Source organism: Arvicola amphibius, chromosome 3 (genome assembly GCF_903992535.2).
Source record: "Arvicola amphibius chromosome 3, mArvAmp1.2, whole genome shotgun sequence".
NCBI classification, from domain to species: domain Eukaryota; kingdom Metazoa; phylum Chordata; class Mammalia; order Rodentia; family Cricetidae; genus Arvicola; species Arvicola amphibius.
This window is the reverse complement of record NC_052049.1, coordinates 28,969,752-29,041,840: the sequence shown is the minus strand read 5'-3', so window position 1 is coordinate 29,041,840 and position 72,089 is coordinate 28,969,752. Positions and strand designations below refer to the sequence as shown.

The 72,089-nt window shown below is 38.3% G+C and overlaps 1 pseudogene; it reads left to right on the top strand.

Moving 5' to 3' along the window:
- Positions 1-15,901: 15,901 nt before the first annotated feature.
- On the top strand, positions 15,902-51,677 carry LOC119809190 (annotated as a pseudogene).
- Positions 51,678-72,089: the final 20,412 nt, after the last annotated feature.

The window sequence follows — 72,089 nt, the reverse complement described above, 5'->3', positions numbered from 1 at the left end:
TTTCTGTAAGTAACCCAATGAACACATGGGTTTTTCAAGCTGGAATTTGGACTTATTAGGTTGGTCTTTCATTAATGTTCTTTCTAATGAAAATACATCTGCTAACATCTCCCCAGGAAACATCTCATATAAATACAGTAAGAACAGTGATAGCCTGGGGTCACCTACTTCTATTAAACAATTATCTTGACCACATTAAAATATGCCTCAATGTGTGGGAAGCATTTGGCACACACATGGGGAAAGAATGGCCTGGGATGGCTTTTTTTTTTTTTTTTAGCCTGCAGCTTTCTATGCTTTACTTCAATTCTCTGGGGCATTGGAGTCTCGTGGTTAGGCAACATCCCTCTGCTGTATCTAATTCACAGACCAGAACAAATCATGACCACATTTTCAAAGACAAGAAGAGTGAGTTTTCTCTGAGTCCAATGTCAATAGGTCAGAGGTACCCCAGATATCACCTAGAATTACCCCACCACATAATTGTGAATTTACAACTGTTTAATAGGTGATGCAATTGGTTCAAAGTTTAGTATCAAAATTATGTAGTATTTTTACATTTTTAACCCAGAAAATAAGTATCTATAAAATTTACTATTTGAAATATATTCCATTCTCTTTTTCAAGATCTCATTTTGGCAGTGCTGGTGATGAGAAGGGCAGCAAGAACTAGTTCGGGAAAGAGACCATCCTACGAATTATGGAATAAGCTGGTGGATTCTCTTTTAGTGACCTTTCTCACACTGAACTGCACTCACCCAGAAGAAAGCCCCTAAAACTTGTCTGCAGTTATGGAATGCCTTTGGTTTTGGTTTGGGTATTTTCTTATTTCATCTTGAGAATTTTATAACAATATTGTTGCCCACACAAGGTTTGAACAATACTCATATCAATAGACATATTAATGCAGAGGGAGAATTCTCCCAGGGTACCACCCCTAGACCTAGATACAGGCAACCAATGACTGCTGAGAGAGAAAAAGAGAACATGAGGTAGAGGGGGGAATTTAAACAGCTCGAACTCTCTCGGGGATTAGTCCCCTCATTATCTATCCAATACAAAGTAGTCCTGAAATCCTATATGCACAAGCCACATTGAATGGACTCAGCATGTTGTATTTATATATAAATATTTTTATATATAATATATATTTATGACATGTATCATAATATTAAAAGAGCATCAATTTAAGAGGTTGTGAGTGAAAGGATACATGGGAGGGCTTGAAAGGAGGGGGTATGGGAGGAGCTGGAAGGGGGACAGGGAAGGGAAAAATGATGTAATTATCTTTTAGTTTCAAAATTTTTAATTTCAAAAGGTTAAATTCCAAGGAATTCAAGGCAAATATGAACCCAACCTTGAAGCACATGGAATTGCCTCATTGCCTTCTCTGTCACAGCTCTTGCAGAGGAAAAAAATACTGTATACTCAGTATTTGAATTTCTGTTAAAGGAATTTTTCCCCTGCAGGTGTCTCCCGGCATGAGAAATCTGAGCGATAAATCTTATCTGTTGCTAATTTAAAATTCAGTTTAACTGGATTTAGCAATTTTGTGCAATAAATCTGGTAGTACTTTCTTCCAAATGTGGGCTTTAGCAAACAGAAATCCCCATTTCTCTGTTCCTCTAATTAAATGGAAGACATTGCTACGTGCATCTTTTATCCCCCTCCCTATTTTAAGAAAGATGTTCTTTGAATGTTCTCTAGAATGATATTTTTCAGAATATCATCTTTGATCACTAAATAACTTAATACTTCTTAAAATGTCTCTTCATGGGTGCCTCCTATGTCCTTCTTAGTAGCCATGTTTTCAAGCTCCCAGGAAACTCTGATGTGCTGTTAATAAAAACAAAATGACACCACCAGTTTGAACCTCAGCTAGATCCTGATGTGTCTTCACTACAAATCTATTGCTTTGGGCAATGACCTCAACCAAGTGAGTCATTGAGAAAATACTGAGATTTCATAGAACTGAGAGACAAATGATTTTTAAAGCAAATTGTTAGTGACAATAACTATTGATTCCCAACACATTTCCAGAAATTATCAAAATTTTTATTGATTTAACAGAATTTGAATTTTTAAAAAGTCATGGAAAGTACAATTTTTAGCCCTCCAAATAATCTTCACGAAGTGGTTGTTGGTTTGCTCATTTTCAGACTCAGCCCTGAAGATGACCTATCATTTGCAGCAACTAAATGGTTTCTAAGTTTTGTTTGGTTTTGTGGTGTAGGGACTTGAACTCGAGGCCTTGTACATGCAGGCAATCGCATTACCACTGAACTGCATCATATGGACTGCAATGCTTTTACATTATTGGGTCTTCAAAAGTCTATCCTAACTGAAAATATTGCTTTGCATGATACAGAATCCAGACAGATTTAAGCTTTTGTATGATTTAACAAAAATTTATTATCAGTGAGGTGGTGGTGGCACACCCTTTAATGCCAACACTCAGGAGGCAGAGGCAGATGGAACTCTGATTATGAGGCCAGCCTGGTCTACATAGTGAGTTCCAGAACTGCCAAGGCTGCACAGAGAATCCCTGTCTTGAAAAAAATCAAAATAAAAAAATTTATTTTATAAATATTGGTATATGACGCAATTTTGAAAGCTACTCTAGATAATGAACATTTTTTTCCCTTACAAAATATTAACCTCTCCTATTGCTTCCTCATCTGGACAGCAATACAATGGCATAGGTTTGACGGATGTTTTAGTTAATTTTATACCTCTGTGATAAAACGTCATGACCATGGTAGTTTATCAAAGAATGGGTTTACTTGAGCTTATAGCTCCTGAAGGTTAGGGCCCATAGTGGTATAAGGCTACACATCGTGACTGAAGCGAAAAGGTGAAAGCTGTGGCCTGGTTTTATACCATGAACTGAAAACACAGAGAGCAAAGTAGGAATGGTTATGGCTTTTGAAACCTCAAAGCCTATCGCCAGCAACATACTTTCCTCCAGCAAGGTCACCCCTCTTAAACTTAATCAAACAGGGGAACCAAGTATTCAAACATCTGAACCTGTAGGGGACATTTGCAATAAAATATCACAAGGAAAATCATTTCTTTTATTTTTAAAAGGTTCATATTATTTTTAATTATGTATATGTGTAGGGGCATGCATTTGAGTGTGGGTGCTTGGGGAGGACAGGGCAATGATCTCTCTGGAGCTGGATTTATAGGCAATTAATTATAAGCCATGCAACAGGATACTGGTTCTTCTGCAAAAGAAGTATGCCCTCTTTACTACAGAGCCATCTCTTCATCCCCATGAAGGTATTTTAAATGATAAATATGAAGAACTTGGCATTTATGCTTGTCCTATGTACATAAAAATGCTTAGTAAGTGTGAGCCATTATTATTATTTACTATCAATTTATTGTTTCTTAAACCATCCTTTCATTTATAAAAGGAAATTTTCCAAAAGGAATGTAATGAGGGAAGTATTAGGTTTTCCTAATTTTAAATTCTGTATTGTAATCTGTTGTTGATCTGAAATTCAAACTAGTTGAATTTTTATTTTATTAAGTGCGACATCTTCTTCTGTTATGTGTAGTCTTGAGCAAACAGAAATCCCTATTTTTCTGTTTCTCTAATCAAATTGAAGACATTTAAAACCAAACTTGCAGCACAATGCTATGACTGACAGGAAGCCAAGCTGTAAATCCTCCCTTTCATCCCCTGACATCTACTGAAAATTTTAACTCTACCAAAGATATTTTAACATAGTCCCAACCTTCTGATGTAATAAACACATGTATGGAACAAGCAAGTGATTTAATGTGCCATGTTTCTTCCACATAGTGAGTTGCAGTTCAGGTCGCTGGAGCAATGAATAAGAGAGAATGACAGAGCCTGTTCTTGGGTGTTGGCCTTCATGGATGTTGATTAGTTTTATTTATCCCTTGTGTTATGCCTTTTGGGAGACCCAACTGAACATCTGGCATACTTTTCAGGGCTTCTCCTTTTTAACAGAACTTGATTTTCATTCCTTTTCCCTGTATTTTGAAGCTGCCAAGATCTTGGACTAGCTCTTAGTTCTGTGTATAAATCCTCTGGAAGAACAGAGTCATATTCTGCACTGACTTATCGGAACTTCTTTCTGAGGAAATGGTGTTTCTAAGTATTTTGGTGCTTTTAAATCTCTATAGTGCCTTCAAGCAGTTAAAAGAAAAACTACTTTGTTTATCTTTTTATGTGTGATCACAATGGCACCCACGTTCCAACACTCTGGAAACTGAAGTGAGAAAACCACCTGAACCCAGAAGTCTGAGATTAGCATGGGGGAAATGACAACGATCCACCTCAAAACAAAATCAAATTTCCATTTGTTCCCATTGGAATGACCCATCTGACGTGAGACATCTTTGGTGCCATTTTTCAGGAGATTTACATCTTGATTTTATTTTCTAAAACAGGATTTTTTTTTTTTTTTTTTTTTTTTTTTTTTTTTTTTTTTTTTTTTTTGCTGAAAACTGGGCAAGCCATTTAGATCATGCTGACCAAGCCAGTGAGTCCCACTATCCTGCCTTTCTCTATGTCTGTATCCCTGGGATTACAAGCACACACCACTATACCCAAGTTTTTACATGAGGTCTGGAAATCTAAACACAGATCCTAATGCTTCTGGGGCAAGTGACAAGTACTTTACAAATTAAGCTATTATACAGCCTAGTGCATATTTTTAGGGAAAAAAAATCCATTGATCAGTAAAGGTTGAGCTACTCACGTGAAAATACATCGGTGTATACCTGAAGTCTTGATCTTTAACAAAACTCTCAAGTGTGTTGGGAGTATATTTACATTAATAATGTATATGAAATGAATTTCCAACATATATCATCCTTCTTATCTAAATTATTTTAACCTTTCATAGGTCACTTCTCATTGTACTAATAATCATTATCATCTTGAACTGACTTTGTATATGATTTTGATAGCCTGGTTCCTCTTTAGACACCAAATTGAATTATTTTTATAATGACTTGAAATTGCATATAAGTGTATATGTACAAATGCTCTAGTGCCATGCATGAGAAACTTCCTTTTGAATTGTTGGTCACAAGAGTTCAAGAGACTCCCTAAATAATATTGGCTATTGGAGAGGCTTTTGGCTACTTCTCAGAAGTTAAGTAAAGCCCTATTGCTGATAAAACCACACTCTTTGGACAAAGGACTCAGAAGATATGAGTTAGATATGACCTGAATTCTTCTAGCCTGAGGTATGGCTTTCATAGAACCAGAATGTGGTATGAAATTTTCCAAGGGAGAGAAGTGATTAGGCCTACCCTGCTGTGGTACCTACGAACCACAATAACCAACACAGTGAGATATACCTAAAGGTGTGACAGTGGCACTCAGATCTTGGCAGTAACCGTATGGCCCAATCAACAGGAGGGAAATCATGCTTACTATTGGAAACTTAGCCAAATACCCAGGACTAATGAGGTCATGACTCTTAGAGGAAAATCCACTACCACCACTTTCCTAGACCAGCATAATTCCTAGTTGCTTTATACAGATATCCCTATATTTACACAGGTAAATGTAGTTCTTGCCCCTCATCATTGAAGCTTCTCTTTGAAACAGATGGGGACCATTACAGAAAACCACGACTGATCAAAATGCAAAGAGCAATTGATTGTAGGGTATCAAGCTTTAATGGATGCATATATGACACAACTCCTGCATGTAAGGCTCAGAGAACAGAAAGACTAGGAGCAGAAAGACTGTAAGAGCCAGAGCATCAGGAGACTGTGTCTCCTAGAGGTGACAAAGAAGATATACTCACGATACCTCAACAATATGGCTGCCTAAACAAGACCTGAACAATAACACTACAAATAGACATGGTAACATGGAAGGGACAAATCTCACAAGAGCCACATCTGCTGTGGGACTCCCCTCTGTATGCTGTGAATACCATTGTGAATCTGTCTTTGGCCTGGCAGGGCAGAATAGAGGTAGGCGGAGAAAACTAAACTAAATGCTGGGAAAAAGAAGGCAGAGTCAGAGGGATGCCATATAGCCCTGCCAGAGACAGACACCGGACAGAACCTTGCCAGTAAGCCACAGCCATGTGGCAATACATAGACTAATAGAAATTGGTTAAATTAAAATGTAAGAGCTAGACAAAGAAGTTAGAGCTAATAGGTCAAGCAGTGATTAATACAGTTTCTGAGTGGTTATTTCGGGAGTCTTGGCAGCTGGGAACAAACAAGGGGTCTCCAACAACACCCATCCATAGAAAAAGAGCTACAAGCAACTAGTGATTACTGAAAGAGAGAAAATTAGTCTTTCCTAGGGATGAAACCGCTAATAGGTCATCCAACACCACGTGATCAGTCTTGAAATCATAAATTAAACAAGCAACACTAAATGGACTCTGTAGGCTGCATTTATATATTTATTTCCATATGTATGTTTCTGCTTATGTGTGCACATGCATTTATAGTGGTATTAACAATAATAATCAAAGAAAAACAGCCCATGAATCTGAGAGGAAATAAGGGGTTGAACATAGGAGTGGTTGGAGGGAGACGATATGAGAAGGTTGGAGTGAGGAAAGAGAAGGAAGAAATGATATAAGTATATTTTAATTAACATTTAAAAAAATTTAAAAAACAGAAAACTGATCTTGTTTATATTTATATTTATATTTATTGCATGGAGAAAGTCTCCAGTGCAGGCACATATTGAATCACAGTAAGATTTATCTAGATCCCATTTACTGTTTAAGATCTCTTGATTAGTCACTTGTTTACATTATGAAGGACTCTGACAACTCAAAACTCTAATCCAATAGAGACTCTACTTTTGTATAATCTAATAGAAAATAATTTTAGAATTTATCATTCCAGTTTTTATTATATTCAGAGCACAATCAGATAATCAAGAGGCCAACATATTTCTCTTTAGTCTTAGACTATAAAGAAATTGTAGATACTACCAAAAATCTAATCTACTGTCAGCAGATATCAAGCAAACAACTTAGTTCTTATAGTTCAGTTTCTCTCCATTCCTGATCTTCTTTCCTCATAAATACATGGTTGTGCTTGCTGAAAACACTCCCCACAAGTTTGCAAATCTCCTCCCCAAGGTCTATTTTCTTTGTACCCCAACCCATGGCATCTGCATTATAATATTTCATAGTTGATTACTTATAGTTTTCCTTAGTTATCACAAAAGATAAATTAGATAATATCCCACTTAAATCTACTTTTTAATCATTCTTATTTTCAATGTTTATTAAAAGATAAATGAAAGCATTATAACCTCGATGCAATCTGCTGAACCAAATATATAAGACGAAAGCAGATGCAATGTTGCAAAAACAGCCAGACCAAAGATTTAAAACACATGAATTAAGGAAGCTAGAATTTTACCAAAAAGCCATGACACTGCAATAGTCACTGAGGAAGATAAGTGTGATCGGACACTGTGTCCTTGCTATCAATCAATTAGTCCTGATAGCAAGGATGCTCGTTTGGAAGGCAAGATTGTCTCTGGGCATTATTTGGGTGTCATGGTAACAGAAGATGAAGACTCATTATATACTATTTTAAATCGCCTCTTTAAGCTCTTAGCATGGACCTCTAATTCTTAAGGGGATTGATTAACTTGTGGTATATGTTTCAGTTCATCAATTTGATCACATATTCAAACCTAGAGAGATGCTGTAGTTTGTTGGTAAAACGTTTTTGTGGATTTTAGAATTAGAGATTTAGAACCTGGTAGTGGTCTTGTGATATGATTATTTTCTGACTTTCTGCTTTCCCATCATGATGATTAACTGTGTAGTTGGGAGTCGTGGTTTATCTTGTATATCCTGAAACCTCCCACTAAAGAGTTTGAAGGTAGTGAGCTAGCAACAAGCAATTCAGAATCTAATCAGAGGTAGGTGAGTTTTCAGAACTCAACTAGCTAAAACTTTGGGTTTTTAAAAAGAAGAAATGTAAACTTGAATGGTATGAAATAAATTATTAGTGGAAGAACTAACCACAAAATGCACTAATTAGGATGAAAACAAATACAAGAACTCAAAATATAACTTATTTACTCTCTGTTTCATACAATTAATTGTACCCAATTAAACAGTAAAATGCCAATGATTAATTAAGGAACTCTGCTTGTCATGAAACACTGTCTTACAGAATGACTTCTTATGGTTATACATCTTGTCCTACATGTTTCTATTTCCCAAATATTCTTTCTTATTTAGTAAAAACTGTATTCTAGGCTAATTTGTATGCAAGGGAAAACAAGAATTTTTGATTTCTTGAGAGGAAGAATCTTTAGAGGAATAAAATTCTGTATTATCTATGAAATGTGTCCACACATTTTAACTAGATTTTTTCTAACTGAAAGCTGTGAATATGGGCTGAACAAACAGTTTTCCTACCCCTGACCCAATATCTTGCATTTATTTCTTGACATTTACCAATGAGTAGATATGAGCAATACTTTTTCTTGCAAGGTCTTACTCTTTGATGAACACACTGTTTTTAAAATTATAATGTAAGTATCAATAATATTTTGTCAGGTGCTACTATGGGGGGAAAATTAGATTTTTAATCATGTTTGTATTTACCTCTCTTGCTAGCTGTTTCATATGGTAACTGTCGAGTGAAATTTTAGAATAGATTAAATGAGTTGCAAACAGAAACAGACAGCTCCTGGGTACAGGCCCCCATGTTGGCACGCCTATGCCTGGAGAGCTTAGTGTTTACTTTAATGCTCATTGTCAATGTCTTAAAGTCTTAGATTTTTTTAAGAAAACACTTTGCATTTTAAACGTGTATTGGATCCCAATCAAACTACCAGAACTTGTCCTCGAAGATATTTTAAAAGTCCAAAAACTATGTAGAAGCAATGAAGGTCAAAGACAACACAATCCTGAATAAAAGGAGTACAGTAGAAAGTAGTAATTATACTGCAGAACAAGAGTAATAAAAACAGTGAGGTACTGGCACAGAAAACAGACATATAAATCAGTGGAATAGAACAGAAGACTCAGCAGTAAGTTCACAAAACTACAATTACCTGATCTTGGTAAAGATATCAAAATACATACCAAAGAAAACAATCAACAAATGGTGTTGGGAAACAGGAACTAAACGTGCAGAAACAGGAAACTAGGTCCTTATGTCTCATTTTATACAAAAATCAGCTACAAGTGGATCAAAGGCCTCCATGGAAGATACGACATCCTAAAACAGTGAAAAAGTGAAAGCACATTTCAGCTTACGGATATTGGCCAAGACTTTCGGAAATAAAACCAGCAAATGATAAAAGGGATCTCATGAAACGGAAGTTTCTATAGAGAAAAAGAACATGGCAAGTGAGTAAGGTAGCAACTGACAGAATTGGAGAAAATATTTACTAGATATACTAACGCTGGATTATTATTTACATTATATAAAGAATCAAAATAAACTGAACATGTAGAAAAAACAGTTTTTTAAAAAGGGGAGGGCTATGGATCTGAACAGGAAATTCTCAAGAGAAAAAATGCAAATAGCCAGAAAAACTTTAAAAAGCATTTTCTCGAAATGGGATGGGAGCTCATTCCTTTATTAAAAGGAGGAAACAGAAAGATAAATACAGGAGTAGAGAAAGGTGAAATAACTGTAAACATGTCTGAAAAAGTCATTAGGAACCATAATATTAACACTCTACCTAAAAGTACCTATAACACAAGTAAATTGATCTACAAGTATTCATGTATAGTTTAAATTAAATTTTTCTATATGGACTGGCAATGTTCCCTTCAAAAGCCAAAGCCCTCTAACCCAAACTCCAACAGCAAGGCATGAGAAATCCTTTTTTGAGTAGTTGGTCAGTGTTGTTCAAGGGACTTCCCAAACATTACAGGCTATTGGCATTGCCCTTGGTTGTCCCCAGGAGATGGAAGCTAAGTCCCTATTGCTGAAGACACCATGCACTTCAGACCTAGGTCTCAGAAGCCCCTGACATGGAACTGACCCAAAAGCCTCCTCCCTGATGACTATCTTTTATGTACCAGAAAGTGGCATGCAAGCTTCCCAGGAGGAGAGCAGCCAACAGTCCTACCCCGCTATGATAGCTGCTGTGGTCTGAAGGATCATGCAGTGAGATTTCAGTTGATAATTTAGAAGGTCACCCACCAGAAATATGTTTTCTGATGGAGACAAGCTCAGATGCAAGATGTCGGGAATACTGCCTTTTGAATAGTGGCTGTTCTTGCTGTGACGCCATAGTGCTCCCTCTATAGAAGCAGTCATCCCATAGCTTCCGCAGTGTATTAATCAATTATTGGGCACATTTTTTTTTACCATGTACTGGTATATTGGGAGACTTTTTCTACACTGTGGGACTCTGGTGAGAAAGTAAGTCTCACGGTCAAAAACCTTTGTTCCCATAGTTAATCCTCTACTCCATCCCCTGATATAAAAGTAGAAATCAGCTCCCCACAATTATCTTTTACAGCAGGGCATTTGGCCAGACAAAGAGTCTTGCAAGTAGATCACAACTGGGACCTTCCATACAGGCACAAGGACAAACTACAGCATGTCTGAGTTTGTTGATTCATAGCCCTCTCAGATAAGGAGGACCGGGTGCCCTGGATTCACCCTCAGCTGATACAGGGAAGTACTACCTCAGTTAACCCGCTCTCACCTTAACAGGCTATTAATACCCTATACTTACTTTCACCTCGGTTTATGGAACAAGTCTAGGAGATTAACTGTTTGTGTCTTAACCCTGAGAGATAACAGGAAAAGGCTATTGATCATTTGACCAGCTCCAGAGAAAGTTAATCCTTTTCACACAGACGCCATAGAAATAAATTCCACCGTTTGGCCTGGGCAGCTAGAAAGTGTCAGATTCCGGATTTTATACTATGCAACTATAGGTCTTCCCTTTGTTCTAATTGCTTAGAGCAAAAGATGTAATTCTTAGATCTGCAAGGTCCCCTTTAGCCAGCTAACATTTGGCGAAAATGCTAATGCGGAACAAACACCGCATGTTTCCCCTCTGCAGCTTACACCAGTTACAATGGCTACCCTGATGCTGTTCTCAGAACTACAATTCCCTATGAGCCAAGCAAGAGCCGAGAGTGAGACAGTGTTGCTGCATTTTCCCCTCTTTTCACGTTTATCAATTACAGACTTCTAGTTTGTAAAATTAGTCACACTGAGGAATGTAGTATAGCACACAAGCTCACCTTTTCCCTTCTTAAAATTTAAAGGTCCTTAATTGACCCTTTCGCCTTAGAGTTGCCAGGGGTATTTTATAAGCCACAACTCCTTTGAGCCATAAAATAAGCTGATAACTCTTGCATTGTGCGGCTCTGTTTTACGATCTTATAATCTTGCTATTGCCGAGAATTGTTGATTGTGTGTGTGTGTGTGTGTGTGTGTGTGTATAAACTGAAAATGTTGCAGAACAACAGAAGAATAAAGAGAGAACAATAAAGAGAGTGATTTGGGAAAGCCCATAGTGAGAGAGTTCATTTGCCCTCAGATAACCTAAGTTCTTTCATTTGCTGTTGTGTACATTCTGAACCCTGAAGAGTGTCTTGAGGCTGGACCCCACACGCTCTTGTTAGATTACTATGAACCACAATGACCAGCATAGCACATTATTGTTGTAGGGAGAGCGGGGCCTTTTGTCCCGGCCGCCTGGCTAGATTACACCCGAAATAATCACACAAAAACTGTATTCATTAAATTACTACTTGGCTCATTATCTCTAGCCTCTTATTGGCTACATCTCAGATCTTGATTTAACCACATTATAACTCTCAGGATTCAGTAGTGGTACAACAAATCTTTTGGTAATCAACAGTTATCTAATTGAACTTGGGACCCACTCAACAGGAAAGAAATCATGCCCAGATACAAGTTTGAGCCAAGTATCTAGGGTTGGTGAAGTTATGGATCTTGGAGGAGAGCTACAACCATCTCTTTTCCTAAGCAATCATAATCCTTAAGTACATACTAAATATTTGTTCTCATGCTAACAGAAAAGTGTAGTTCTTACTCCTCATCAAGAGAACTTGTCTTTGCAACAGAGACCTTTTTAGAAGACCACAGTGAATCAAAGTGCAGAGTTGGGGAGCTTTCACATCTCACACCTAAGGCTGAAAGACCACTGTAAGAACTGCAGAAGCTACACCTATAAAGTCTTGTTCATGACTGCCTGAACATGAGCTACATGCAGAAAACAATAATAGACATGCTAAAGTGGACAGGTCAAAGCACAGGAATCTCAACCCTACACAAAGGGCCAAGACATACTGAGAGCATGAGAGCACACAACATCTCATACCAAATGGTCATCCCTGAAAACACACATACAAGAAAATGATACAGACTAGGCAGTTCGTACTTGTGTATTTAGGTATGTAACCATTAGTGAAAAAAGAGGACATGAATTTGAGAATGATCTTCTTGATAAAGAAAAGTCCAGTAATTTACTTATTATAGCTATATTGAGTGTCTAATATTCACCAAGCACTCTGTTGGTATGTAAAATTATATCAATGAAAATTTCAAAACTCCTGTGCCTATTAAGCTTATACAATGATGAGATACTTAGTAGATACTTAAATAAGTAAATTAGGTGGTGTATTAGTAGACCATATATGTCTATGGCAGGGAACCAGGGAAGATCTGCTATGAATTTAAAAAATTGATCCAGATAACATGTTATAAGGTAAGGAGTAATAGTTTCTCCCCTCAAAGAAAAAAAAATAATATAACTGAAGAAATATAAAAATAAATGCCTACAAATAAAATAATCAGCCTCCACATATCACATATATGTCAAGTACCAATAAGTGTCATACATATTAAATTCTAAAGGGACTAAGTAGAAAGATTGCTAAGCTTAGAGCTGGCATGTGTTAGAAGACCAATACTTTCCCTTCTATAAATTGATTTTAATCACGGATTTTCAGTCAATCAAATGACTGATTTCTGCTCATTGTATGCATCATAAAAGGACTTCAAAGCTACGTGTTCCTAATATTTTTTGTTCATGAACCTCCAATTTGAGCGAGGCCTTACAGAGATGGTTATTCTTGGTGTAAGTGGCATCACCCACGGGTTTCCTCACACAAGCCTGGCAGTTGACACTGACTGCCAACTGAGACTTAAATTGCAGCTCTTGACTATAATGTCTGTTTGTGCCTTTTTTCAGGTGCTTCTGTTTCCCCGTAACATGGCAGGCGATTCCACAGACACATGCAGAGGCAGAGCTCAAGAGAAGCCTTTGCTGCTTACGCTAAATCCTGAGGAATCACACAGCGCTGCATTTGTCTTGTTCTGCTTATCAAGGCAGCCACAAAGGCTAGTCTCGCTTCCAAATGGTGGGGGTGATGGCAGAGGATAGTTGCCACTTCTTGATGGAAACGGAGCACAGTTCCTGATGAGAATGAGAGACCAGGAATAGTTCTGTGTTCACTTTGAGAATGTATTTAACAATCTTGGGGCCATTTTTATAACTGCACCTAATTACTAATGATTATTACTACTTCAGAGAACAAGAGTAAAATAAAATTTGAAAGTTAGTGACCATCAAATAAAACAATGAAAGATACTTTTAAGAATCTATGATGTTGACCTTCAGGCATTATCTTCATGAAACTGAACGTCTGTGTTCATAAAGGTAGCACATGACAATCAGGATTTTATTGCTGACATTTAAGATCTATAGCCATTGTCTTTATCCTCTGTGCTAGCCATTGGGTGGATTTGACCATGATACCCATTGATCACCTGAAAACATATCCGACATCCTCTTCTCGGAGGGTTAGTCAAAATGCTTTGCTCTCAAGCCAATGGAACAATTAGGTGATAGACTATGTCCTCACTGAATTCTCAGAATATTGTATTGTAATCTTTCACATGAGTTTCCTTTTATCCATGTATCTCAGTTTCATCCCCAGCATTTGCTGGTGCTCGAGAACGTGTTCTGTGTTTAAGAGCCTAAGAGATGGCAGCTGTGGTGTCCTGAAAGGAGTCATGTGACTTATAGAAAAAAGGCTTTCATGTACCATAAGACTGATTTTAGCCCTTCAACCAGCTCACACATAAAAGACAGCTTCTCTTTCAATAACTTATGACCTGACACATATCTGGCTAACTTGAAAAGAAGGGTGTTTCCAATATCCAAAATGAAATAGAAATGCCCTAGAAAATCAAATATGGAAGTCACCAGAGGTGGTGGTAAACTGAAAAGTCAAATAGGTTCTTTCTCAAAATGGAACATCTGAAGTAGGGTGGCTGTATTTTTGAGGATAAAAATACTGTTGTATCAATAAGGACCCTAAGAGGAATATATGTGGATCTAATCTACATGGGAAGTAAAAACAGAGAAGATCTTCTGAGTAAATTGGGAGCATGGGGACCATGGGAGAGGGTTGAAGTGGAGGGGAGAGGGAAAGAGGGGAGCAGAGAAAAATGTGTACCTCAATAAAATCAATTTAAAAATAATGTTGTGTAAGCATTCCCCTGTTATCATTTAATTGTTAAAGACTCTGAGCCAAAAATTATCTGTGTTAGGTCTCTATAAATACATTTAATTTATCCATTGTATTAATTAACTTGCTTTTGCAATGTGGGAGATTTAACACAAGCCTCATAAATGTGAACTGAACACTTTACCACCGAGTCATAACTTCCAAACCAATACACTTATTTTTCTAATTATTAATGTTATGTATTGTGTTGTAAATGAAAATTTTTCATACAACATAAATACAGTTAAAAAGAGACTTAAAATTCTGAATTATGATAGTGTTTACCATGTTGCCTATAATTTACAGGATACTTTCTCTCCCTCCTAATTCTTATCAGGTAAAAGGAAAAAATTAGATCTCATCAGATGTCATTCTACGACCCCCAAAGAAACAACTGTTCATATTGTTAAATTTGAAACTTTATGTCTCCCGTTGCTTCAACCATAGAGTAGTTGATTTCTGTTAGGTGTCCTCATACAACTGACAAAATTGTTCTGTTCTTTATCTTACAGCTATGTCAAATGCAGTTATGTCTGTTTTTAAAACCATGAAAGAGTAAATTTCCTGAATTGCATCCATAATATTTGTTGCAGCCATATATTTGTTTCCATTTATCTCCAGATAGCAAGCACAAAGTGGCATTCCTGCGGACCAGCCCCTGGGTACGTAACAGTGACTGAAAGGAAGAAGCCTGTCTGGACCTCTGCCTCTGGTGAACTGAAAGGCTTTCTAGTAAGTAGTAGAGTAGTGGATTCTCCACAGAGAATCCTGGCCTGGAAAGCAAGTGGAACACTCCCACCCAGTTTCGGATAATCTTGACAGAAATTTACGAGGGCCCAAAGGACATAGCTTCCTGTGTGCTATGTAAGGAAGACGACCCACTTTTAGCTGTGCAGTCTTAAGTGATGTCATAGCCAGTGCTGTATTTCAGAACAATAGCTTCTGGCCAGCTGAAGCTGATGGTGGTCTGGGTGTGGAGCGAACCATGATACAAGATCCTCTACCAGATGAGGCTAGAGAACGGAGAGTTGATTTGAGTCAGCTATGAGCAGAGGCAAGAACTCATTTTATTCTATCGAGATGTCTAGTCTCAGTTTACATCATGGTACGTAGTAGGGAAGCACCCTGCTGTGTGAACCCACTCTGTGCCAAGTACTGGCATTTTTCCCTTAAAGAAGAGATGACTGGATTTCTTCATAGTGTGTGTCCAGCTCCTGGTAAGTAAATTCAGCTCTTGGCTCAGTTGTTGGAATGTGGGTTTTATTTTCCTCTCTTGAAGTTATCATTTTCATTCTTGTGTCTATGATTTTAGTGAAATATATGTACCATGCAAAAGTAACTTCCTATTTTCTGTTTCCTTTTGAATTTAAGCCTATTCTCTATATTTCAAAATGCCTGTTCTGCGTGAAGCAAGCACTCTTCTCACACTTGTCCAAGTTTCAGAAATTATAATCATGCTCATCAGAGAGTTTGTTGCTTCGATTTCTGGGTCTGTAGAGTTTGGTAAGTTGTACTTAAGGGCAAAACTGAAGAAAACATGAAGACAGAGCTTAGATGTAAAGGAAATGCCTTGACAATAGACATGCGCTCTACTCTGTCCTTCCATTATGCATCTCTGAGACAGATACTCTGCAGGGTTCTGCAGTCTTCCCAGCAAAGAACCATAAGCCAGAGAAGCAATAAGCTGCACCACTTCACATCCATGAAGTACTGATTGTCTGTGTGCAGATTAAAATATCAGAGCTTTAAAAGCTAACAGGTCAAAGTGGAAATAACCCTTGGCCTACCCATGAAGTACAGGCTGTTTTCTGTTTACCCTAGATACCCTGACAGATCTTCTCCTGGGCAGCACACTTTACATATTTCCAAGAAGCCATTTCCCAACATTCTAGAACTTTCCTATCCACACTTCTCATTTGTTTCCAGCTGCAGGCTCGTCACTCCTCTGTGCCCAGTTCTCTCTCTATCTTGTTTCCTAAGACAGTGGCTACTTTTGTAGACACTGGTGGAACTCACAAGCTAAAAGGAATATTTCTCCAACCCACAGAAATGGAAAGGGTGTTAGAGAAAACTTAGGCACACACACACACACACACACACACACACACACACACAATGCTGTTAGACAAGGAATTGTGATACAGTTTTCAGTAGGGCCCCTTTTCAGAATTCTTCCATTGTAGCTGCAGATGACTGACTGTTCACACTGATTGTGCAAAGTTCTTTCTTAAGTTATGACTGGAACATCCATGCATATGAAATGCTTTGCCCAGTTGGCTCCTTCCATGTTTTTTTAATTGATTACAAAGCTGTAACTTACAAATCTTTTATTGAGTGGGTATGATATGTTAATTATAAAAATTATTGGGGCTGGAGAGATGGCTCAGCAGTTAGGACCACTTCTCTGTTCTTCCAGAGAATCTAGGTTTGATTCCCAGCACTCATATGGCAGCTCACAACTGTCTGTAACAGTTCAGTTCCAAGGAATATGACACCCTCACACATACATACATGCAGGCAAAACACCAATGCACATAAAATAAAACAAATAATTTTTAAAAATGTATCAACTGAGTGTGACCAATACTTGTATTACCACAGCAGTTACAGTCTCATTTGAGTCTTAAGCACTTCTTAGGTATTTGGAGAAACTCCTCTCTTGTTTATGTATGAAGACTAAATGATATTTCAGTTCCCTGTGGAATGAGCAAGTTTGCTATATTTGAATACAAAGATTCTGATCTATTTGTCTGTTGTCTGTTTCTAGGTGAACTAAAGATGTCAAATTCTTAAATATGTGTTCTGAAGTTTTCTGTCCCCACTCTAAAGACACAAAACACTTCAAGACAGGCTCTTTAGATTCTATCTATCTATCTATCTATCTATCTATCTATCTATCTATCTATCTATCTATCTATCATCTATCTAGCTAGCTATCATCTGTTTATTATCTATCTCAAAAGGCTAGAGTTATGATTTATTGTGGGTTTAACCATGCTTGTGAGATTTCACAGTAATTCCTCCCATGTTTTCACTCCTTTCTAGGGTTACTTAGTTTGTAGTTATGAGACCCAGTGGTCAAAATAACCCCTGTGTACTAGCCCCTAACACCAGACTCTTCTTTGCTCAGATTTCCTCACTGTTGCACCAGCTTTAAGATAAGGAGAGTTTTAAATCTGATTTCACAAATGAGGATGAGAGTTTTAATGACTTGTTCTGCAGACAAGTAGGAGAAAATTTGCCTCCATGTTTGTCATACTGTTTATTATTCTCTAAATCTTTATCCCTGGAATATTTATCCTTAATCTGTTTTGTCTACTATTACTTAAACTTTAGCTAAATGGAATTGTTCTTTGTGCTCACTTATCTTCTCTCATATCATGCGTGCTATATTCATATTTCATGTATCTTTACTAAACAGAAGTCATTGCCAAAATGCATCTATGCACTGCACTTCTAAAGGACGGTAGCAATTTTGATTGTTGGGACCATTTGGAGTCCTGGCCTCCAGCTGCTCTTCCCTGCTAGTTACCTTTACTTTCCTTCTGATTTGAGCTACTGAAAGCTGTGTCAAAGTTGTTTATCAGCTCTGCTTCTTGAGCACGCGTTGCCTTGCCTTGAGGATCAGAGGATAAGGTTTTCACCTGTTGGCCCACCTGACTGTGTTGGGTATATAAGCCTCGGTGGTGCTATTCAATAAAGGGCTTCTTACCAGTGTTTAGAGGTCTCTCTCTGTGCTTTTGTGTGTTTTAGTCTCCAGCCCCTTGCCCGAAGCTCGTGAACTGTATGGTATCGCATAGAGCGCAGACAGGCGTCGTGAGCTACATTTGATGATTGTAACTTTATGAACAATGCCTCCCTATACATTCTTTCTTATCTCTCTTGGTCACTTCTTAGGCCTCTTCATACTACGTTTTCATGACTTGATCAGATGTAATCTTTGGTCTCTTCATCTAAGCACTTTTCCATGTAATGTTTTGGTTATTTTGCTTTTCTATTTTAGGAAATGCCTTGTGAATCCCCTGATACATTTTTCTATGTTTTTACTGAGTGACTCTATCTTGTTGGTTTGTAAGAATGCTGTTTGATAGAGCTTTCTGTGAATTATATATGCAGACTATATTCCCTCCCAGTGTCTTGCTTCTCATATTACCCTCATGGTGCCGCTTGCTGTTTTTTGATGAGAGGATAATTCAATTTTTACTGCGAGCAAGTATATAAATGTTTTATTCTGACATTAATGTTTCACTACAAGTATCTCCTAACCTTGATTTAATGAAACTGTTTCCCTATACTGCCTTCATTTTTAATTCTAGTTTAAAATTGCTTTTCTATGGTGTAAGATTGGGGTTTTTTCCCTTAGAGAACTTCAATTGCTCCAGGGCAATCTACATAAAACATAGTTTATTCTTTTATGTCTCCATCAATATTAACATGGTATCTATATACATGTATACATTGTGTATACAGATTTTTGTGTAGGGTTTTCAGGGATGTTCTTCTCTGTCTCACTGGTTATTTTGTATAATCTGATGTCAGTTTAACATGGTTTTAATTTATGAATCTTTATAAGTAATACTAATATTTATTTCTCCATGGCCATCCTCCTATGAAATATGATAGCCATTCTTTGCCTTTGTAAGTTCACATGAACTTAATGGGCTCTATTTCCACAAACTATTTTATTATTCTTATATTCTAGTGTGAATTTTATCATTAATTATTTCATAATTGATATATATATTTACATTTCAGAAATAAACCTTTTGTCAAGACATTGTCTTAATTTAATTTCTATTGCTGCTATAAAACACCATGACCAAAAAGCAAGTTAGAAGGAAAGGGTTTATTTGGCTTACACTTCCATGTTGCTGTGCATCATTGAAGGAAGTCAGGATAGTAATGCAAACAGGGCAGGAACCGGGAAGCAGGAGCTGATGCAGATGAAATGGGGGGTTGCTTATTGGCTTGCTCCCCATGGCTTGCTCATCCTGATTTTTATAGAATCCGGGACCACCAACCCAAGGCTGGCACCATTCACAATGGAGCAGGCACTCCCCTATCGATAACTAATTAAGAAAATGTCTTACACCTTATGGAGGCATTTTCTCAGTTAAGGTTCTGTCCATTCAAATAACTCTAGTTTGTGTGACAAGTTGACATAAGACTACCCAATACAGATATTTTGGATTGATTCCTGCTCTAAATCTTACAGTCATATTTTAATGACATAATATGTTGAAATCTGTAAGTAAATATATATATATATATATATATATATATATATACATGTATAGATATAGATAAGTAGTATATCTTATTTAAAAACACTGGTGAGAGGGCTCAGTGCATAAAGTGCTTGTTGCACAAACAGGAACCTTGAATTTTGATCTTCAACACCAATATAGGAAAAGCTGGGCATGGCAGCATGCATCTGCCACTTCAGCCCTGATAGTGTGGAGACAGGTGGAACTTGCTGGCAGCAACTCAAGCCGACAGTGAGCTCTAGGTTTAGTGAGAGACTCTATCTCAACAACTTAGTGAGGACAGCAATAGAAGATGCCCACTGTAGCTTTGTCCTCTATGCACATCTTTACACACATATCCACCCACAGGAGCATATACATACTTATACACTACACATGCATACATAAAGAAGGAAGGAAAATACTTATAAGTGATAGCATTCCATATTTGGGGTTTTTCGAGTTTTATAGTATTTGAATATTGATACTGATATATTTTGGGCATAGCACTCAAATATAAAACAAAATTTTGTTTGTTTCATGTATATCATATATGTAGATGCAGGAAAATTCATATAATAGTTTTTAAATATGTATCTTTGTTATATTTCTCTGTAGTATGTGTGTATATCTGTGTAAGTGTGTTTGTGTCTGTGCGTGTGTGCTTGTGTGTATCTGTGTATTTGTCTGTGCCTGTGTATATGTCTGTCTGTCTGTGTGTGTCTGTGTGTAGCTTTGGAGCCTGTCTTGGAAATTGCTCTGTAGACCAGGATGGCCTCAAACTCAAAGATCCACCTGCCTCTGCCTCCCAAGTACTAGAATTAAAGGTGTACGTCACCACTGCTAGTGGTGTTGTGGGCCTTTGTTCATTTGGAAAATAGATGAGGAAATCAAAATATTTTTAAGACCTTCTGATCTTTCCTCCAGGATACTTTAGACACATGAATCACATAGGTCCGCTACACAACCTATTCTGAACATGTTAAAGAGGCCTTTTTCCTGAAGCCAGTTTCCCACAGGTCCGTTTCAAACAGAACAGCCTGAAGACAAATGAAGTATGGTGTAGGTTACTTAAATCTTTACTAAAAACCAATGCAACAGCCAAACAGGAATTTTTATTATTAACATTAATGTAAGCACCAAGGATAAATAAATCAAATAAATACACACACAACATATTTTGTGAGAAGGATATTTAGAAGAATAGAAGCAAACAGTAAATTAACAATCAAGTGACTGTTTTCTAGATTTTTATTTTTCAATTGGCAAACAATCAGTGTACATGGAACAAGGTTTCATAAGGACACTTTCAAATAAGCACACATATTCCCTACATTCTATCCTGCCTTAACCCCTACTCTTTTAGTACTCTTGTGATGATGAAAGATACAAAATAACCCCACACTAGTTCAGAATTATATATAATAAAGGGTTATTTATTTAGGTTATTGACTTTTCTAGTGAGACCAGGTTTGTATACAATTAGAAAAATAAGACTGTATATCCAGCCACATTCTAGAGAACGTTTCAATCCCTACACCAGCTGGATATGCTGAACATCTCTCAAGACTTGCCTTAACAATCTTTCACATGGTTTCCTAAAACTGGGGTCAAGTGATCCTTAGTCATTTCCAGATGCTTCTCTCTTGTTGGCTACCATATTCAATGTTTTGTTTGTTTGTTTTCTTGGCTTTTTTGTCGTTTTTTAAGAAAAAATTGCCTCCCAGGCCCTTCTCTCGTTTTAGATACCTCAGGTAAACTAAAACGCTATCAATCACATTTACTTCCAGGCCTTGGAGTACATAAGTTCTATGTGATGTGACTATGTCTTCCCATGTTCATGAGTTGAAACAAAAGTGATAGCACGATGAAGTGGGGCCTTTAAGAGGTGACTGAGCAATGAGGGTTATCTTAAGGTTGTGGTGAAACACTTGACTTGTGTGTTTTTATAGACTCAGAAATCCTAAATTTGCTTCATACCAAGTGAAACTTTAAAAATTATGCCTAGGGGATCTGTTTCCCAAAGTACCACATTAAGTGTCTGACCCAAAACTCTTGGAACATGGCAAAGTTTCAAAATTGCAAAATAGGAATTTTTGCAAAAGAACACTGGAAACCAAACCAGAAACAGTTTAACAGTTAAATTTTTTATGTTGACATAAGAAAATCACACAATTTTGAAAGCAGCAGGCAAATAATCCTACCACTATTCTTCCTGTGCAAAAATTAATTTCAACTTTCATCTTTCATTCAATACATACTTACTATATGAATTGAGTGCTGTTCTTTGGAAATGACACCTTCTTCCCAAAATACCTTTGATGTTCCCTCTGCCCAGAGCCATTTGTCTAGATTTTGCTTGATCTTCATCACTCTTGTATGATTGGTGCAGCTCTTCAGGCTATGGTCAAATTCTGTATCTCCATGAAACATTTAATGATGTCTCAAATTTAGTTTTACTCCATTTCTGTGAACCTAGGGTTTTATTTAAAGGCTATCACAGTCCATATTGCCTTTTGATACAGGTTTTCTCTGTGTAGCCTTGGCTGTCCTGGAACTCACTCTATAGACCAGACTGACCTTGAACTCATAGATCCATCTGCTTCTGCCTCCCAAGTGCTGGGATTGTGTATGTCACCACCATCCATGTTGGGCACCAAATTGTAGTAGTATCAGAGTAGCCTGGAATGGAATATAACAAAGGTTTATTTTTTTGGAGATAAACTCATAGTAAGAGTAACAATACATAGTTTTCTGCATGCACTGGGAACTGGAACTGAATCCAGTCAAAATAAAAAGGAGCCATGCATGTTATCATCTACACTTATAGTACTTGAGACCACACCCAAAGTGGGCCAGCATCTTAAAGGATATTGGCTGTAGGAGTTCCCAAATAAGTTCTTACATACTAAGCATTTCTATTATGTGTATGTTTATGTGTACAGTGTTCATACTTATTCATGCACACATGAGTACAAATGCATGGGGCATCAATCTCTTTCCTCAATGGCTCTACACCTTTATTTGTTGAGACATATTATTTCACTTAGCCTGAAGTTCATAGATTCAGGTTGACTGGCTGTGCAATAAGCTCAGGGGTCTGTTTGTCCTTGTAAAAGGAGCTGTGGGCCACTTCCCAGCTCCCACATGCCTGGCTTTATACCCAAAATAACAACACACAAATTGTATTCATTTAAACACTGCCTTGCCCATTAGTTTCAGCCGCTTATTGGCTAATTCTCACATCTTGTTTTAACCCATATTTAGTAATCTGTGTAGCACCATAAGAGGTGGCTTACCAGGAGAGATCTTAACCTGCGTTTGTCTCAGAAAGGAGAAACATGGCGTCTGCCTGAGGCATCTGCCTGACTCTGCTTTCTTTCTCCCAAAATTCTATTCTGTCTACTCTGCCTACCTAATTTTCTGTCCTATTAAGGGGCCAAGGCAGTTTCTTTATTAACCAATGAAAGTAACACATAGACAGATGACCCTCCTCCATCATGTCCTTGCTCCCACACTGATGTGGGATTCCCCTCTGTATGCTGTGAATACTATTGATTAATAAAGAAACTGTTTTGGGCGTATGATAGGGTAGAGTAGAGCTAGGCAGGGAAAACTAAACTGAATGCTAGGAGAAAGGAGGCAGAGTCAGAGAGAAGCCATGTAGCCCATCAGAGACAGATGCCAGAACTTTACCTAGCAAGCCACAGTCTCATGGCAATTAATAGAAATGGGTTAAATTCAAATGTAAGAGTTAGTCAATAAGAAGCCAGAGCCAATGGACAAAGCAGCGATTTAATTAATACAGTTTCTCTGTGGTTATTTCAGGTGGCTGGGTGGCTGGGAAATGAACAAGTGGCCTTCTACTACAAATTACCACACCAATATGGTCAACTATATTCACATAAAACCTGAGAAAGCTTTAAAAGTTATTCTAGACACAAAAGAACAGAGTTAAGCACAGCTTCTTGGTAGACATCATTTTGCTGGCAGCATGCCTCAGCTCCTTTAAGAGAGATCTTCCTAATTAGTGGTAGCAGAAAAAAAAGCCACAGGGTTTTGAAAAGGTGGCTTCCTGGGCCATACTGCCAGCATTAACTCTGGATCTTTCAGGAGATGAAGCTTTTAAATAGGGTTTGTGAGCGGAGTGCTACAACTGCTTAATGGCTCAACATAGACCTGCTGCGTACTTGGAACTGGGGCATGTGCTTGGCTTGCAGAGGCATTGAATATGCCTCTGCCATGCTTGACTGGGCACAGCCAAAAAGCAAAGCAGCCTTAGTACTTGTGCTGCTGATTAGCTTTTTAAGAAGCAGTCCTGCTCAGAAGAGGATTATAGATATGCAATAAGGACAGATTCAGACATAAAAGACCTCTAAATGAGACACAGTGAGTTTAATAAATGGATGTAGGCTTGGGAGAGAGAAGAAAAAGAGTAAAGAGACAGGAATTGTAATATAACAGCGTAAAGACAGTCATAGATTAAAGGAGTAAAAATAATAAAATAAGCATTAAACTTGTAGAAAAAGTAATAGAGTAAAAAAATAAGCCACATAAAGATGGAATATACACAGAGAGTCTGGATTATGTATACAATTGTGTTTTCTTTGAAATTTTTGACTACAGAGAGACATTTGATTCTGAGGATTGTTAAGCTAAACCAACATATATACTTTAAAGGTACCTTGATTTCAAAATATTGATCTAAAGATATGTTGCTTTGGAAAAGAGATTCTTCTTTTATTTCCATAGAGGATGAGAACCTGTGGAATCTTTCCAGAATAATGTGGTTTGATGGACTAAGACCCAGCCCCTAAAATGTCATCATGAACACAGCCAAAAATTATTTTACCCAACAAAAAGCAGGAAGCAGTTTGGAGAGAACTATGCCCAAATTCCTAAATATTGTTTAGAAATGTTTGTTTGTACTTAAAGGGGATATTCTATAGAGATTTGCATTGATATGGATCTTGCTCTATTTATACAAAGTTAAGGTCAATTTTGTTATATGTTTATTTCTGCTCTTGATTAAGGTATTGTGTTTGTGCTTTTCATTTAAAAATGTAATGTATAATTAAGAAATATAGGTTAATAGATAGTCATCTAAAATAGTCAAGCTTCTAGTCATGTTAGGTTTTCTAGATATATAGAGATATACTTCAGTTAGATAGATATTCTTCAAATCTTTCAGAGACCATCAGAATATGGCATTTTAAATGTTTTTAGAAGTTATAATATTTTTCTGACAATGAGACACATCTGCTCCTGGCAGCACCAATCTACTTCAAGAGGATGGTGGGCATTGAAGAAGCTCCTTATGAAGTTTGCTAGCCATTTGGGCAAAAACTGCTCTTGACTGGACCACTTGATGGTATTCTGTGTGAACTGGACATGCAAGACCCACAGAGAAATGACTGATAAACTTGCCTAAAGGTGAGATGATGCTTTGGGGTTCCTGCTTCATGAAAGAGATTGCCAGACATCCTGCAGGTTACAGAAGAAAGTGACTGACAAACTGCCAATATAGGTGGAACTGTCTTTGAAATTTCCTACATCGTGGAAAAGTCTGCAGGATACTATGAACCTGTAGGCTGAAGATGGGTTCCCACAACATTACAGAAGAACTTGGGTGACTGTCCATGCAGCAAGATGTCTCTGTCAATTCTAGAATTTTGGAAGTTGCCTACAAGACACTTTCTGTTTATTTAGGTAATATTTTATCCTTCTGGAGTTTTTGACGGATTTGAAGAATTTATAGTTATATTTATAGTTTTTCTTGGTAATGATAAAAATAAATAAATATAAATGTTATAACTGTAATTCTTGCTTGATACCTATTTTGTTATATGTAATTTTACTATGTTAAAGTTAAAACCTTCCTTTTTATTTAAACAGAAAAGGGGAGGTAATGTGGGATTCCCCTCTGTATGTTGTGAATACAATTGGTTAATAAAGAAACTGTCTTAGGCCTGTGATGAGGTAGAGTAGAGCTAGGCAGGGAAAACTAAACTTAATTCTGGGAGAAAGGAGAGAAGTCATGTAGCCTGCTGGAGGCAGATGCCGGAACTTTACCCTGTAAGCCATAGCCTTGTGGTGATATGCAGATTAATAGAAATGGGTTAAATTAACATATAAAAGTTAGCCAATTAGAAGCTAGAGCTAATGGGCCAAGCAGTGATTTTATCAATACTGTTTCTGTGTGGTTATTTCAGGAGTCTGAGCAGTGGAGAAACAAGTGGCCTCCAACTACACACTTTAACCCCCATGCTGACATTGGAGAAGCACACTGCCATTCCTGGATTTTACATGGGTTCTGTGGATACAGACTCAGGTCCTTACACTTCTGTGGTAGGCACCTTATTGACAGAGTCAACTACTTAGTCCCTTTAAGAGTGTTTTATGAAGGAAGGTACATGGCTGTAGTTCCAGTTCTTGGGTTAGGCAGGAAGACCAGGAATTTGTGGTCGTTGGTGGCTGTATAGCAGTTTTGAGGCTATCTGGAACTTCATGAGAATGTGTAGAAGAAAGGGGAGCGAGTCATTCAAAAGTTGTGATTTGACCTGCACACTTGGACCGTATGTATGTGTGTGCACACACACACATGCACACATGTACGTACGTGTGCAAATAAATGTAAGTTTTAGAGAAAGAAAAATGTTTTACAAGCTTGTTACTTGGATTTTGGTATTGAGGGGAATGGTGGATGAAATGAAACATGTAGATACAGGTTCAGTGTTGACAGGAAGTGTAATTTTGTGGGAATGAGGATCTGACCTTTGCTAGTAAATATGGCTGGGGTGGGAGGTGGGGACAGAGCAGAGTAATTGCTCAGTATGGGGATCACAGAGAAGTGAGGTGAACACAGAAAAAAAAATCTCTTTCTTAAAGTCAGTTTTCCAAAAACAAATGGAACAAAACACAGTCATCATGATGAAGCATCCTTCAAAGCCCATTTTATGAAATACTGAGATTTAAATTTTTATTGAAACAGACAAGGGCAACTTGGAAGGAAATTGAGAAAGATAACAATCATTAGACCATGAGAGTCACAGTTTCCAATGAGAACATTTTAACCTGTAATCCAGACATCCATCTTGTGGAGTTTGTAGGCAAATTTTGCATCTATTTGAATTTCAAGAATTCTCCACAGTCAAGTTCTATGTATGGCATAATTCACTGTCTAGTCAAATACAGTCAGTTATTTTCCTTTCATTGCTTCTAATTGAATGGTGTTTCAATGTTGTGTATTTTATGAAGCTGTCATCTATAGCCTAATTTATTAGCTCAAGAAAGTACAATGTCACATACCTCAGAGAGCCTTAGAACAGTTTTGGCTAAAAGCATTTTTATAAAATATACATATACCAAGAAGCTTTTTATCTTTTCTGCTATGTTAGCATTTGAATAGATGGTGCAAAATTGGGGGTAGATTAAACCTGACAGTGCTCCATGAATCAAGTGCCTCACCTGAATTTATAAACAGTATTTTCGTCCTTTAGTGTCATGCTCTCTCAGGAAAACTGTCAGTCAGCTTCAATTTAAAAATGTTCTTTATGAGTCATCCAGATGAATTATTTTTAAACTAAACCTATGAGCATGTAAAATTTTAATATCTTGTATAAAAAGTATGCATTGCACAAAAACACTGCTGCTGTACAGCAAAATGGGTGACATACATTATGTTTATATGCAGACATAAACTCATGTTTTAATAGAACGATTTTATTTGAAAAATAACTGAAGCAAGTTATAATAATTCAGAACATTATGCCACAGAAAATAGTTGACAATATTACTCATGAAACTTGTGTTCAGAGAGTAAGTTTACACAATCAGAAGTAGTCCTTCAACCCAGGTATACACGTTTTCACCTAGTATAAAGGGAATAAGAAACACACACCCCTATTACTCTACAATTCAGGCCACTGAGTGGATTCAGAACTTGGCGGTCTCAAAGGCGCCAAGGTCTAAGTCAGATCTACAGGGGCAAGCCAGCTGCCGGGGCATTGGAAGAGAAATCTGGCCAGCTGTGCTTTTCCTGGAACGCAACCCAAATGACAATTTTTAAATGTAGAAGAGACAGGATGGGGAAGCACAAAATCAGCATTCCAGACAGAAGCTGGTAGACAGCGGCCCTCAATGGACAGAAACAAGAGCCATGGGTGCATGTGGAAAAGAGGATGTAAGTAGAAGTGGATCACAAAAACATAAAGATCATGCCAGAGAGAGTAGGAACAGGAGCTCTGAAGTCACTGGCTGAGAAAGTGAGCCACTGCACTGGAGCTGCCTATGGCTGATATTGGTACTGGGGCTGCCTATGGCTGATATTGGGACATTTGTCTCGTGGTACATTACACCACATTTTAGCTCTTGTAATATATTTTTATTATAATGAATCATTAGCAGCATATTTGTCTTTTGTGTCAGCTGAAGCAAAGGAAAAGATAAATCCCATGAGATGGTTCCAGATTTATCCCTTTATTCTGAAAAGGCCAGAACCTCATCACATCTCCTTTCATGCCTTAGCTGTCAGAAAGTTAATGCTAAACTTAGCCTGAAAAGTAGACACAAGAGTATTTCCTGATTCTGATTGCATATCTCACTTTCTTTTTTTTTTTCTCATGGTTTATTTTTTTTTATATTTAAAAATTTCCATCTCCTTCCCTCCTCCTCCCCCCCTCCCTCCCCTCCTTCTCCCCCTTCTCTCCCCTCCTTCTCCCCCTTCCCTCCCCTCCCCTCCACCCATACCTCCCCTCCCTCCCTCTCAAGGCCAAGGAGCCATCAGGGTTCCCCACTCTATGCTAAGACCAAGGTCCTCCCAACTCCCCCCAGGTCCAGGAAGGTGATCGACCAAGCTGAGAAGGCTCCCACAGAGCCCGTCCATGAAGAACAATCAGAGCCCAGAGCCATTGTCCTTTGCTTCTCAGTCAGCCCCCGCTGTTGGCCACACTCAGAGAGACGGGTTTGGTCGCATGATCCATCAGTCCCATTCCAACTGGAGTTGGTGATCTCCCATTAGTTCTGTCCCACCGTCTCCATGAGTGAACGCACCCCTCTCGTTCCTGACTTTCTCCCTCATGTTCTCGCTCCTTCTGCTCCTCATCGGGACCTTGGGAGCTCAGTCCAGTGCTCCAATGTGGGGCTCAGTCACCTTCCCCATCTGTCATATCTCACTTTCTAACCTTTAATATTTATAGTTCATTGTGGGCTTAACATTTACTTTTCCTTTCTGATGGTAAGTACAGTATAATTCTAAATGGCCTCATGGAAGAAATACAAAGAATATTTTATATCAGGTCATATGAAAATACAAGCAGTGTAAAGCTACACACACAAAACAAAGCATCATGAATAAGAACATACGAAAAAATGACAAATGGGTTGATTGTCACTTATGATGGGAAATAGCAACTAAATTTCCTCTTTGGAGATCTGAAAAATATCAATTACGTGAAACTTCAGAACCTGGTTGTCTGGAAATTTTCAAATAATCTACATTAAACAGTACAGAAAAAAAATGCCCCCAAATCCTACTAAGAATTCTTAGGAAGTAATTATATTTAAAATATTTGATTAGTTGCATTAATACACACTCGTTCTAAACACTTAGTAGTTAAGAAAATTTATAATCTAATGTATCAAATTTTTAAATGTAGAGTAAGGGCAGAATTTTGAGACAATATCAATGTCATAACTGACTGTACTGCTAAGGCTACATCTACATAAGATGTTTGTAAAACACTGAACCAGGGTCATAAAAATTCTCTGTGCATAAAAAAGCCTTTAGTATGAATGTCATGACCTGTTCGTCCACAGTAAGGAAAAGGTGGAAAGACTAGTAAATAGTTGGAGCTATTCTTTATTTCCAACTCGGGTTTGTTTTTTTACTATGAGCATTTTTATATTTATTATATCATTTTATTTTTTTAAAAAAATAACAAACACAGAGATGGCACCGTTAAATTTTATTTTGGGAAATTAAAGTTTGAAAGCTTCACCTTTCCTTTAAGATGCGAGAAACATTTACACACATATGCATGATTTCACCTCATAACAGTTCTGCTGTGATCACAGGCAGTTTCTGTCCCCAGTGCATAGAAAGGAAAACATGTGAAGGGCAGAGGACTCACCTATGTGGAAGAAACAGAAGCAGAGCCTCTCACTTGGCAGTTGAATCTCTCACCATATGGTTGAAAACCATTTTTTCCCAAGTGTGATTACTTAACCATCTCTAAATTATTAACCACATGTCTCATCACAGAATTGACTTCAGTTTTCAAAATGTGGCCGTGATACATTTCTCACCTCTTGCTTCTACCAACAAAAGCTTCAGGTATATGTTCTTAATATTCTTAAACTTTAATTCTCACTTGAGCTCTCCTGAAACTACCATGAAAGAGTAGATGAAATCATGCAAAGAAAAATAACAAGACATAACACCTTATACAGTCAGCCAGTTCTCATGAATCTCCTGCTTACAAGTTAACACTAGTCATCAGGAAAATGACAGACAGGTTGGATTTAAAAATAGAACCAACAGCTTTTGCTTGGGAGGTTAGGTATGAGACAAAAAAAAACTAAGTTGTAACTTTTAGCCTGAGCAGTAGAAAGGATGAAAATATTTTTCCTAGATGAGGAAAATAGGAAGAATAAGTTTGGGGAAAAGAAATATGAAATTTTGTCTGGAACTGTTAGATTTATAGTGAAATAAAAATTTAAAGCATATCATGGTTTATTTGGCTTATGCTTCCAAGTCCATCATTATGGAGATATCAAGGAGAAGAAAACTTAAAGCAGCCAGTTATATTACATCATAGTCAAGAGTAGAGAATGGTAGATTGATGTGTGCAGCTGGTGCGCCACTGACTTTCACACTCTGAAACAGTTCAGTTCAGAAGCTATTTCTTAGGGAGTAGTGCCACCCACAATATATGGGTCTTTTCTACCATAATTAGCATAATCAAGACAATGCTCACAGACATACTTGTAGGTCAATCTGTTCTAGGACAATCTTTTATTGAGAACCCTCTTCTTGGTGATTCTAGACTGTGTCAAGTTGATCAATAAAATAACCATCACTGGGAACCAATTTGGTGTGGGGGTATGGTGGGGTAAATAGGGTTACTGCACAGTTTAGAGTCAGATTTATAATGGCTGAGTGCTAGAAATAATAAGTTAAGAGGATCCTGTGATGAGATGATAGAATCAAGAAGATGGAAACACATGTAACATCTCAGAAGTACGGGAATAAACACTTTTAGACCAGTTCCCCAAATTACCACCAGTTGTCTCAAATCCAGCTAAGAACAATGCAAGATGACAGCCTTGACTATTGGGCATTGCAACATGATCATCATTAGTTATGCTAAAAAATTAGATTTCAGTTAGAAATGAAATCCTAGTTGAAGTGACTTGAGGATAGTTGTCAAGCAAGAAATTGGAGACAGGACAAACAACAATTCTGGTACTTTTGCTGAACAGTAGAGAAAAGGGATACGACAGTAACTGGAGAGAGATGCATGACTGAGCTTTTTACTTTTGTCTGTGTAGTTTGATTTGGGTTGCTGCTTTATTGAGTATGAAGTGTATTGAAGCATGTCTGAATGCTTTTGAAAATAATACCATGGAGGAAAGTGACAAAACAGTAACAATCCAAAATAACTCCAGGAGGGAATTAGTTGGGGAGAAGATGCCAGCAAGTGTACCAATGATAGATTGGCCAAAAGGTCAAAGCACAGACAATTCATCTACTGTAAAGTGGGAGAAAGTAGAGTACTAGAGACTGTATGACATGTTCAATTGTAGTCGGACTTTCCTTTGGGCAGTCAGCTCACAAATAACGACACAGAAACTTCTTATTAATTGTGAAAGTTCAACCTGTAGTTTAGGCTTATTCCTAAGTAGCTCTTACAGCCTAAGTTAACCCATTATTTAATCTACGCTCTACCACATGGCTTGTGGCTGTTACCTCTCCTCCTGCACATCCTGCTTGCTCTGTGTCTCCTGGCGTCTCCCCATACCTCGATTCCTCTTCCTCTCTCTCTACCTAGAAGTCCCCCCATACTTCCTGCCTACCTATTGACCAATCTGCTTTGTATTATACCAATCACATCAACATATCTTCACACAGTATACAAGTAGCCCACAACATTCAATCTTTTGCATTGTAATACAACATTGCCATCTGCAGAGGTCATGCTTGAAAGCTGAACAATCAAGTTGTAAATGAAAAATATCACACACACACACACACACACACACACACCTAGTAATGGTTTAAATAAGTTAAAGATTTTGGGTTGGTTCACATACATTCAGAGCTACCCTCAGGCCATATTATTTTTTCTATCTTAGACACACATACACATGGACATGATAGTTCATGAATTTGGTGATTGGACTCTAACAGGGATGAATTTTTCTTTCTCCTGTCTTATTAGTGAATTCAAAGGAAAGGGTGCTATTATGAGTTGAAGGAAGGGGAAATTCAAGAATAAAGAAAAGACAGTCCAAATCAGTGGTTTTAGTAAAGGGGAAAATGAGCTGTATATAAAAGCTGTGTGACTGCCATAGAGTTCCTGGTGACATCAGCAGGTGTGGTTATTTTAATTCATAGTATTTTATTTCAGTTCTTTTAGCACGTGAGTATTTAGAAGTTTATTTCCATGAACTTTTATTATGTGTTGAAAAACAAAAATTAGAGAACAGTCCCATAAAATACACATTGGCATTTTGTTTGCTTAGGATCAACACCCCTCTCTACTCATATGTTCCCAGCTCTGAATTGTAATAAATCTGAAAACACCCTAGTTTCATTACTCAGGGGTGTTTCTGTTATATTTTCTTTCCCTTTTCTGCTCCTTTCAGACCTCCATAGATGCTGTCTCTACCGCAGACTCCCAAAACTCTACTACCTTGCAGAAATAAACTTCAGTTTGTCCTCACCTTTTCTTCCATCCTCTTGCAGGCTGAGTGTGTCTCAAGCACACAATAGTGTTTTATTTTATGCCCCAATCTGAATCACTCACATTTCTTTAATAGTTTTCATGTAATTGGCAAGGTCCTCTCTTTTACATTGTTTGTGTTTTCCCCTTCACGCCATTCTCATGTCCCTTGCCTAAACCTCAGCCTGGAATGCTCAGAGGTGTCCGTGTGTAATTGAGCGACTGGGAGGGAAAACACTTTCAGATCCACAGACCCCGGAGGACCACACTAGACTGTCACAGTGTTCGTCTGCAGATTTACTTGAAGAAACGCTTCACAAATTGTTTTCTGTGAGCTAGGGAGATTTTCTTTTTGGAAATCTCTTGGTCAAATGCTTGCTGACTGGCTGCTATGTGAACCACAGCTTTTTTCCTTCAGAAAAGGACATTAGAAATCCGACTAGGGGAGAGTGATGAATTCAGCTCCTCAGACCAACCAACTGCCTATCTTCCTTCATTTGTGTGTGGGTGAATAAAGAAACAAATGATTTGAATGGTTTGGCTATTTGCTAACTAAAATAAACAACAAAAAATCCAAAACAATATTTAGAAGGAAAAGAAAACTTTTGTCTAGCTAGTCCGAATTTGTTTGACAATATAGTTGGTGTTCTGGCTAATTTCCCCGGTTGCTCACCACAGAGGGAGGCAAACAAACGCATAAGGTAAGAAGGCATAGCGATGTTGTAAGACAAGCTGGAGCTAGTTCTGGAATTTATAAGAATGCAGTCAAATGTCAAACTACAGATTCTCCTGAACTGGAGAGAGCACAAGCTGTAGTGCCCCGAGGACATCTGGGAAAGTTCAGGCTGCCCACAGGAAACCCTGCACCAGACCAACTGTCTTGCCATAGGGTAGAAGCATAATGTGAATGCATCGGTGAGCGACTCTTGGAAATGCTTGAAAGAGGCTCCATGCGGGGTTCTCCAAAGTATGCCATTCCTCCCTCCCACGTGTTCAATAGCAGGAGCCCAATGGTCTCCCTCCGTATTGCAGGGCAGGCAGAGGTCACTCTGACTCAGGATAGAAACTTGCCAACGGGAAAACGAAAACAGACGCAACCAAAAGGATTGCAAAAGCTGAAGGAAATCACTTCAGGGCTCACGCCGGTGGGCAGAATAACCTGCAGAAATGGATAGAACTCAGCGCACTCTCATCAATAGTTGAGCTATAATTGATAGAGTCAGCCTAGTGGATACATGACAGCATAAGACATCAAACATGGATTTTCACAAAAGTAAAATGTCCTGTAAACTAAATATCTTCTCTGTGGTATTATTTGATGTTTCAGGGAAGGAACGTCAGGGATTATATTGAGAGTGAATGCTGCCAGCAGAGAGTAATTGGAAACAAGAAGCGGATCCCTATTATATTTCTTTTTGAAAATCTTCACGATAAACTAAGTGCAGCAAAGGGATGGATAGTGCCTGGAAACTCATTAGCGATGGGTTTCTGTACAGCATTGCATGCTGAGAAAGCCCGACACCTGGCCACATCCAGAGAGGTCTATTTCTCATGAATTAAAATGATTCTCAAAATTTAACTAAAGTTGAATCCCAGAATAAACTCTTACTTTCCCAATGTGCATTGTTGTTAATGAATATTTTCAATATTCCAGGAAAATTTTTTGAGAATTTTTACCTTGATATTAATAGGAGGTGTTCACTTTATTTTCTTAAAGGGACTTTGTGTGTTTGATGCTTTTTCTAAAGCAGGTGAGCTAGCATAGCTGAATAGATGGGAAAATGGTTATTTCTTTCTAATTTTTCAAGACTTTTTGTGAGAGTTTCTTCTTAAATGTCTGCCAGAGTTCACTGTGCCTTGAGAAACTGAAGCCTGATTGTTCTGTGTCATTTTAGGCTTCTCTTCAGTTTGGAAAAAAATTTTTTTACTCTGTGTGCAGGTTTTCTAGTGGTTCATAATCTACTGCTAAATCCTTTTATTGAGTTTTTTTAATTCACAACTATGTCTTTAAAAATAATATGTAAATAATCTCATTTCTTTGGTTGTTTCCCCATAAATCTTCTTGCTTCTTCACAGATCCAAGCATGTTTCCAGAAATCACTTTACAGTCCTTGTCCAGTGACACCATCATTTCTGTAACATCTGGATTTTCTCTGTAACATCTGGATTTTCTCATTCTCTGCTGCCCACGGCTCATATTTTCCTGCTTCTTTTCATAGTTAGCCATTTTCTACTGGCGGGTAGACATTGTAATATACTGCCTTATTGCTAGCCTAAAATTTATTCGTTTTACTGAAGAGATTTGATTGGGGGGTACATGTGTTAAAATGTGTTGTGACAAAGTTGCACCTTTTACATGACCAGTTTTAAGTCTTCTAGTGTTAGGTCAAATTCAGTCCCACCACTGAGGCAGAACCCTCCTTCCATTATTATTAAACATCTAGCTCTTTAGTAAGGTCCCAACCGACCTACTCAGAATTCAATGATCTACTAAGCATGTGTAATTCTGGAAATGGTTTATTTGACAAATTGTCTTGAGGTGATTTTTTTTTACCCCAACACACATCTTTATATCACCAGTAGATGACAGAAAGATTTTTGGAGTTCTTCTGAGTAATTCTCCCTCTTCCATTGCTCTGACCCATCCCACTTTAATTTATGACTCTTGGACCCAGGGGAAAAAATGCCCAACTCTGTATTAGATTCTTCTCCCTGAGCTACAGTACAGAAAGTCCATCCAGGCCGCCTGGATAGTCTTCATTTGCTTTCCTTTTCTCCGAGGTCACAGCCAATGCTGCTTTTGGCACAAGGTCTAAAAGCGTCCAGAAATACACAGTGCCTCATTTGTAGTTGCTTACAGAAGGAAGACAGGCCTGACTCTAATCTGCCAGAACTAGAGAATGAAAGTCTCTTACTTGCCTGACTATATCTGTTTTAAACAGTCCTTCTGTTTTTCTCCCTGACGCCGGTTTGGAAGCTCTTATTCATTAATCACTCCTATTCATAATCCCCTTTCCACCTAGCTTCATTGCAGACTTAGACACAAGCTAGGCAAAGCTTCCTAAACACCATCGTGGCTGAGTTGTGACTCTTTGGTTGACCATGAAGTGTTCCACTTATTAGCTCTTGTGTTTAATCTTTTAAGTGTTACCTGCTAGGTTGATGATCAACAGTTACTGCCACATTTAAGTCTGAACAAACATTTACTGAAGAGAAATCTTGAGATGAGATGGAAAAAAATGCGTTTTAGTTATCCTGTCATGCTCCATTTGCACCATCATAGAAACATATCTTATGCTGAATTACTTAAAAACAATAGAAACTTATTGCATAAGATTCTAGAAGATGGGAAATCAAAAATCAAAGCACTGAAGATTTGGTGCTCTGTAGGAGTCCATTATCTCCTTCATTTTTAGTGCCTTCTCCCATCATCCTCACACTGAAGAAGGCATAAGTGAATAATAAGTGATAGGTGATCGATAGAAAGATAGATGGGTGATAGATGATAGATGATCATTAGATAAATGGATAGATAGATGGATCAATAGATAATAGAGATATACATGTAGACAGATATATAATGCTTCCATATATGAAAGAAAATATTTGTCATTCCAAGTCTGTTTCTAACTTATTTTACTTACCACGATGCCAGTTCCATCAATTTATTTTCCTACAAATGATATAATTTCACTCATCTTTCTAGCTGAATAAAACATCATTATATACACTCCATTTATTTATCTGTTAATATGCTGATGTGCAACCAAACTAATTCCCTATCCTGACTACTATAAATTGCTGCAATAAACGTAAAGCTGCAGGTATTTACTGTGGTACATTGACTTAGATATAAATAAGTCAAGAATATATATTTCAGGGTTACTTGAATTATGGTCTTATTTGACCTGATGTTTCCTTGCTATGTTCCCATTTCTTCCATCAGGAATGGAAATGTTCACTCTACATCATTTTATAATGGAAACATGTAACTTTTTGATTGTATTTTTATTTTAAGAAGGATTCACAGTTAAGAGTTTTTTCATGAAAATCACAGGAGACTTGGGGTTTAGCCTTTTTCATAGTGTTATGACCACTAAAGTTTTTATGGACTTTTTAAAGTTAGAAAGTTAGATTCAGCACATTTGCATTATGAGATGAACATAGGGTTATGAGTGGCATACCATAGCTAAAAGTGATGTGCTTGGGTGTCAAGTTGACAAGGGTTTGATGATGGCTAAAGTTCACTGTCAGCATGACTGGAATTGGTATCATCTAGGAGATGCATGGCATGCCATTTTTAAGGAAATTTCCAGAGACGCTTAGCTGAGGAGAAGAGACCTACACTGAATGTGGGTAGCACCATCTCATGGGCTGGGATCCTCTCAAATAAAAAGGAAAAAGTGAGCTGAATGTGAGCATTCATATCCCTGCTTCCTGACTATACCACACAGTTAAATCAGCTGCCCCCATGTGCTTGCTGCCATTGGTAGAACTACTCATTTGATCTGCCATGCTTTTCCTGGGTGGACCTTATGTCAAAATGAATCTTTTCTTCCTTAATCTATTTTTATTAAGTATATAGTTATAGAAATTAAGAAACATAAATAATATACTGGCCTTCAGGAAAGTCACGTTATACAAGGTGACCTTAACCTGATTATTGGCTAATTGACCAGCAACATTCAGTTAATTTGGTCAAAATACTGAAAAAGCCATGACAGTGGTTGAGTGTATTATAACAATTTGAGGGAAATGAGCTAATTGGCTACACAGAATTTAAAAGATACTAATTCACATCCCCTTTTGCTACTGCTTTCGGTGTTGTGCTGGACAGCTTTCCATAGGAGGGTGTCTAGTTAGGGTTTCGGTTGCTGTGAAGATACACCACGACCACAGAAACTCTTTTTTAAAAAGAAAAGAAGAACACTCACTTACAGTTCAGAGATTCTATCCATTATCATCTTGGCAGGGACCATGGTGACATTCAGGTAGACATGGTGCTTGCAACATCTTTATCTGAAGGCAACAGGAAATGGACTGTGACCATGGGTGGTAGATTGAGCATAAGAAAACTCAAAGCCCACCCCTACAATGACACACTTCCTCCACCAAGGTCTCACACACACTTCAACAAAGCCACACCTCCTAATAGTGACACTCCCTCTGAGATGATGGGGGCCAATTATATTTAAACTATCACACAGAGGTTATTTCTTCTCTGTAAAGGAGTCTATCAAGGGCCTCTGAGATGACTCATGCTGTAAAGACTCTTGTTGCTGAGCCTGACTACCTGAGTTAAATCCCTGGGACCCACTTGATAGAAGGTAAAAACAGACTTCTGTAAATTATCTCATGATGTCAATGCCACCTATAGACATGTGAACGCACATACACATGAACACTAGTAATAAATACTATATATATAAACAGGTAACCTTTTTGTCAAAACTAGCATACCAAGCCAGGCATGGTGTTCCAGGAGGGACTGTGATCACAAAACATGAGAAGCAGAGACAGGAGTATAACCACAAGTTAGAATTTGAGAGCATCCTGGACTACATATCAACAGGGTAACCACAGCTACATGTGTAGACCCTGTCTTAAGAAGGGAAAGGAGAAAAGGAAGGAAGGGAGGGAGGGAGGAAGAGAGGGAGGAAGACAGGGAGGGAGGGAGAAAGAGAGGGAGGAAGACAGGGAGGGAAGGAAAGAGGGAGGGAGGGAGGGAGGGAGGGAGGGAGGGAGGGAGGGAGGGAGGAAGGGAGGGAGAGAGGGAGGGAGGAAGAAAAAGAAGAAAATAAGAGAAGGAAGAAAGGAAAGAAAAGTAAGAGAGGGAAATTTCTGTTAGACGAATGTAGGTGTGGAATTCTGGTTTTATTGCCCTGTAACAGGAGTATCTAAAACAGTCACTTAATGTCAACTTACCCCGTCATCATCTACCCAAGAACACTATATCTAAAACAAGGAGTCTTCTTAAAGGTTCAATAGAAAATGTCTAGACTGAGTTGAATAAATATAAATACTGCATGATTAGTTGATTTTCTTGGAGGTAGCATACAGCATGGGAGAGGAGATAATGCAGGTCAGAAGTGGGGAAGATCAGTGGGGCAATTAGAAACATCTACCATTGCCTCTTTTGTCACTTGAAAAGCTGATCTCCCATTTCAGACCTCATGGTCAGGCATTATTGTTAGCTAAAAATGTTAATAGTAACATTATGTAGAGTACTTACCCAAAATAAGTAATAATATATACATCTAATGCATAGGAACTCTTTTATTTAAGTGATTCTAGTAATATTAATACAATAATTATCTTTAATTTATAAATTAATTAAGTTACACCAGCTCTAGGTGACAGACCTGAAGTCTGGCAAGAAGTCAGGCTTTGAATTCTGCTGTGTAGAGTCTAAATGTCATCTTCCTACCTGATACTGCACTGTCATTTAGAGTGGAGGCGGGGGAATAGCATATACTTAAAATAACACAGCATGGAATGTAGTCTATGTTCCACACCTATCTGAGAACACTAGCTGGCAGTCTCTACTGTGTTAGCAAAGTCAGTATGAAGACAAACTTGTAGAGATTACCTCTGTGTTCTGAAATGGCACAACTGGATTTTGTCTTTTATTCGCCTGCTCAGCCATCATTCGTGAATCATCTTCTTGATTCCAGGAGCTCCGTTATGTAATCTGAGTGCCACTGTAAGGGAAACACAGCTAGAGATCACTAACAGGAAGACTGGGTGTGCATAGAACTCTGCTGCATGCCATTTGTTGGTTTGGGCTCGGTGGGAGAGGCAGAAATGCACGCCTGACAGAGGAAATAATACTTCCCACCACAGTGCGTCTGAATTGATCCCAGTTCAGTATAAATAATCAGTATTCTCTGGTGCCAAGCAATGTAGGCGCAATGAATATTTAGGCACCAGCTCATTGATTTATAAGCTTGTTAAAAAAAATAAAAACTAGTGTTTCATCTAGGAATGGGTAGAACTGTGAATGAGCATAATGTTCACGTTCCTCTGCTCTACTCAACTGAGGCAGGCAATGCAACACTCTGACTTTGGATCATGAGCTTAGCATTTCCTCAGAATCCACATCTTTAAATTATAGAGAAAAACAGCACGAGCTTCATCCCAAGCCTGGGGAACGTAATTTTCACCACGGAACTTTATGGGGAGCAGGCTGTTGCGCTAAGCAACATCCGTGCATCATTTCTTTTAATCGTTAGTTGACTTCACTTTGCAAACTAGAAATTTAAGGTTCAAAATTTCCTCAAGAAATTAGCAATAGGAAGTGTCAAAGCTGGAACGAAAGCTAGGCTTAGCAAGGGACAATAGGCTCGGATGCTAACCATGATGATATATTGTGCCCGCTTCCTGTGAGAGGCATCACTGAGGAGGAGCTTACCCACTTCTGCCCCAGTAGAGCAGTGCAGGGGAACAACTACTACATCTTTGTATTTACTAACCGCGATGTTTCCACATCCAGCTCTTCTCACTTCTGCTTGTGATGTTTAAACCTGTGAAGAGTTTCTAATGATGCTGATGAGTATGAGTCTTTTAATCTTGTCAGTTTAACAGATATCTTAGAGTAAGGCTTTACAATGGAATATATATACACCCCTAGCCTGCCTATGACTTTATTGTTTAGGAAATCTGCTAGATGTAATTTTACTTAAAGATCATTGTTGTCAACTTGGAGGTGGAAGAAAGGCAAGAACTCAGGAAAGTTTTGCTTATCAACAGAGATGTGTGATGGGGCTAAAAAGTCTGAGTGTTTTATTAAAGTCATAATGACTTTTGACATTATTCAAAATTTGTTCGATACCCTGCCATAGAAAAGAAATAAGGCATAATTTCATGATTTCAACTTAGAGATTGAACTTTGATCAAATAATAGTTAGAAATGTGCCTCTGGATGACTGCAATATTACCTGAAAGCCATGCAAAGACTCTTAAGAAGCTGGTTAATTTCAAGAGATTGAAAGATTGGTAGATTTTTAACAGATTGACCTACCATGAACAAAGAGTTTGGGTATATAACAAGTAGAAAAGGGATGGGTATTTGTAGAGCAATGATATACAAATGCATAAAATAACCATCTGTAATCTACAAAGAGCGACTGTCATGTATGCATGGCAGTCTACTACAGGTATGAATATATGGCTTCATGCATGCATAATACCTCAGTCGTAGGTCTAGTAGATGCCAGTATAAAATATACTAAACCCTGAAACTCTATGTCATCATTTCAGCCATTTTATTGTTACTAGAACAATGTAGCATGGATATTTTAAGTTTTTACTCTGCTCATTTCAATCAATAGCTAAGCAAAGCTCATAACCTCCCTGAAAGCAAACTCGGCTTCAGAATTTGTCACATCCTAATCTTCTAGGCAGACTCAGGCAATAGATCTAAGTGATCCCATCAGATAAAATGTCCTGGCCATGATGGGATTCAAGTGGAATTGTGGCACCGTGCTTTCAAATGTTCCCTGTTATTGTGGAAAATGCCATGGTATCTCCGCTCAGTACATTCCTTTCAGTTGAACTTTTCATTGGAGTGGACTCAGGCGAGTGTTTTCCACTTGGCTGAGAGATGTTGTGCATGTGTCACCCCGAACTCTAACCTTGGAAGCCCTTATTCTAGAAAGCCGAGTCGCTTTTGTGTCTCCCCTGAGTTACTACTGCCATCATCCTACCCACAGGAAGATATTAATACCACTGTACAAACTTTTGGAAACCTCAATTTGTAAAGTAAGCAGTAAAAATCCAGCCCTTTCCCCTGAGTTTGGAGAAGGTGACTTAGTAAATATGGTCTGTGTGAGGTTTCTTTGAATTTTAGGAGACCTTGTATTTCATTGTTTATCTTGTATCTTTATGACCCCTGTTTGAGGGCACTTTTGTAAATTCCTGCATATTTTTTGAATTAGGCAGATTTTCTTTCTCCTTTGTGTTGGAGTTCTCTGCGCTTGAATGTCAGAATTCCCTGTTGGGTGCACATAGACCAGAGGTGGTTCATTCATTCAGTGAGTAGATATTCCCATGATGGATCAGGCTGCACACTAGACACCATGTGTATTCATCAGCTCCCCACTACCATAATGAAGTACTTGAGGTAACTAACTTAAAAGAAGAAAATGTTTACTTTGGGTCATATTTAGGAGATTCCCTTGACCTCTGCCAAGGGAAGCACATCAGGTAGAAACCTACTGGTACACAATTGGACATCTGTAAGAAGAGAAAGAGATGATTAACAGCTCAGTCTCAATGATCTAGGGAACCTCCCACAAGGCTCTGGCTCCTAAAGGTTTATAGACTTTCTTGAGAGTAACAATCTGGGATCAAACCACCAACACATGATCCTTTGGGAGACACATAGCACTATAGTCCAAACAATAGTACTACGTATGCTGGTCAAGGTCAGTCCTGGGCTTCAGGAACATAGACTTCAGAGGGCGAGACAAATGATGAATGAGCCAGTCCCCCAAATGATGTGTTTTCTTTTTTATTATTCATTTATTTATTTTAATAAAAATTTCCAACTCCTCCCCTCCACCCACACCCCCACTCCCTCCCTCTCCAGGCCAAAAAGCAGTCAGGGTTCCCTACACTATGGGAAGTCCAAGGTCCTCCCAATTCCCCCAAGGTCCAGGAAGGTGAGCATCCAAACTGACAAGGCTCCCACAGAGCCCATCCTTGCAGTAGAATGAAAGCCCAGCGCCATTATCCTTGGCTTCTCAGTCAGGTGATAAGTGTTTTGTAAGACAAGAACATAGAGTTAACGTGATTATACTGGGGCACAATCCTATTTGGTTGATTAAGGAGAGTTTCTTTAAAAGGCTGATTTTAACACCTGGGAAGAAAGGTACACTGAGAAACCAGAACAAAGAGACGTCCCTCTTCCAGGGGTAAGTATGAGGATAGGGTCCTGAAGTGGCCTTTGCCTGAGATGGCTGCTCGTGGCTCCCAGAGAAGGACTTCTGTGGGCTCTCAAGTGTGCACATTAGTTCTGGCAGGCAAATCCAAGTTCCTATCCAGGAAAGAAGGAGACAGCCTTCAGAGAAAATCTTATTAAAGAAAAATTTTCCATCTCACTGGAGGTGAGATATGCCCATTAAGTGATTTATGAAGGGTTCATAGTGGTGTGCGTGGGCTGGTGTGAAGCTTCTATTCACAGTAGGACTTACATTTGGACCACCCTTCGGGACAATCTGCATGCTCAGCTGAAAGACAAGCCCAAATGTCTTCTTACACTTTACTGTATTTCTTATTTAGATACAAAGATTTTCTTCCCCATTACTCTTGCCTTAGTAACTAATACACCAGATTTTTCTGAAATGAGCTCTGTCCTGATGAAGGAAAAACATGTATTCATTTGGTGTTTTAACTGTGGAACATAAGAAAATATGGTGGCAAGGTTTAGTTTGGTTTGGTTTCCCTCCTCTTGTTTTACTTTTGAGAACAGATTGTTTGAACACCAAAAAAGTCATGTTTTTACACTTCTCTGGTGGCATTTTGAATGAGCCAGAAAAAACCAAAATAAATTTAAGCACATTCTCATAATTAGTCTTATAACAACTCCTTTTTTTTTCAAGTATTCCTTCTTGTAGCTCAAAAGCAGCCTGGCAGATATGTCTAATTTGGAAGAGTTTTGTTTTGTTTTTATTTTTTAATTCTTTTATTTTTTTTTAGTAAAAAGTTAACAGTTTCTTCCTTCACCAAAATTAATTACAGAATATGAGAAGGCAAGCCAGTAACAGAATTTTGCCTAACATTCCACACAAATTGTTTCTTCGTAATTAATTTTACATTTCTCCAGAAAAAGGTCTGCCTGGACTTTTCCATTATTTGTGATATCTTGATACATTGGCATGCAAGTGGAGATACACACACACTTTAGTTTCCTTTTTAAAGGCAAGTTATGTGCCCAAGGAGAAATGCTTTTGTTGCTCCTACTGCTATGCTTTGCATTTGTCCGTTGTACTCAGTAATTAATTCATTGGTGTTTATCAAGCATTTAGAACAATGCTAGATGCATGCTCTGCCTTTTATAAACTTTTTCTACATTGAATAAGAAAAAAGGTGTGCCAGGCGGTGGTGGCGCACGCCTTTAGTCCCAGCACTCGGGAGGCAGAGGCAGGCGGATCTCTGTGAGTTCGAGGCCAGCCTGGTCTACAAGAGCTAGGTGCAGGACAGGCTAAAAAAAGCTGCAGAGAAACCCTGTCTCGAAAAACCAAAAACAAAACAAAAAAAAAAAAGGTGAATGAGAAAATAAAATGAAAGTTGATGTGAGCCACAAGCACTGCACAGTAAAACTACAGCTGACAGGTCACTAGACAAACTCATGGGAGTGTATTCCACCCTCTGAGAAACCCAATTTGCAGAGCTTTGGGAACACCTATCTCTTGAACAGTCGCTGTCAGTTCTGCAGAAATCTTTTGAAGCCATGACTTTTCCCCTTCCAGAATCGGATTCATCCCAAACTATCCCAGTAGTGTATCAATCATTCTTTAAACCTGACTTTTCCTGTACTGGCAGCAACTGAATGATCTTTCATCACACTGTGGGGCCCTGGTGTGCAAGTATTCACTCAGCCAAAACCTTTGCTCTAATAGTCAAATCTACATAAAGCTAGTCCCCCACACTTATCCTTATTGACAGGACTTATTGACAAGAAAGGAGCCCTGAGCAGGAGGCAGTGAGCATGGAGACAGTATGTTTACCCTCACTGATAAACAGGTCTGGGCAGCCCTAAAATCTCCCATAGTCAGCTCCAGACTGTATAACTTACTGGTCTTTGCTATTCCCTAACAAGCTATTAATATTCTGTGCTCACCTTCGCCTTTCATTTGACAGAAGGTCTTAGTCTAGGAAATTAACGGTTTATACCTTTACCCCTCAAATATACAAGTAAAAAAACTTGGATCACCAAACCAGCCCCAGAGAAAGAAATTTCTTCTTACCTGGGTGCCAGTGTATACAGCACCCACACTGCACCCTGCTGCTTAGCCCAGAGGCCAAGCATCATCCTAAGCCTTATGGAATCTTCAGGGGAGCTTCACAATCATGCCCCTTCTGAGACATAAGGTGCTTGCTTCCTTGGTCTTCACTCATCTTGTTAGCGCTAAGAAATTCATGGTACCATTGGTATTGCCTATCTAATTGCTAGCTATGTCTGTGTGGGTATGTAAACTGGAAGCCTTGTAGGATTGGGAGGAACGTTAAGAGGGACTGTCGAAAGGGTAACATCAGGAGAGTACTGGAGAGAGCATAGAAAGAATAAATGGGACATGATGAAAAGATTTATGTGGTTAATTTGTTTGTCCTTAGGTCTCTTTAGCCAGTTTCCACCTGCAACAGCACTCCTTCTGAATCCTGAGAGGTTTGGGTGGGCTGTCACCCCAACATAAACCGTGATAGGAAGTAAAGGAAAGAGCAAAGTATAGAAAACCTATAAAGAAAACTATCAAAGGCTCAGATCTACAATACAAAATTAAAATTTTCTCATATAATTTCAGAACCCACAGGAAAATTTACCAAATTCAATGAAAACAGTGTGTCCCAGGTAAGTCCTACAAAAACCAGGGTGTGATTAAATTTCATGAATTCCTAGTTTGTGAACTCTACCAGCTGTTGCCTTGAAATGCACTATATTCATTCTAGTTGGTGCCTACAACCCTTTAGTTTTGACTAATAGGCTGTAGCTACTGCACCGTCCCTGCTACTCTGTACAGAAAAGAAGGAAGACAATAGGTTATGCAAGAATGAAATCCTCGAAAAGGAAGAAACTGACAAGAGGAGTTGCATGCTAGCCAGGCATCTTCTTGCTAGGCATCTCTGGATGGGTAGAATTAGCGGAGCCCCGTCATTCTGCTAATTTGAGGAAGCTGAAGCAGTAGTATCCCCAAAGAAGAGAGTACTTCAGAGAACAGGGCATTTCCTGTTAAAGATAAAGAGCTCCTTAAGATGCAGGTTGTCGAAGGGGAGATTAAAAAAATAAATAAATAGCCAGGCAGTGGTGGCGCACGCCTTTAATCCCAGCACTCGGGAGGCAGAGGCAGGTGGATCTCTGAGTTCGAGGCCAGCCTGGTCTGCAAGAGCTAGTTCCAGGACAGGCTCTAGAAACTACAGGGAAACCCTGTCTCGAAAACCCAAAATCAATCAATCAATCAATCAATCAATCAATAAATAAATAAATAAATAAAATGATGTTCTAAGGAGATGAACCTGGAACCTGGAGGAGATGAAATATTCCATCCCACCAGAAAACTCCTTAATCTCAGGAAGTAAACATCTTAGTGACTGCAGGAAGTTTCAGAAAATGACCAGATTAACTAGGCCCCTCCTCTCCAAGCATATATAAACAGTAAGGAATGCTGAGAGACATTCTTAGTAAGTTGACCTCCCTGGAAGATGACTAACTGTACTGCCTGGAAAAAAAAAAGACATCATCCAAACTGTTGAGCTGCCTTTAGGCCGGGCTGTGTGCTCCAGGATATCAGATTTTATGAGCTGTCACCTACGCTGGGGTAAACTTGGTGACCTTTGAGTCATTTCTGCTCTAGTAAGTAACCTCTCACCTATATTCCTGTAACTCATTCCTACAAAGTTCACTGGCTCACTGAGTTGGATTTGAGTGGTATTTCTACCTGAGGTGAGGAGATATTTGCTCCCATCTCCTCAGAAATAGTACCAGGTAACAGGGCCCCAAACATCTGCAGAACTCTTTAAAACAGGGAGACCAGACAAATAAAATCATACCATTTTAAAGCTATTCTGTTTCTGACCTTCAAAGATCAAGTCCAGAATGGTACAATATTATCATAAGTGGCCTTTGATAAGTTAAGGTATATTTTATTAATCCCCAAGAAACCACTAAAGGTAATGGTCAATAAGAGAAATAAAACACACACAAAAATCATGTAACCAAAGAAAAAGAAAGGAAACTAAACATAATCTACAAATTATTAACAAATAGAAGGAACATAAACCAAATTGCATCAGTAATAATATTAAGTGGTAATGGTTGTTGGGCAAGAAAAAGATGAGAAATAAATCTAACTATGTGTCACTTTGAAGAGACGTGCTCAACACCTAAAGACACAAATCATCTGAAAGTAGGAAGTAGCTAGGTCATTATATTAATACCAGGCAGAGTAAACACAAAGGCTGAGACTTAAGACTGATAGAAGGGCATTAGCAATTAATTGGACTCATCTGGAAGACTCAGTATCATAATTATGTGTGTGGACAGACAACAGAATTCTCTAATTTGTGAAGCAAATATGGAAATATGTACAGAATAAAATTTGATAAATTTATGGTTACATTTAAGAATTTTAAGAAGTTTTTAAAATAAAAGCAACTAAACATAAATTCACTATAAAATAGGAGAATAGAAAAGCTCTATGAGACAGACTCTTTTAACTGACATTTATAACTTCAGAGTAAGGAGCATGTGTGCTCCAAGCACTTAATGAGTTCAAGGCTAGCATGAGCTATATAACAAGACTGTAACAGGAGGGTCTGCTTGTTTGTCCTGGCTGCTCAGCTAGCTCTGTCAGTAGAGCATGAGACTCTTAATCTCAGGGTTGTGGGTTCATGCCCCACATTAGGCACCAATTGTTGGGGGAATATGGGTGTAGATTTGTCCATACTGCTTCTTGCTGTTTGGGGGCACTGTTAATCAGGTCTTTCATGGTATATCCTGTGTGCTAGGTTCATCTCAGTAGTTGGCAAAGTAATTTTTTTTTTATTGAGGGTAGTCACGGTGACCTTTCAGGAGGGCATAGTCTATCAAACCATATTGGTCTAGAAACAATCCACATGCAAACAAGAAGGCCCTCCTGTTACAGATTGGCACTCCAACAGGTGCTAGCTAAATCCACTAAAACCTGAGAGGGCTTGAAAAGGAATTCTAGACAAAAAAAAAAAAAAAAAAAGTACAGAGTTTAACACAGCTTCTTGCTGTTTGCTGGCGGCTTGCTGCAGCTCCTGATTCAGCATAGCAGGAAAAAAGCTGCTGGGTTTTAAAATGCGGTTTCCTGGGCTGCGCTGCCAGTGCAAACTCCGGTTATGAAGCATTTTTGTGGGTCTGGGTGTTTGTGTGCCCACTTGGGAGGAGGAAAGTTGCTGAGACCATGCCTGTGGCTTGGCGCTCCCTGCCTGCTGAGCGGGATCAGGTGTACTAGGCTTGCACAGGTGGGAGAGCAAGGCAGATTCCCGCCGTCATACACAGAGATGTTTTCTAGGCTGCATAGTACTCTGTGTGGCAGATTTGGCTGTTATCCAGATAAAAAGGGTATATATGCTGCACGCTCATTCTTGGGGTTGGACTGCTGAGCGTGGCCCCTACCTGGAGGCCCCAGAGCCTCCACCATTTTAAAAGTGGAGAAAGGTGGAGCCAGCATCCAGAGCAGCTGCAACCAAGCTGCTTAGCATTTTAAAAGCTCTTCAAGACAGTAAAGAATTACAGATTCACAATAGGACAAATTTAGACATAAAAGAACTCTAAATGGGTCACAGTGTTGGATAAATGTATGTAGGCTTGAGGGAGAGAAGATAGATAGTTGGGAAAAAAAGTAAATTGTTTTTTAAAAAGGTTTTAAAGAGACAGAGTACAGAAAGCCATAAATTAAAAGGAGTAAAAAATATATGCCATGTAAAGATGAAGAATACACAGAGAGTCTGGATTTTGCATACTGTTGTGTTTTCTTTGAATTTTTTGACTGTAAAGGAGCTAAGTACAGAGAGAAATTTTATTATATGGGCTGCTAAGCTAAACCAGCATATATGTATCATGATAAGGTATCATGACTTCCAAATTTGAGTCTAAGGATCTGTTGCTTTGGAAAAGAGATTCTTCTTTTGTTTTCATAGAAGATGAGAACCTGTAGATTGTTTCTAGACCAATATGGTTTGATAGACCACGCCCCTGAAAGGTTACCATGAATATCCTCAAAAAAATTACTTCCCCCAACTGCTGACTGAGATGAACCTAGCACACAGGATACACCATGAAAGACCTCATTAATAGTGTCCCCAAACAGCAGGAAGCAGTATGGACAAATCTATGCTCATACTCCCCCCAACAGATTGCCTCCAAACAAAAACAAAGGAAATTTAAGAAAAAGTCAAAACTCCCAGACAAACCAGCAATAATAAAATGATGTACAAGAGTTCTATACCACAGGCATGAAATATTACTAAGAGAATTAATTATCACCTAGATAATGGAGAGACGGGCTAATGTCCTTTGCTTAGGGATTGACACACTTAATAATGCTAAAGTGTAGAGGTTATTGGCAGGTCTAACATTATTCCATTCAAAATTCCAGAGACTTTGAAAGCTTATCCAGAAACAGCTAAAGTTTCAAATAGCCCAAGCATATTTGAAAACAAAAAATAAATAAATAAAAAAGTAAAGACTTATAACAGGCTACTTTTAATAACTAACTAAAAAGCTACAAAGTCAGTGGTTTGGGGAATATTTGGTGGCAGCATGGCAACAGTAGGTAGAAAAGAGTTCAGAAATAAAGTCAGAGGTGATCTATTGGTTGACCAAATCTGTCTTTCCAACAGAGCTTGGAAAGTTAAACATGTGTTTAAGAGCAATAAATATTTGTGGCTGCCTCGTGCCACCCATGAAATTAACTTCATAATAAGTATGTTTCTAATGTAGAAGTTAGAATGATAAAAAAAATAAACTCTAAAAGAAAAGAAACAACCAACAACCCTTCAGTAGGAGTATCTCCTAATAGGACATAAAATACATGGTTTAGATTTAAATAAACTAAAACCTTTAATCTTTTAAGGACAGTATCAAAGAAAGTGGAAAAGAGCAAGTTTTATTTTCAAACTTTTAAAATACACATACTGTTAACTCAATAAAGAGACAAAAAACAATTTTAAAATATGAAAAAGATCTAAGCAGATATTTCACAAGAAAAGCTCTATTTGGATTGACAGTAAGCACATAAAGATCTGTCCAGCGCTTTTAATCAATAGAGAAATGAAAATTAAGATCATAATGAGATACCACTTCATAGATATTAGAATAGAGAAGTTTAAAATGACTGAAAATGCCAAGTGACAGTGAGTAGCTGGAGCTCATGAGAAGCAAAGAAACCAATCATTCGACTTTACCCCACCTTCATAGTTGATAAAATCTGGAAACTGCCTGGTATCTAGCAGGAGGATGGGAGAAAAAAAATATCGATGGTTGTACATTGAAATTTCCATTGCTCAAATGTGTCCCCAAAAATACATGAGCTGGGAGGTGATTCTAAAGGTCAATTTGAGGAGACTAAACCATTGAAACATCACTAGGTGCACTCTTATGGATCAACAAATGCTATTATCACAGGAGTGAGTTCATGATTTAAAAAATGAGTGAATTCAATTTTCTCTTTCTCTCTTCTTCCCTTCCCTCTCACCTCCTTATCAAGTGATGTCTTCTGCATGTTATCCTGTTTTGAGAAGATTCTCACTGATGTAGCTGCTAGATCTTGAATGCCTATGTTTCCATAACTATAAAAGACTATAAGAATTATAACACATGGGGCTAGAATGATGGCTCAACAATTAAGAGCACGAGTTGTTCTCCCAAAGAACTTGGGTTCAATTCCCAGCACCCTAATAGCAGCTTATAGCCATCTGTAACCCCAGAATCCGACACCCTCACACAGACATCCATGTAGGCAAAACACCAGTGCCTTGGCAGAGCAAGATGTGGAAAATGAGCTTTTGGATTATGGTAAAGATAAACAACCCCAAGCACCCCTAGGAGAGCACTTCAGCTCCTCCAAAGAAAGATGTCAAAGGATCTTTTGTCTCCATTCACAGTTCTGGTTTCCAGGACTTTCTGCTGAAGCCAGAGCCCCTGAGAGCCATAGCTGACTTTGAGCATCCTTCAGAGGTCCAGCATGAATGTATTCCCCAGGCCATTCTGGGTATGGATGTCCTATGCCAGCCCATGTCTGGGATGAATAAGACAGCTATGTTTGTGCTGGCCACCCTGGAGCAGATCAAGCCTATCAATGGCCAGGTATCAGTACTAATCATATGCCACAAAATGGAGTTGACCTTCCCGCTCAGCAAGAAGTATGAGCACTTCTCTAAGTACATGGCCAGTGTCAAGGTATCTGTGTTCTTGGGGGCCTCTCCATTAAGAAGGATGAAGATGTGTTGAAGAAGAGCTATTCCCATGTTGTGGTGGAGACACCAGGCCAGATCCTGGCACTCGTAAGGAACAAGAGCCTCAACCTAAGGAATGTGAAGCACTTTGTGCTAGGTGAGTGTGACAAGATGCTGGAACAGCTGGACGTGCTCCAGGAAGTGCAAGAGATCTTTCGACTGACACCCCATGAAGAGTAGTGCATGCTATTCAGTGCCACCCTGAGCAAGGAGTTCCGGCCAGTCTGCAGGAAGTTCATGCAGGATGCCATGGAGGTTTTGTGGATGATGAGACCAACCTCACACTGCATGGGCTACAACAGTAGTACGTCAAGCTCAAAGACAATGAGAAGAACCAGAAGCTCTTTGACCTCCTTGACATCTTAGAGATTAACCAGGTGCTGATCTTTGTCAAATCTGTGCAATAGTTCATGGCCCTGGCCCAGCTCCTAGTGAAACAGAATGCCATTGCCATTCACTGAGGCATGCCCCAGGAGTAGTGCCTGTCCCGCTACCAGCAGTTCAAGGACTTCCAGCGGTGCATTCTGTCAGCTACCAATCTGTTTGACATTGAGTGAGTCAACATCGTCTTCAACTACAACATGCCAGAGGACTCAGATACCTACCTTTACTGAGTGGCTTGTGCTGGTCGCTTTGGTACTAAAGGTGTAGCGGTCACTTTTGTATCTGATGAGAATGATGCCAAACTCCTCAATGATGTTCAGGACTGGTTTGTAGTGAATGTGGCAAAGCTTCCAGAAGAAATAGATATTTCTACATACATTGAACAGAGCTGATAACCATATGTATAACCAAGGCACCATCGCCACCCTCTTTCCTACCGGCTGCTTCAGATTCTCTTCCTAGATAATAAATGGGTGTATCTTTTTATTGTTCCAAAGCTGTAACTATGTAAGAATAAAGTATGTAAGATAAAGTTTTATTGTGAAAGAAGAGTTTATATGCTGCACAGTGCTACCCAGAGTTAAGGTGGTGAGGACGGCTCCCACCTAGCAGTCTCAGGGGCAGGAAATAGACCTCTGCCATGTTGGACTGGGCAGAGCCAAAAGACAAAGTAGCCTTAGTCCTAACTACACTGCTTAGCACTTTAAGAAGCTCTCCTGGTCAGAAAAGGATAAAGGATACTCAATAAAGACAGATTGAGATGAAAAAGACCTCTAAATGGGTCACAGTATTTGATAAATGGACATAGGCTTGGGAGAGAGAGGAAAAAGAGTGCAGACAGTTATAAAAAAAAGTAGTCTTTAAAAAGACAGATTACAGACAGTTATAGATTAAAGGAGTAAAATAATAAGCCACATAAATATGGAATATACACAGAGAGTCTGGATTATGTATATTATTGCATTCTCTTTGAATTTTTTGACTGTGAATGAGCTAAGTACAGAGTGACATTTTATTGTATGGGCTGCTGAGCTAAACCAACATATGTACTTTAAAAGTATCCTATTGTTGAGAGTCTAAAGTTTTATATCTAATCTACCTTTCATTATAATTAAAGAAAAGTATAACTATCTGTTCAACTCCATTAAAGACCCCCAGAAGGATATAATATTACCTAAGTTAACAGGAAATGTATTGTAAGCAACTTTTAAAGCTCTAGAATTGACAGAGACATCTCGCTGCCTGAACAGTCACCCAAAGTTCTTCTCTATCATTGGGCCATCCGTTTTCAGCCTTCAGGCCCATAGTATCCAGCAGACTTTTCCATGAGGCAGAAAATTTCAAAAATAGTTTTGCCAAAATAAATGGACTAAGTATTATAACTATAATTCTTGCTTGGAAACTGTTTTGTTATACATAATTATACTATGTTAAAGTTAAAACTTTCTTTTTTAATTAGACAGAAAAGGGGAAGTGATGTGGTATTCCCCTCTGTATGCTATAATTATGTTTTATTACTATCGGTTAATAAAAAAAATCTGCTTTTGGCCAATGGTTTAACAGAATATAACCAGGCTGTAGGAGATATACAAAGAGAGAGTAGGTGGAGTCAGAGAGATGCCATGTAGCCACCAGAGGAGAAAGACACCTGCGCACCAGTACTGGTAAACCACAGGCCTCGTGGTAAGATATAAAATAATAGAAATGGGTTAATTTAAGATGCAAGAGATAGCTAGAAATACACCTAAGTGATTTGCCAGCTAGTGTTTTAATTAATACAGTTTCTGTTTGATTATTTGGGTCTGGGCAGTGTGAAGCGAATGAGCATTCTCCGACTACATATGTTCTTTACACATCATCCCCCAGGCTCATGTGTTTTGTCTATGCAGTACAAGGAGACAGGAATAGCAATTCTACTTATCAGCTAAGACAGAGCAAAACAGAGGTACTTGCAGCAAGTTTGATGACTCACAAGAAATTTGTTCTGAGTGGAAAAATACAAGTGCATATTATGTTTTCTATTGTACTAAATTAAAATTATTATTAAACCCTTGTGATAAAACAAAAATATTATTAGTTACCACACATGAGGGATGAGAAAGTCAACTTATTACAAAGGCATATGTAGGAAATTCTCTGAGATTATACAGATTTTATGTTTTGAATCATTTTTACACTTGTGTGTGCATATATATAAAATATATACACCCTTAAAATATGTTACTTTGTGTAAATTATCCTTTCTTAATGTTGATTTAAACTGGTGATTTAACCCTGTTGTTTAAGCATACCATCTGGACAGGATCACTTACTTGTTAGCATAATTATTTAGTATCTGCTATAAACAAGGCAGACTTGGATACCTTCCAAAACTTTCAGCCTGGCAGGGAAACCAAAAATCCAATAATCACACATAAGAGCGATGGGTGAACATTTAAAGGGGAAATTTAAATGCTTGGTAATACACTTCAGATGTACCAAACACAGTACCATTTCTCGAGCACTTTACTTAAGAGTCCACATTGAAATAATGTAAAGTTTTGTCTAAGACTTAAATAATGGTTAAATCTAGCCCAAGAGAATTAAGGTTACATTGTGATACAGATATGAAAGTACATAGTATATGATTAAAGACTAGGAAACATAATGTCAGTTGATGAGATAGTGACCGTGTAGGCCAACAAAGGTGGGCAAGAGAGACTGAGGTACACTAAGGTTTTTAGAATTTGTTCACTGAAGAATGGGAAGGAGTAACAGATGTTAAAGATGGAAAAATTTGAAGAGACTTCAGTCTGACTTGTTTTATGAAGAAAAAATTTAAAAAATAATAGAGAAATATTCTTGAGACTACATATGTATCCAGGCAAGCCTTGGTGGGAGGACATTTCGAGAGGTGATGAAAAGTGACTTTAAAAAAATTATTTAAAATTTAAATTAATCGCAGTTATGCTATGGGATGAGAGAAGGAAGCAGATGGTGATTATATTCTGGTTTAGGTGAGCAAGGTGGATACATTACCATTTCTTGAGCACTGTGGTGAAAATAATGAGTTCGGTTTGAGGATTATTCAGTTGAAAATGCTATTTCCTTCAATGTTACCTTAAAAAGACAAATTCTCTCTGTGTTGACTTGGAGTTGCTCAATCCTTGCTTTTTTTGTAAATAAGTTTTTAAATCACATCCCATCCTAGTTCTGTCAGTTATTCAGTGACTAATTAGTCTAAATATTTCCATTGACCAGCCTAATTTTCTTCCTTTTCTCTTTCCTGCTACCCACACCGATATTGTAAAGCAAAGCACCCACAGTGCAGTGATCACAATATTGTTTTCACACAGACACAAGAGTGAATGGATTTTAAAAATGTATAAAATTACCTTTTCTTTTCTGAACTCTAAAGGAGCTAGAAGAACATGCCCGGCCATTGTAGAAGCTAACAGCCTAGACAACTGTTTTTAGATCATGGAAAGAAAGAATAAGGAGCCGTACTGAAAGACAGTCTCCTTCTTACACACCAGATCCTTCCAAAGCAAGCCAAGCGCCACCTTCTACAGAAAGATAGGTTGTGTTGCCCAGGAGAACTGCTGACCATTAGTATCCTGATAAGGCAAATGATACTGGTGTATGTGTATCCAGGAGCACACAGAGACCTGGACCGCGCCTTTCACTAATAATGGCTCCATCATCTAATGGGTTGTCCTTTTCCATTTTCATTTCTAGATCTTAGAAGACCTCCCCTGGGCTTAGCGTTAGAAAATGCATGAGCCAAAGATCTCAACCTTCCTAATGCTCCAACCCTTTAAAACATGTCCTTGTGTTGTGGTAACCTCAACCATAAAATTATTTCATTGCTACTGTTGTAAATCATAATGTAAATACTGATGTTGTTAATCATAATGTAAATACTGATATGCAGAATACCCATGAAAGAGTCTGTTGACCCAAAGGGGTCATGACCCACAGGTTGAGAGTCACCACTCCATAGCATCCACCATAGACATGTGCAGAGTCAGTTGATACAGATGCCAACTCCAGCAAGTTGGAAAGTGTCTAATGTTTTTGTTCCTAAGTTTCACTACTCACCCGCCCCCCATATACGCTTTTTGGCACCTAGAGTACCAAGGCTCCATAGTTCATAACTCACAGAAATCCCTGGAGAAGCAGGAAGGTTTCATTCATTTAGTTTGTTTTGGGGTCTCATTTATTTTAATAAGAATTCTGGTTTTTTTTTTTTTAACAAAATAACCTAAAGAATCAAACTACTAGTACAGGATGGAGTCATTGTTATGGGGATAGGTGAATGAGAAATGTTAGGAAGCAATTGAACATTCACTCTACCAGTGATTTTGGTAGAATTTAGTATGGGCATTGGCATGTATCCTTATCTTTTATGAGCAACAATTTGAATGAAAAAAAAATGCATCAAATGAAAAGGAGTATCAGTTTTATTATTGAAATGATGTTAGAGCCTCTAACTATCCAGAAATATTAGCTACACTGCCCATTAATAAATCACGGACATAGATGCTGAAAAAGAGGGGGGGGGCAAATCTCAAGGCATTTCTTACAAGGCAGGAAAAGGCAGGATTGACGAGATGGCTCAGTGGTTAAGAGTGATCCCTGTTCCTTAGAGGACAGCAGTCTGGTTTGGTTCCCAGCACCCATTTCAGGAAGCTGACAACTTCCTGTAATTCAGGCTCCAGGAGATTTATCACCCTCTTCTGACCCCCACATGCACATGCACACATGTACACACTTATTATAGATAATAAAATCTTTTTCAAAAGAAAAATTTAAGGGGAGAATTTAGATGTTAAAAGGAATAGTTTGCCATATTAAAAATACAAGGTAATTAAATAAGAAGATCAAAAATTACAGTGTTTATAATAGCATGCCAATGCTGAGGAAAATAGTTTTCTCATATAACTATCAAATCGTGTGATTGTTCATCTCAGGCACCGAGTGCTCTGTGTCTGTCAGACTGTGGCTATGACGTTATGTAAATTCTTATCAGAAACAGAACAAAGCTTTACATTGATTTTTCAACAATAAAAACAATCAGAGAGCAGTTAAATAAATTCTGTGAATATCAGAAAGGAAAAAATCAGTTTCAATACACGGATGTAATATTTCCTTATGTTGAAGCAAGGGGTTATGGGGAATTTCTCAATCTTATCTATTATATAATTTGATCCTCTCCTCATGGGAATGCAATCAAGAGGGTGAAAGGATAATATGGAGACTATCTACACAACATTTGACTAAGATATATCTCTTTTTCTCAGTAATCTTGAACTGGATAGAGTTCCATAGCCACTAGACCTTACTAGTTGGCAGTCATGCAACAATTCGGCTTTACTCCCTTCTTTCCATCTGTGTTTAAAGAGCTGATCTTGGGATGAGTTGGCAAGTAGATAGACCCATGTTATGTCTTAGAAATCCTGAGAAAGAAACAGAACCTTCGGAACACCAAAGGAAACACTGGTACAGGAAACAAGCTGGGGTGTGCTCAGGAGTGAATTTAGATGCTGTTAAACCAGGAGAGTAAAGAGCAGGAAGAGACTGGGAAGCTAGTTCCTAGAATAATACCACATACACACCTACCTTTCATGTCTTTGCATTGTCTCATTCTGTACCTCTGTGTTCAACTCTGTGTCCTTCATGAAATTCATAGCTATTTGAAATACACACAGTTTTATCAGGAATTGTCACCCGAGAAAATAGGTCACAGTTGGTAGCTGTTTAAATACTTTTTAAAAAATGCAATGCACATGTGCACGCCTTAACAGACAAGGAGTGATTCTCAGAATACACTTTTCAAAATTTTTCTAGTTATTATTTGAGAATTTTATACATGAACATTATGTAATTTGGTGAAACCTAACCCCAATCCCTCCAGCTTATCCCTATCCCCTTATAACTTTCCAGCACACACCCGTGTGTGCGTGTACGTGTATGTGTGTGTGTGTGTGTGTGTGTGTTTGAGACAGGATTTCTCTGTGTAGTCCTGCTGTCCTGGAACTCACTCAGGCTGGCCTTGAACTCACAGAGAATCACCTGCCTCTGCCTATTGCTGGGATTAAAGGTATGCACCACCACCTGACGCCAGCATATATTTTTAAGTGGAAACATATTTAAGTAAGTACAGAAGAATGCTGAAAGCATGTCACTTTTTGTATAAGAGAGAGGAATAATACTAAGTGCCACAAAGTTACTTATTTTTGAAAAACCAAAAATCAGATTAAAAAGTAGAAAGAACAAAATGAAAATGGTTACTCATTGAATATAAATGAAAATGTGTATGAGGGTAAAGAATTAGTTAATATAATTTAATATATTCATAAATTGAGCTACAACTATTTTATAAATATAGGAAAATGAGGCCAATATATAAAGGATTCAAAGGCAGTAGCTAGAACTGAATACAAAGAGAAAAGTATAATCTGAGTGTGTGAACCTGGCAACATTCCCACATATATATAAGAATTATTTAAGTGTCTTGCAAAGTCATTTTAAGAACTATACATTTATGTAAGATCAATTTTAGAAAGAAAAACTTCCAAAAAGTTTTTTTTTCATGGTTTATTTTTTTTTATATTTAAAAATTTCCATCTCCTTCCCTCCTCCTCCCCCCTCCCTCCCCTCCTCCTCCCCCTTCCCTCCCCTCCCCTCCCCTCCACCCATACCTCCCCTTTTAAGTATCACCGGCTAGGTCTATTATTAACTATATTTCTGAAATAATTGTATTGTTGCTCATTACTTATTTCTATTATAAATATATTTAACTTAAATAATGAGAAATAAGCAACTATATAGCTATAAAGTATAAAGATTTTCACTTTCAAACGAATGCAGTATTAAAAGACTGAAGAAACTCTATGTGTTATTCAATTTGAATCAAAAATATTGGTATGAGTTCATTTTAGAATGTTTCCTACTGACAACAGCATCCTAGTAGCAAGAATACAAAGTACTGAAATTTTGTTTTGTAATATTATTCTATAATAAAAGAATTCTGTAAAAGGTAAGAAACTTAGTTCCTTGGAGAAATGACTAATTTCAGACCAGGGGAAGAGGAAAAAGTTTAAGGTGAGTTGATTGAAAAAAACAGTAAAATGCTCAAAGACTAATGGGTTTATGTCAAAAGGACAACAGATTATTTTCTTAGGGGCTTCTCTTGACAAGGTTTATTGGAATCAGAGCAGATAAAAGCATAAATATAGAAATAGATTATAGCATATTAAATTAAAAAGTAATGAGTCTATTATGACACTCAAAAGTATAGAAATGCAGCAGAAGTTATTTTGAGAAAAATTTTGTAACAAACAGGATTATCCATTTTTCCATCTATAATGCAATAACTTATTTACACAGATTTATAGTCAAGGAATGCTAAAATGTGGGTGTGATATTGTGGGGAAATAGAATATTCACAATTAAAAATCATTTTAGATTACCTAGTAAACATACAAAAGAGGAGGTAGTAGTTTTACATCAGTCATATGAGGTCATCTGTTTGAGAAAATCATTAAACTAGTGTTAATTTCATATTATATATATCAAAGTCATATAAGGGTCATCAGTTTGAGAAAAATCACTAAACTCATGTTAATTTCATAATTTTGTCTGATGTTTGATGTTTTATGGTCTGATGAATCCCATATACAATTTCTCTTGCATGTTAATTTTGCCAGAAATGTTCAGCCTGAACCCAAGTTCAAGAAAGCAATTAGACACATTCAAATATATTGGACATTCTGCAAGACAATTAGCCTAGACACATGTGAAACCCCGTGGCCTCCATAACAATAGAGAGAAACAGGGGAATTCACACATTATTTTATTTTCTTCTAAGAAATATCTCAGTGGGACCCCCGCAGCTCCGCAGGTCTCCTGGAGACCTGAGTAGACCACAGTTCTCCCTTATATACCACTTTCACTAAAACCTCTTCCTGTCCAAACTTTTCAAAAGCCCAAGCTGTTCTTTATGGTTCTCTGCAGCTTTTGTGCCCTACCGCAGGGCAAGTTTCATTAGGTGTTTAATAAAATACTTCCTAGCTGTTTTCTAACTGGGAAGGATCTGTACTTTCACCTCAGGGAAACCGCTGAGGAGACAAACAGAAGCATATAATCACATTGATTGAATCTGACTGGCTTGAATGCTAAGGAAATGGCCTGCAGTGTGTTTGCTTTGCTTAAATCAGAGTGACACCCTGACGTGGTTGGTTTTCACTCCTTTCTCCCCACCCGTGTCTTTCCCCACTTGTCCATGAGCCCCTGTGCTTTATTTAAAGCCTCTTGACCCACCATGGGGGAAGTTGGGTAGGGGCTCTCACCAGCTGAAGCTCCATCACTGTCCCCTGTCCCATGTTCGTTAACAAGGGAACCACTGAGTCACTAAGAGAGCAATTAAATCTGACTTTTGCTTTTGCCGTGATCACAACCACTAAAGCCTTACCTTGCAGAAGAGTGTTTTTATCTAGACCACTCTTCTCTCCTATTTCTCCTCAAGTCAGCTGACAGAAACTTTTATCTTTAATAAGAGTAAAAAATGGGCTTTGGCCAACCTGTGTTTCAAAGCCTTAGCAGAGGTCCATGCCCCAAAGGCAGCATGCAATTAATCTCTAAAATAAAAAATTAAAGCTTGATATTTTAGGTACTTGAAAACAATTTTCTGGCTGGGTGACCCATCTGATCATGATGGATGAGTTTACATTTTATTACAGACAATATCTTGATGAATCAGTGAGGCAAATTATGTCCCTCTTCTCCCAGGCAGGGCATCATTGATGTCTTCCTTTAGTATTCTTACACACTGGCAAAGATGAATTCTCATGAAATGTACAGAATTGGGCACCAGTGCATGGTGCTCTTACGTTGTTTCCAGACAGCACATCAAACTGCTTGTCCAGGAACAATCTAGAAGTTGCTGAGGAAGCGTCCCCCCAATGCTATCTGCACTTTCCTCTTCTGAGCTGTAGACAGTAGAGTTCCCTGAAACCTAAGAGGGAAGAAAAGCTCTAAGCTTAAAAAAAATGGGCCAGAGATCCCCTTTATGGAGGGTGGTATGAGGAGCAAGTCCTTTAGTAGTACTATTGACATCCTCGGTCTTTTGTGCAGAAAAATATAAGGTCAAAGTGAGCACTGGGGAACAAATATCATGTGGGCACACAAGAATGATGGTCTGGGGCAAGCATGCTACAGGAATGGTAGAAAGACAGGAGGAGCTTGAAGGGAAAAGCCAGCACTGCTCTTTCTGGCTGGCTTTCCATCAGCTAGGGGAAAATGGTCTGCTTGCTTCTTACCCTACTTTGTTTCTTGAGTCTTTTAAACAAACAGACCCACATCTTTCTCTGTGGATCACTGCAGTTTCCCGACTATACTCATTTTTTTAAATTGTGGCTGTTCACCACCAACATCAGCAACACTGGAAGTTCTAAAAATAAGTGTGACGTCAGAGTGGAGGCTGGGCAGCGACACTATCCATACTTAGCTTGAGTCATTCTCATTTATGTAATAGGAGAGGACTAATTCATGGGTGTCCGTTGAAACAGCAAAAAGACAGCCATGAAGGAAGAGGCACAGGTCCCTTCCCACAGAATACATTGTCTGGGTAAGCTTTTGAGGGGGGTCCATGATGCTTTTGAAGGTCTATATATACATTTCCACACTATTTCCTAATAAAAAGATTGATAGTTTCAATCATTTACCAAAAGTATCCATAGCTTCACTCCAAATTTTAGAAACCACTTGTCCTTTGGATGCAAGGACTGACATTAACAAAAGTAACAAATATCCATTAAACATATCTTAAACAGCCTTCTTTGTTTTCTCGCTCATATAATATCACAATCCCTGCTTCAGATCGCTAATCCTTGAATTACCATATCTACTTAGTTTGAAAATAACCAAAATGATCCATTGACAATATTATGCCTTTCCATGTTGAAGTAAATGACAGCCTTAAGCTGGAAAACAAAAAGGTTAATTTTGTCCTCTGCCCACAGAGCAAAAACAAAATCATTGTTGATGCAGGCACTCCACTTCGCCAAAACCCAAAGTGGTTTCTGAGAAATCTCTTGCCACTTTGAAGAGGGAGCGATTAGAACACTCGTGATTAGAGAAATCAGATTAATTGGCCCAGAATGTGATATGAGAGTGTTCCTTAATAAAGACAGCTGCAGAGTGGGTGCACAAAAAGTAGATCCAGAATGGTTCAGGAAAATGGAGTTGTGTTTCTCAAAGAGTGTTTAGAAAATGATATAAATCTCTAAAGTTCAGTGGCTTTGAGACTGCCGTTTCTTGTGAGTCAGTTTTATTTGGGAGTAAAGGTTATGGAGGAGGAAGACAATGCCAATGAATACAAAACCTAGCATGTCTTCAAGAAAACAGAAACACGGGACCCAATCTCTACCCATGTTCTACAAGGAATTTATAATTCTCTCCAGATGTTTACTTGAGAAGATTGAGAATTGGAAAACAATTACATAATCCTAAAAATTCTGTCTTGGACACAATTGGGAAGCATGCTATACCACTGCACTTAGTGGATACTTTCAAATTCCTCATCCTGTATTTGGGACATCTGGATGTATTTCTCCCCTTTGCAGCCCAAAGTCACCTACATACTCATAGGAAAACAAACTTCAGCATTACAGATCATATAAATTTCTGCTTCTACAGGTCTAACTGACAGGGAGTGTTTGGAATGAGCCAGACTGTTTTCTGTGAGCAGGCTTTGTGAAGGGTGGGAACTCCACACAACATGATTTGCTGCTCTCAGAAGGGTGTGCCTGCGACAACCAAGGAATCTATTCCCAAAATGACAAGTCTCAAGAGAAACAAAATAATTCTAGATTTTATTCTTTCATAAGTAATTGAAACAGTCAACTCAGGTCAGATGTTTCTTGGATATTCTATTATTTCATACCAAAGTGTTTCTAAAGAAGTTAGGAATAGATTTATAGCCATAAATAACATAAATCTCTTGTCATCGAATGATTAGTAAGTATCCTTGCTATGGCTTCTCGTCTATTTTTCCTCCCTCCCAATGACTATGCAAAGGCAAGGCTGGCTTCCTTGATACAAGTTTGTAAAGCATTACCCTCATTTTTAAAACAGGAAGACTCAATCCAGCACACTAAATTGACTCAGATGTGTAAGCACATTCAGTGGATATAAAGAGGTCAAAAGTCATGTCCATCTCCTTCACCCACAGCCCGCAGTCACAAACTTCTATGGAAAGGGTTCCATAGTAGTCAGATGAAAGACCACTTAGCCAGTACCTCTTATCAAGTGAATAGGATCGTTTTCTGTTTTCATAGACCTGGCGTGTTAGAGTTTAATTCTTTTGCTAACTGATTATTATGGTTGTGATGGCAAATCCTTGTTTTTTATTGCTGCAGTTAGAGTAGGGCTCACCAGAGCTATGCATATCATAATCCTCAAGCCTTTTATGAGTATGTTGTGTGGCAAGGAGTAATTAGAATCTAGAGTCTAGAGCCTACAGAAGGACACAGTCCTGAAAACCATTTGTTTTGACCAGTGAGATCTGCTCAGACTTCCAATATAAAGAATTTTAAGATTTTAAAAATGTCTTTTGTCAGCCGGGAGGTGGTGGGCGCAAGCCTTTAATCCCAGCAGTTCGGAGGCAGAGGCAGGCACATCTCTGTGGGTTAGAGGCCAGCCTGGTCTATAGAGTGAGTTTCAGAACAGGCTCCAAAGCTACACAGAGAAAACCAGTCTTGAAAAACAAAATAACAACAAAACAAAATAAAAACAAAAACAAAGAAATGGTTGTTGAAGGGGCTATAGATAGCCAAAGACATATTGGGATTAGCCTCTGGAGCTGCATCCATCCTTGCCACCGTCACTGGCTTTCTAATCAGCTGATCAGTCTCACATGGAAAATTCAGTCTTTTCAAGAACTTCCCTTTGCACAGGAACAGGCAGGAGCAGATGCTCTTCGGAGAAAACACAGCTTCCACCATCTGCTGTGAAGGAAATCTGTTTTGACTGTGTGCTCAGCATCACACAGTTTAGTGTTTTTAAATCTTGATGAGATACTCAGGCACTGTACAGAGAGCGATAGCATTGACAGGTTTGGCTTCCTCTCCTGCTGTTTATTTCCCAGTGAAGAACTCCATCGAGATTCTGCTCTTGCCTCTATCTCCAGATGTGTGGTTCATGTTCCAAAGTGATGGTTAAAGAACTGTCTTTTCCCTCCACTCTTTCTGCTGGATATATCATAATCACCACATTCTTCACCCTCGAGCTTCGGGTTCTCATTTCTTCAAAAATGAAGATTCTTTTCATTTTCCTCACACCATAAAAATGAAGCATCACAAATGCACTAGTGCTTCGCCAGTCTTCCTTGATGCATTCTTTGGCTTTTCTAATTGGTATAATAACTCATTGTCAATGGAATTAGCAATCCCTGAGGACATAAGGAGGAGGTTAAACAGTTTTTTCTATTTCTGTTTGTCATGTGTATTTCCTCTGATAAAATCTCTCTTCAGGCTTTTTGGCTATTTGACTTTTCTTTTTTTGCTGTGTTTTCAGAACCCCTCATATTTTTTCAGATAGCTGGTCTTTAGGACATATCTTCTGCACATACTTCATCTTAGCCTGTGGATTGTCTTCTCATTTTCTCAAAGCAGTTTTAATGTTACTAATATCCTCCTCCTCAGTCTTCTTCATGGATTCTTCTATTGGTGTTAACTCTAAAGAGGTCACCAAACCAATTATCATATAAATTTTATCCTATGTTATCTTCTAGAAGTTTTATATTTGATTAACTCCACAACCCATTTTGAATAAATGTTTAAGGAAAAGTGTTCAAGTCTAGATTCATATGTGGCTTTTGTATATGGATACACATATGCTCACTGTTTTATATATTGATTATAAGGCAATTTCTTTCTCTTTGTAGCATTTTAAGTATTATAGAAGATACATTATTCTATTTGGTGTTGATATCTAGAGGGATCACCAAGTAACCCTTCTTCCTCCTCATATTTAAGATATTTTGGATTAGAGATATTAGTTAGTCATTGAAGAATGTTGAATATGGTCTAAAGCTAAAGAAATTCAAGTGTCTAATCATTTGGATTTCCCTCCCCCTAATACTGGCAAATGCAGTAAAATGGAGATTATATTTCACTCCAGATTCATACGTCTGTGCCGTATTCCAAACTCTTCTGGAGCATTCCAAAAAAACTCTTCTCTGTGGAACAATGCTCTTGTACGCTTTAAAGATTCATTACTAATATCAGTATAATAGAACACTGATTAGCCAGTAGCCAGGCAGGAAGTATAGGCAGGACAACCAGACTAGGAGAATTCTGGAAAGAGGAAAGGCAGAGATGCAGTCATTATTCGGAAGCAGAGGAAGAAAGATGAGAATGCCCTACTGAGAAAAGGTACCAAGCCATATAACTAAACATAGATAAGAATTATGAGTTAATTTAAGTTGTAAGAGCTAGTATAATAACCCTGAACAATAAGTCAAACAGTTCATAAATAATATAAGCCTCTGTGTGTTTTATTTGGAACTGAATGGTTGCAGGACTGGGTGGGACAAAAATTTCCATTTATACTTCTCCTCTTTAAAAATTTTAATTCATTTTATTTTAAAATGTTTTAAATTGAAATTGAATCACATTACTTCCCCACATCCTTTTCTTCTCTCTAGCTCCCTTCCATGTTCCCCAAGTTTATATTTGATTGTCAATGAAATCAAGTTTTTCTTTGATTATTATTGTCACATACAACTATAGGTATGTAAATGAGCATGCATACATACATGCACATGCTTGCACACACACATACAATTACTAAGTTTTGTTTTTTGTCATTTTTAGGGTAGTCTACTCTGCATTTGAAAACCTATAAAAGAGTTTATCCCTAGGAGAGGCTAATTCTCCTTCTCCCAGTTAGTTAGTTGCCATAGTTCTTGGTCTAGGGTGTAAGCCTGTGAACTTCTCCCCTTCCTGTTAACATGTCCATTAACATGACCATTGCCTCAGTCTTGTTTATGCAATTACTTCTAGGATTGACTGTTTCACAGAAGACTTCCTGTTACTCTGTCTCTTACAGTATTTCTGCCCCTTCTTCCACAACGCTCTCCGCAAACTCTTCTTTGAGAAGATCCTCCAAAGGTGCTAATGTCAGAGACTTCGCCTAGAAACCCACCATGTTAAGCAAGACTCTGCTAGTTTACTTCAAAGCAACTGAAGTCACTCAAGGCTATGGTCATCATTTCTCTAAAAGAAAAAAATAGTGACTCTTTTCTCACTTAGCTTTCACCTTGAAAGGAGACATTGATGGCTGAAAGTATGATTTGGCAGTTTCTAGAATATTTGAACAAATTTCATAATACCTTCTACATTGTACAACTGCTCTACAGGCAGCATATCTATAACTCTTCATTATAACATAATTCAAGAATGGAATTAAAATTTAGCCAGTTTGGTCCATGTTAGAATCTCCATAAACTAAAATTAAGCATTAATTATCACTGCTGAATTGCATAAATAAAAAGATGCTATTCATGGGCATATTTTACCATTAAGGGAATAGTGTATAATTTTAATTTGAAATAACATAGCAATCAAAATCCTATATACATACTTGTTGATTTCATAGAAGCTCCTATGCAAACAATACCATTAATTCAAAGGACCATCTAACAAATAAACATTTTCTTCCCTTTTTTCACATTTCAAATTTCACATTACATGCTGAGGAACTTTTGGTTTATTCATCAATTGCTCAAATATTTGTTGAAGATTTATTATGCATCGGGAAATAAGGGAGAACCTAGAATCAAAAAAAGTTGTCTCTTTCACAGAATTTATACCCTATATAATTTATAAACAGTAAAGGAAGTAGTCTTTTGGTATGATGCCAAAGGTTGGCTATGCCTCCAATATATAGAACATGAACTTTAATTACCTTGTACATTCCACTTTACACACAACTCAAGTTTAAAAAAATACTAGATATGGGTTACAGTTTTCATTGGGTTCAAAATAAACCTTCAAACTAAACCTCTCAAAAGCTAATACTAGAGGCTCTTTATTTCCATCTCTGTGGGGTCAGCTATGCACTTGGGCCTCTCTTACTCTCTTAGTTAGTAGCTGTGGAAGAATCATGTCCCATGGGTCAACTGTAATTTAAATTTAATAAAAGTTAAAGGATTAAAGAGAACTTTAAGCTCTAGTAAAAACTGGAGGAGATTATAGATCTAAACTGGATGATTGATGTCAATATGCCAATATTGATCAATTCCTAAACCTTTGCATGATTAATTCAATAGTGACTTTTCTCCCTAGTTAGCACAAGCCTAAACTATATCACCCCCCCCCAAAAAAAAAACAGAAGAAACTCCAAATCTTTTTTCATTGATAATGCACAGAATGCATGTCAACATGAGGGGAGTTATCCCCTGGAGACATAAACATACTTATAAAAAAAAGGAAGGAACCTGCAGTTTGCATTTTCTTTGAGCCACCAACCAGCTCCCAAATAAAGATGCAGAGACTTATTAAATTATGAAGGCTCGGCCTTAGCATAGATTTGTCTCACTAGCAATTTTAACTTAATAGAATCTGTTTCTATTCATCTACATTTTGCCTCGGGACTTTTTAAATTCTGTATTCCTACTTTCCTGCTTCCTCCAAGTATGTCTGTCTGGTTGGCCCCTGACATCTCTTTTTCTTTCATTTGGGAGCCCAAATTCCTCCTCCCACTTACTCTCCGTGCCCAGAAGTCCCACCTATACCGCTCCCTATGGATTATTAAGTTTTTTATTTGACCAATCAAGTGCCTTGGGAAGGCAAGGTAAAATAGCTACACATCTTACATAGTTGAACAAATATTCCGCAACATAAGCAAATGCAACACATCATTACATAGTTAAACAAATGGAACACATCCTTGCATAGTTAAACAAATATTCCACAACAGGGATGTAGTGGTATTTCTTCAGAAATTCCAAGCAATTGTGTGGAAATTCTGTTCAGATTTTTTTAAGACAGAAGATCTGTTTATATGGGAGAGTTCACAGTTTGCAGCTACAAGAGTGCAATTAGGATCTACATCTGCTGTGAGCTTTGATACACTCTAAACTCTTTTAGGATCAGAAAATGCACAAGTCCTTCCAATTAACAGTAAATCCAAGAGAAAAAGACCATTAAACAGCTGCTGAAAGAGCCAGTAAAGTGCAGACAATGGAAGAGCCCAGAAAAAGTCTTGATAATCGTTCGAAAATGAAAATGGACAGTAAATGAAAGAAGCATCACTCAAAGGAAGGATTATGTGGACACCCAACATTTCTGTGCAGCTGCTCTGGTGTCTTTTCAAAATATGAGCCAAGAAAATAATTCTGAGAGCTATTCTTGACTTGAGATGGGGAATATATCCCTGGCAATTTGTAAGGCCACTTCATGTTGATTATTGCTGCTCAAGAATTACAAATAAGCTGGAACCTGCCTGATACTTCCAGATGCTAAAACTGGCCCAAGTGTGTCCACACAGAAGCATTCTTTGCATACAGTGCAAAGGGCACAGCTTGTTCTTGTATTTGTCTTTGTATAACTCAAGTCTTCCTATTCTAAATCTTCTGCACAGCTACTAAATTATCTTGAAATAATTTATTTTCCCCATTTTTTGTTTTGTTTTGTTACATTTTGTTTAACAAATCTAATTTAATGGTTAAAGGGGAGTCCATCCACTGGGTATTTGTTATTGGCAGGTTTTATTACATGTACAGAAGACTAAATAGAATAGAGAACCCCTGGCCCTTTCGGTGTTTGGGGAAAGAGACAATGCAGCAATGCAATGGATCCATAACTGATCTTTGGATATTTTTCTCTTTTATTTTATTAGCATGATGTATTTTCTCCTTTTGCCTAAAAGTTTACATAATAAAAAACTCTGTGGGTGAGTTAATAAAATTAAAGTGAATTTTGCTTTGTGGGGGTTACTAAGTAAAAATATATAGGTGGCAAAAAGAGGGTTTCTTCTGCAGAGATGCCTACAGAGCAGTCTCAGAAGTCAACAACACAGCACCACGCACCTATGCTGCTTCTCCCAGGCAATGGCTTAGCTATTCTTTAGCAAGTACTTATTGTTTACTTCACTTTTACCATGTCTATAAACAACATCTTTGGTTAACTTCTCCTGGACTCAGTTTCTGGTTTATCATTTAATATCTGGTTTACCATTTTCTTCCAACTACACTTTTTTTTTCTTTTTAACTATTGCTCTCATTAATGGGGTCCAGTGAGATATTTTCCCACATACAGATACACTGTGTGTTGATTACATCAACCACCCTTTTACCCTCTGCCTTCCTAGCCCCATGTCCTTGCCAGTTCCTGGTAATCACTATTCTATACTTCTGGGCCAATACATATGAGATAGAATAGAGAATTCTTGTGTTTCTTAGTCTCACTAATTTTGCATAATATAATGTTACCAGTTCCATACATTTTGCTGTACTTACCCTTCATTACATTTTTTTCTCTATCCTGTTCATCTTTTTTTGGGGGGGGGGGGCACCAAGGATGACTGTGTATTTTAGTAGCCGTGACTATCACAGTAATAAACATAAGCATTCAAGTATCTCTTTGGCATGCTGATTTTATTTCTTTTTGTTACACAGTTAGGAGATGAATACTTGGATAAAATGGTAATTCTGGTTGTAGGTGTTTTAGGAACTACCATGCTGCTCTTCCTAGCAGTAATACTAATTTACATTCCCATCTGCAGTGTAAGAGCTCCTTTTTCCCTACACCTGCTCAGCATGTGTGGTCTTTTGCTCCTGTTGCTTGCTAATGGTCATTTGAACTGAGATGAGGTAGTCTCCTTTCTGTGGTTCTAATTTGCATAACCTTGATGTTTATTTTACTATTCTTAAGTAAGTTACTTTGGTTTATTTTGTTTTGTATTGTATTGAGTTATAAGACTCCCTTGTAATCTTTAGTTACTAATTTTTACTGGAGTCCAGTTGAAGAGACGGTGGAGGGATTACATGAGCAAGGAGGCTGTCTCAAGATCATGATGGGGAAACATGCAGAGAAGCTGACCTGAGCTTGTTGGCTCAAGATCATGATGGGGAAACATGACCTGAGCTTGTGGGAGCTCACAGACTCTGGACGAACAGCCAGGGAACTGGCTTGGAACCAACCTAGGCCCTTTGCATCTGGGTGACAATTGTGTAGCTTGGTCTTTTGTGGGGCCCCTAGCAGTGGCACCAGGACATGTTCCTGATGCATGAGCTAGCTTTTTGGAACTTATTCCCTAAGGTGGGATGCCTTGTTTAGCCTTGATGCAGTGGATGGGAGTGGGGGGAAGGCTGAGGTAGGGGGCGGAGAGCTTGGTTCTGCCTCAGTTTAATGTGCCTTGCTTTGTTGATTCCCAAAGGAGGCCTTACCTAATCTAAATGGAGACAGGGGAGGAAAGAATGGGGGGAGGGCAAAGGGAGAGGTGGCGGAAGGAGCAAGAGATAGGTGAGGGGAAACTGTGGTTGGTATGTAACATAAATTTTTTTAAAAAAAGTTTATCAGCTAAAATTTTATTGAATATGTTTACCATTATTTTTCTCATTGCTTTATGATCATTGCTTCCCAAATTCAAATTTCTTAATGGTGCCACATAGCTCTAAAAGTACTTTGTTTTGTTTGACTGGACATTGGAAAACACCTGTCCTCAGCATCTACCCCACCTTCCCTACTGGCCATAAGACCCATACTTAGAATAGAATTTCAACACAGTGTGGCAGGACAGGTAATTAAAGTGACCTGTGCTCATTTGCTTGAATAATCTTATTTTGCAAGAGAATAATGAGCCCTCTTGAAACCTGTTAAATCTGGTATTTGTGCTGACATTAATACCAAAAGACTCCAGAAATTATCACGGTATGTGGTAGTCCCATAATTAATACTGCCCATCTCTCCACCCCAGGTTCATCTCGCCGTAAAGCCCTAAAGGTCAGTCAGCCCACTATTGTAGTGATATTTCATTTGTATTTTAATAAATAAAGCTTGCCTGAAGATCAGAGAATGAAACAGCCCTACTGGTCAGTCTTACAGACCAGACAGCAGGGACACACAACTTTAATCCCAGCAGCCATATCCGTTTGCCATAAAAATCAGGCAGTAGTGGTGCACACCTTTAATCCCAGCCCTAGAGAGGAATATAAGATGGGAGGAGACAGCTCCAACTCTCACACAGTTTCATTCTGAGCTTCCTGGAGGCAGGACCACCATTTCAGACTGAAGTAGAGGTAAGAACCAGTGACTGACTAATTTGCTTTTCCGGCCTTCAAGTTGAACCCCAATATCTGTCTCTGGGTTTTTATTAATTGTGCTACACACTATGTTGCTTTATCCCTCTTTTCTGAATGTATTGTCAGATTAGTCATTGGTGAAATCCCTGTGTTGATGCTCTATCATATAGAGCCATTCTGTTTATAAAGGGTAAGAAGCAGGAAGGGATTACTTTTATTACTTCTCACATTTAATTAACCATTGTGGTTCTTGAGAAAGTTATCATGATAGGACACAGGATGCCACAGTTAAACCAAGAGTAACTCCTGTTACAATAACTGTGCCAGATGAGGTACATTTGCCAAAGTAGATTAATATAAATAAATACTGGTGTGTAGATTAGGTCTACTATTCTGAAGAAACATGTGTTATTTAATTATCACACAATTACATCATTTCAACCTCCTTTTCCTTCCCACCTTTATTATTATTACCCTCATCCAACTCCCAACATCTCTCTCCTTCTTTAACCATTGTTGTCATAGATACATACTCATTCTTGTCCATAAAGGATAGGCAAAGCAGATCTTATTTACATCTCGTAGTAGAATAAAAAATCCAAGTTGAGATAATAGGTAATTTGTCTTGATATCTGAGTACAAACTCTAAAAGGACTGCTCCCACACCACAGCTCACCCAAGGATAGTTCTTGAGGACAATGAAATCCTCTCTCTATGTTGAACACAGCAATGTGTCTGGTGGTTATCTTTGAGAGGATAAATAATTGTTCAGTAGTAAGGACAAAAAACAATTTGTGAACACGATAGTGACACAGTTGGCTACGAATCTGAAAGCAAAACTGAAGACAAGTCACTCTGAGGAAGAAGGCTTTTGATGAAGTTGTGGGATTAAGCACAACACACAACAAACTACATCCTAGGTTAGTCCTCCTATGAGAGCATCCTCCAGGGAAGAGGAACAAAAATCATCAGAGAGATGACTTGGCCAGTAGATGGCAGCCTGCATCTGGTCTTAACACACCAGGGCTGTGTAGTGGGCCCTAGAACAGAGAAGCAGTCCTAGGAGGGGCTAAGGTGAGGTAAGATGAAAGCCCGAAGATCATGGCTCTGTTCCATTCAGCTGCTGGCACAGTCATTGAGTAAAGTTGTGTCCTTAGTAAATAAATGCAGGGTTGGGAACCAAGCATGGATGCTATGCTTATCTTAAAAGCATGGGTGCTCATAAGAGAACATCCCACCCTGGAAGAGTAACTGAATGAAGTTCAGAGAATGACGAGGCTGATAGATGGCAGCCAGCATCTGTTTTTTACTAAACAGGCATTTGTGCAAAGGGATACGAAGCAACGAAGCCCTCCTGCTAGACAGAAAGGCCATGGGAGCATGGGTTCTGTTCTACAGAAGCTTGTCTAATGCCAGTGCCACTGGATGCTTCATGTGCCAATAATAGATTGGGCGACTGTCTATCACTCCCCAATGCACAAAGAGGCAATTGATGTTTCCTCAATCCCACTTT